A 72,089-nucleotide genomic window follows, 5' to 3' on the forward strand; every position below is an offset into this window, starting at 1 on the left:
TTAATACAACAAAATTACTTTTGAATATTTTATGTATTTCTCATGTTCACAATGTCATATTTGTTAAGTTAACTGAACAATTTATACTTCTTACTCTACAAGTTCATTAGTAGTATTCTTCTGCACCTTATAATAAAGTTTGCTAAAAAATGTACAATAGTATTTAAGAGTTGAGTTTAAAATTCGTTCATATTATTAGATAAAAAATATAAATATAATAATTTTTAAATTTAATAATTTATTAGTTGTATTATAACTTATTATTTATTAATGACCGTTCAAATTTTAATTAACAAACATACCTAATATGTGTATAAGTTTGTGTTCTAAAAAATATTTTAACGCATGACATTGCTATTTTTTATTTACAAACTATTTGTATATATTATACAATGAGCAAATAGATCACACACGAAGACGTGTAGAAAGAGGAGTTCAGTAACATCACTTTATAAATTCGAAAACATACGTCTATAAGTGCAAACATTAGTTATGAGAATACATTTTAAATTTATAAATATAATAAATAATATTTTATATGTTTTTTAGTACACATTGACTTCCTTTAGTCCCATTGTGGCAGCTTTTCTCCAAAGTCGAAATTTTGCTAAGTCCTTTCGTGTTATGATACCGATCACCTGAAAAAAATATTTGAAATATATTTTATTTATTTTTAGTAATTCATTCAACAGTGATGAGAATATAAATAATAGTCTAATGAATTTTGTGACTAAATTTTAAATATTAAATAATAGGTAGTCGAGATTAATTATCTTCATATAAATTGTTATTGAATCTATAATATTTTGAAAAATGCTACTAAAATATTGAAGGCTACAAACTATAAATCGGCTTAATTTCGTTTTATTATAGTATAAGTATCTTCACTATGATTGAATCTTGTACAAAGCAAAAAAAAATCTCCTTCTTTGATATTTATTTTAGATTCTGAAAGGAGCGATGAATGTATTGATATTTTATTTTAAAATTATGTGTGAGTTATTTTTTGCGTATGAGTATATGATATATTATAGATAAAATGCTTCGACATTCAACTTTGAGGGTGATTTTGGATTAAATTTTTATATTAGAAAGGTCAAAATGAAAAAGGAAAACAAGAATTTTTTATGCTTAGCCAGGTTTTGACTAAATTTTAATTTCATAATTTTCTATACATGGTAAAATCTTCAAAATATTTTGACTTTTTTTGAGTTATTTATAGATAATTTAAATTTTCTTTATATAAATTTCAATAAAACGTTTGTTAATGAGTAAGAATGCTTGGAAATTCAACACAAGTATCCTGATAAATGGTTTATTTTCCAACTTTATTAAAAATTAATAATCATAATATTTTTTTATAAGCATTTAAATTCTAAATTTTGACAAAATTCGTAAAAATCTCGAAGAATACAATTTATTTTGTAATTAGTTACACATAAAAAAATATTTGTTTTTATTAAGATTTAAAAATTGAAAACAAGGATTTTTTAAAAATTTTTAACCTATGTAAAAAAAAAAATCTTCTGGAAAGCTAAATTAAATTTTTATGATCATTTAAAGTTACAGCATTGGACTTGAATAATAACTTTTTTGAAAATAAATAACTGTCGATATTTAAAATTTTTCACCAAATACTTTTATTTTCATTTTCATTATATGAAAATATTTTCAACATTTTTTAACTCATTTTGAGCTATTTTTTTTTCAAACATTGATAACAAATTATTTGCTGGGTCAAAATTCTTGAAAATTTAATTTGAGATTCTACATAAGTTGTTTTTATATCTGTATACAATTAATATTAAAAATATATACGCACAATTTTATTTTTTTATGCATTTGAAGTTAAAATTTTGACGAAACTATAAAGTTATAAAATAAAACTTTATTGATGACTTTTTGGATATACAGTATCAACTATGAGGTGCTATTAAAAATTCTAGTAAGAACTTTTCAGATTATAACTCTTTGTATGATTATAAATTACCTTTTGTATGTTTTTAGTTATATTCTTCATTTAAACTAAAAATAATTACAATAAAATAAATTGCCAAAATCCTGTATAAATGATTTCGTTTTCAATTAAAAATCACTCAAATCTACTAACATCTACTTTTTGACATTATTATTAATAATCCTCTTCGCAGACTAAAGAGAAATTAACGTTGAGAATTAAATTTCAATCGTACTAAATTATTATCCATTCTAATCAAATATTCAAATGAATGGCTGCTATTTTCATGTGTGTTCAAGTCATAATGTTTATCTGAATACATGCCTATTATAATACTTAATTACAAACTATTTTATAAATAAAGTTTAAAAAAAAGATTGAACTAGTCTGTGGATTATAGCTGATTTAAAAAAAAATTATTTTAGAAGAAAATGGCTGAAAGGAAGTCTATATTATATTTTGGAATTATACTAACAATAAAAAAATTATTAAACAATCATGGATATTTAATTTCAATAAAATTATGCTTAATCCACATTAAAAGTAAAGTAAAATGCATTATTATGTATTAATGTGTATTGTGTAGGTGTTTATACTTATTATTAGCTTCAGAACGATATTGATATATTTAACGCTAATCACAAACTGCGCTGACAATCGTTGTTCGTTAAGCTTGTAATATGTCATATTTATATATTATGTATGATAAAATACCTTACATATTTATAACACAGGATTTAGTATTCTAAAAAAAGGTTTACACTAAAAATGTTATAAGATCATTTTTTTATAGGTTTTGGTTTTGTTAACCTAAATTTTTTGTGAAATTACACTATGTTAATAAAACATTTTTATTTTAATAATAATGTTTTGTCGACTCCTAAGATGTTTTCTTGAGTGTTTGTCTATCGTTTTGTGGATATTTTCTAGATTGTTAAAAACTATTGAATGAAATATCCATAAAGTGATGGACAAACACTCAAGAAAACATTTTAGGAGTCAACAATTCATTATTAGTAAAATGAAAAATAAAAATAAAAAATGTTTTATCAACATATTGTAATTTCACAAAAAATTAGGTAAACAAAACTAAAATCTATAAAAAAATGATCTTATTACATTTTGTAGAATAAATCTTTTTTTAGAATACTAAATTCTGTGTTATAAATATGTAAAATATTTTATCATACATTCAAACGGACGTTATGTATATTTAATTAATCGAGAAAAATTAATTTCAATAAATAAATACAATATTTTAATATTATCAATTTTTCTTGAAAAATAATGGACAATTTTTAAATTTTCGCAAAATACGATAGTTTCTGAACTAAATAAAATAATAAGAAAAATACCCCTTCTGTCATATTCAACCCCAATGTGGCACCAAAAGGGGTTGATTGAGACCATCCGAATTTCGTCAAAATTACTTACTCATGTAACTGAACAAATTAAAAAGGTACTGTGTTAACTTTTCAAAAAAAAATATTCCACAAATATAAATAAGGACCACCATAATGTATATATAGATATGTAAATGTAATGTACTTATGTATGTATTATAAAATTTTAATTTACCAACTATGGCACGATTTTTAAGAAACATTGCGACATTAAAAATAATATTTCATAATTTTTTTCACAGTATATATCTAATTTAAAAAAATGAATTTAATAAATTACATAATGTACCTACTTAACGTTGTGTTTCGAGTTGACTTTTCCGTATAGAGTAAATGGCGTGTAACTCGTTATGTTTGTTAATTGTGCATACGTTTTTGTTCAAATAAGAGATATATACCATTCCAAACATTTCCAGTTAGTCGAAAAAGTTATATAAATAATATGTTATTGTCTATTTCCAATAGTTTTTAATTATTCTTTGCGTCAATTTTCTTGTTATTTGTTATAAACCGTTTTAGAAAGTCTCAACGAGTATAAAAGTGAACAAGAATTGTATCCCTTATTAAGTTTCAGTGAAGTATTTACAGAGAGGAATTTATAGATTCTTCCATTGTATTTATTTTCACTGATATAAATATAATATATAATATTGTTTTTAATATTTGTGGTTATATACATAAATAATATTATAATTTATAATATTATTTATAATTATTATAATTTATAATATTAATTATGTGTCGAATAATAGGTGTTTGGTTGTTATTTTAAGGGGATAGCTCGTGGATCCGTAGCATACAATAACATGTATACAATATTTGAATATTTAGCAACCCATTTAGTACTTCTATGCAAGGTCGTAGCTGAAGCAAATTTTCGGGGGGGGGGGGGGGGGGTAAATCAAATAATATTTTCAAAAAAAACTAACACTTATTTTAAACAAAATAAAAAATTTTAACAATATAATTGATAATCAAACATAGTTATCATATTATTTAGTACCCACATGGTCACATGGTAAATTATTATAACTAAGTTACTTAAATAAATTAAATTTATTAACTATAAAGTATTTCGAGGGGGGGAGGAGGTTTAACCCCTAAAAACCCCTCTTATATACGGCCTTGCATTTATGTTATAAACTTATAAATTATAATGCATTAAAAATTCAAAAAATATTGCAGGGTGAGGGCATAATTAATAGGTATATTATAAGTTACATCACCGACTACATAGAAAGTCCATGCTTTGATTAAATATATATTTTTGTTCGACGTTCTAAATAATTTCAATATTGCAATAAAATACAGATAACAATCAAATTAAAACACTAAAATATGAGTTATTTTATCATTTATTATTGTATTACTTTATTTTTATTTTGGCATAATTCACTACTCATTATAGTCGCAAAACCGTACTAATAGTGCACTACTCAGACACTTGTTATTAACTTATAGATAAGTTAATTTTCGACTGTTTGAAACAACGAGTACAAATAAACTTTAGTTGTGATTTTTACTTAAATTTAAAAACCATTGTTTTAGTGGTTTAATTATTATTGATTCATGTGTACATAATAAATCATAAATATTTTATACTACTAATGTTTTACATAAAAAATTTTATATTTATTTTTATAGTAAATTTTTAATTTGCTATTATTTTTTGTTTTAAAGAAAATAGTTTTATAAATATATGTGTAGTACTAATAATATCAACCCTGAATACTTTTAAAAAACAGTGGTGACGGGGATGGTAAGGTATATGTACATAAGCACGTAAATTCATTGTGGTTAATTTATCATAATGTCAACTTATCGCCACGTCAATTTATTGTAAATTAATCTACTAAATTCTACGTTTTATTTTTTCCGTGTTAATATAGACTTAGAACTGTTTACACATTTATTTTTTATGTAGTTATAGCTAAATTTTTGTCTTAAAAAATAAGTCTGTAATTATCATTTAACTAAAGTTAAAATAATTAATCGTTAAAATTATATAAATGTAAAATATTATATTTGTAATTGGAAATTGTGTACTATTTTTTGTACTATTTATCTTTATATTTTTTAAATCAAAGCAAATATTTTTTAAACGCTGTGCTTTTTTTTTAAGTATTCTTTTTTCACAAGAGGACATTCGCCAGCTATATATTATTCAAGTTTTACTTTTTTTATATTATCATCATTTTTTAAATTGGTTATGAATTTTCAAGTACTTGGATGACATTGATTTAAAACTAAAGTAAAACAATTATGTCATTCTTCTACTGCATTATTAGTCCTACGTAAATCTTCCGAAACTAATAAATAACAATTTTAAATTGAAATGCTAAATTTAGATGCTTTCCTTTTTTTGTACCCTATCCAAGTCTCTTCAAAATAGTTCAGTGTTAGCGATAATAATTTGTCGTATTCCATATAATATGAAGTGTCCACCTACAGTTTATTAGAAAGATTAATAATTATGTACCTTATTTTCTGATACATAAGCTAAATCTTGTAACTTTTATACTTGTAATGCAAATTTTACATCGTCTTTTATTTTATTTGAAGACTTGCATCCTGAATTTGTCACCATTTACACTGTGAAAAATTAAAAAGCATTCTTTTATTTCTGTTTCTGAAAACTCGTAATTTATTGTATTCATAGTAGCTTTTTTAAAGTTAACCATAATAGTTTTAAGACTTCATCCATAGTTATAGTTTTTAAAGCATGAAATGTACGTCTATAAGTAATTTTCTTTTTTATAGGGTAATAAGATTTAAGCTGACGACAAAACTTTAAATATTGTATTGCATGACTAGCATAAATTTGATGAAATAAAGATGAATTACTTGAAAATGTCCAATCACAAATTCAAATGTTACATTGTGCTATAAGTTTCAATAAATTCGTTGTTGAAAAAATTTAAATCCTGTTGATAATAATACCTCTGTCATTTGTAAAAAAAGGATTATCATTGATGGTTTTTGTCAATTTGTTAGATCAGCGGTTCTCAAACTTTTTTGTTCGCGGAGCCCATATATTCCTAAAAAAAATTACGGAGCCCCAAAGATCAGAAATGTCTATATGAGACAACAAAAATTCATAAATAAATTATGTAATTATAATTAACAATTGTAAATGATTTGCTTTTTATTTTCATTTTCTGTAAAATACGAATATATACGATCCATTTGAATTTTTATTCACAAAAAAAATTGTTAACAATAAAAACAATTGATGGTAAAATAGGAAACACGTAATACGAAATACACACCGAAATAACAATATTTGCGTCAGCGGCCGATGAATAACGAGTAATGACTGAAGAATCAAGAAATTATTAGAACTTCGTAGAATGTAGATTGTACTATTGTAGATAAGTAAACTAAATAATTATCGTACAACATGTCAAATGAACAAAAAACCCGACTTTTATCTAATCTCATTTTGACAATGACACAAAATATGACATATGTGGATTTATAAATATTTTAAAGTTTTAAACGTTTAAAATAATTCATATTGGTACGGTCTAAATAATATTGATTATAAAAATAAAAATTTAACTAAGAAATATAATAATAATTTAATAATTTAAATTTAATAAATACAAATATTCTCAGGGAGCCACGGAGCCCCTAGACTACTCTCGCGGAGCCCTAGGGCTCCGCGGAGCACAGTTTGAGAACCGCTGTGTTAGATATAAATATAATAAAATTAAAATTGGGTGGATCGTTTTGAATTTGTTGTGTTTATGTACACGTTGTATAGTACACTTGAGTCTATGAATATTATGAGTAGGTTACTGAGCTGCACATTTTGTAAGGATTTGAAATAATGCTGTAGTTACTACATATTGAGAATTTGTATCAATGTTATGAATAGCTATTTATTTTAGTAAATTTACTATTTTTTTTTTTAAATATTAGTGCCTGTTGATTTCGAAACGTTCTTATAGTCGGTAAATACAACTTATTAAAAATTTAATATTTTCCGTCACTTGAATGAACGCGTCCATGACATTTTGTTTTTAAAATATTGGTTATATTTCTATATTGACTTCACGTCACTTTTTTTTCTTTTACGAAAATATGTTAACCATTTAATGAAAGAATATATTTTTCTTTTTCAGTCTTTAAAATGTCAATAGCCGTAATTTAGCAGAAAAGTGAAAACGCACCAATACGGAAACATGCAATATAAATGAAGTTCGACGATTGTTGATTGACTGAGGCATAAACTGGCCTAGTTATCTCATTATCGTTTATTGTAGATTTATTTTTAAACGTAATACATTAAAGCTGCAGATAAGCAATAACTACGATAAAGATTATAATTATTAATCAGTGATAGTAATGTAACGTGATATTCTTAGATTTTCAGCCGTAGTTGATTTAAATATATTTATATATGAGGTAAATTGATTATGATAAATTGAATTGAGATGAATTAACGTGCTACTGATAACCGTACAACCTTCTCTCCAGGAAAATGATAATATTATTTAAACATATTATGTTTGGCAACGTATATTTTTCCCCTCCTCTTTAGATAAGATCCTGATTACACCATTAAAGTTTGTTTTACTTGCTATCTTGAATTATGTATTGCATATTATTCATACATAGTACGTTATTAGTTATTATGTATACCTACTTATAAACATATTGCATTTTGTTTTTGTCAATATCTATTTACTTTATTGAGTTTAAACTTTTAAACGTTTAATATCAATGGGTTTAAAATTTTTTAATATAATACATAAGTAAACACTTTAAGAATTAGAAAGTTGTCAAATAATAAGCAATAGTTATTTATTAATTGACTTATATATAATATGTTTATTACCCAATATATTTATTATATATTAATATTTTACGTAAAAAAAAACAACCACTTTTTGGTTATCTAATTTTGTTTTTACTTTTGAAATAAAAAGTTTTTCGAGTTAATATTTTAGTTTTTTTAATCAGTAAGGGTTTAGATATAAGATAATATTACATTATTACATAACTAGTAAATTATTACAAACTTGATTAATGATAAAAAGAAAAAGTTAAACAGTCTGTTAGGGATGCACGATTAGGGTAAGGAGTGTCAAGGTATACAAATTCATTAAAGGTTTTAATAATAATAATAATAATAATAAATAAAAATAAAACTACCATAAAATAGGTTGATAAATAACATCAAGTATTCTGTTTAATGGAATATTAACAAATTTACTTAACTAAATTAAATATTGAAAACAAACCTAATTCATTTAATTATTCGTGCTTTTAAGCTAGATGAACAAAGATGAAAGTTAAAAAAATGAAACAAGTTCTTTGAACTCTTTGTGAATTTTAGCTATAAAAAAATTTAAGTGGTATAAGACCAAGGTGCAAAAAACCAAATAATCACTATTTCAAATAATAACAGACTTGAAAATCATGGAATAGAAATAATAAAAATATGTACAAATGTTTAAAATATTATTTTTATTTTACCTCGTCAGTGTTGTTGATAACAACTATGTGCCGTAGTCCTAGAGTTCGAAACAATCTAAAAGTTCTTGACAAACTTGTTTCCATAAATAAATAAAAAAACCAAAAAAAACCTCAATTATAAAGTATAGTAGGTATATAAAATGTACGTAATATATTTATACTAAAAATGTACAACGTTAACCAACTCTAAAGTTATTATTTTTAATTGTTAAGTATCGATCTGCTCTATAATAAAATTAAGCTATTACAGCCGTTTAATACAAATTATATGTGTACTCGTTCGTACTTCCATATTTAGTACTTAAACTACATTATAATTAACCGCAACCACCTAATTTTTCAAAAATGAATAATTCATGAATTCAAGGACGTATGAAATTTGTTTTTATTACCAAACAAAACTGTCTTAATTTTTTGTCTGATAACTAATCCTGTAGGTAACTAAATGATTTTCTTCTATATTTTTAATTCTACAAAGAAATGTTTACCGATAATTATTATGGGTATCTATACTTATGCACAGTTGGTTTAGTTGTTGTTTGTGTCAAATCAATTAGTCAATATATGTAATTTTATGAAAGCGTAATTTTAACGATTAGGAATATAACTTGACTTCTATTCAAAAAATCGTAATTTGAATATTTATGATTATCAAATGATATTAACAACGATAGATTTATATTGCAAAAACTTAACTTTTTATAATAATACATTCTATTTATATAAATAAAAATGTACAGCTATTTTTCTTATAGGCGCAGTTAAAAATATAAAATTTTAAATTTAACTTTATACCTGAAATTATTTTTGTTGTTGAAGTTTGATGCAATTTTTTTCTTAAAAGTGTTGTTAGATAGAAGTAAAAATAAAAGAGCGATGAGTTGCTATAGATTATATGAGTTGAAAAGAATACCTCGTCAGTCATCATTAATCTAAAGTATAATGTACAAATGTGTTAAATTTTAATTCAAGGATAAATCATTATTTATAATTTTAAAGTATAATAAACAATTCTGAACGGAAACAGTTTGTTAGCCTATTGGTTTTAGAATATTTTATTATATATGTTATTTACAAGTATAATCATTAGAATTTTTTTCTTTAAAATAAATTTATTCTAATTTTGAATTTTGAATTTTCAAGTACATTTAAAGACCGTATTTTTGAATTACTAACATAATATTTGGTACTTCTTAAAAAGTATCCTGCGGCAATAAAAACTTATGACTTTCAAATGAGAATTGTTTTTTATTCTAAATTATTTAGTGAATAACTTTTTTGAAAATATTGATGTATCTAATTAAAGATTTGAACGTGTAGTTTTTAAGTTGTTATACTAAGTACACTTAAGATAAATTATGGTTCTCGAATGTCTAAGAATACCAAAAATTAGATTTTGAATTTATTTATAATTAAGGAAAAAGGGAGCTCATTCGAGCTGGGTGTTATAGGTGGAAATACATTGAAAAAGTTGAGGGAGGGGAAATACAGGGTATCCCCCCATCCCCTCATAAATATTCTTGACAAATTTTAATTTAATATTTAAATAATTGTTTTGCACCAAATATTTGAAATAAAATAACTATCCATTTTTTTTTTTTACATATTTAAGCATTATTAGTATTATTATCATTTAGCATTATTATATTTATTTTAATAACCAGTATTGGAGAATATTTAGATAAAATTAATTTATCTTTTATTTTATCTAGATAACTCGCAAATCATTTATATTTATCTTCACATAGATAAAATTCTAGTTATCTATGAGTACCTATCTAGATAATTTATTTTTATGAGCTAAAAAAAAAATTAAAAAACTCAAAGATTAACTTTTCATATGTTTTAATTAATTAACTGTTTTATTTTATATTTATATCTTAAAATATTTTAAATTATTTATTTTTTTTATCTAATACCTGTACCTATATCACTAAATATTTGCAAAATTAATAAAATTATATGATATTTATCTAGATAAATTATTAATTATCTATTCCCAACACTGTTAATAACATATACATAGTAGTTATATTATAAAAAAATAAAACTATAAATAACTTAACTAAGTCGTAAATACTTTATATTTTATTTTAAAACCATTATCCTTGAACATTTTTTAAATTAATTTAAAGTACATTCACTGTCAACACTGTTTGTTAAATATTTTTCTATGCATAGAATAGATAGATTTGTAAAACATTTTTGGTACCTATATAGACGTTTTCACTCTTGTCTTTATTCTTTGTATAGTTGAAAAATATCACTCACGTCATGTTGCTGAACTAACTGATATAGAGCAAGAGTTACTTTTAGCATTTTATAAAAATAAGGGAACATTTTTTTTTTTTTTATTGTATTTTTTAAATAATTAATATTCCAATTATTGTTGATTTTATTTATGTATTTTTAGCAAAGTTCTAATTTAATATTTAATTTGTTAATATCCAAATAAATTCTAAAATATAATATATATTATTTTTGTATTTAAATTACTATTAATATACTGTTTATATCTATTTAAATATATATACCTAGTTGATATAAGCAAATTTACAATATGAAAATATTATGTTTCTTATAACTTATAATTTAAAAAAAATATATTTATGAAAATGAAACAATAATATCTTTATACTTTTGGAATAATTTTTAAATGGGTTTGGTGGACTTTTTTTTTTTTTTTGGGGGGGGGGGGGGGGGGGAAAGCTAATTCTCTTAAACGATTTTCGCCAATACTTGGTGAATCACTCTGTATATTTCTATTGCTATCAAAAATCTATATTTGTAATAGTAATATGGTAGTTTAAACTAATTTTTTACAAAAATAAAAAGTATAAATTATATTATATATTTTATAATAATTATTTCATGTTTTATTATTAGTTGTTATTAATTTTAAAGTTAATACTGACGTAATAAAAACAGTTTAAAGAGAGGTTAATAGTATTAAAGTAATCACATGTGCTACTAAATTATAAAAAAAAAAAATAATATAAAATAAATTTTCCGGTATAATTTGTATAATTTTGTTGAGTAGTAATATTAAATTAATAAATATAAAGCATCAGAAACGCTACATTAAATTTCTCAATTTATTCATAACTTATAATTAATTATTTTTTTCAAATTTTCAAATTGGCTCTTTTTCGTTCAATTCAATTATGTATATTTTGTTTAAATTCGATAAATATTGTAAGTTTTACAACTAACGATATTTTAGACATAAACCGCATAAACTTAATAAAGAAATACGATAAAATATATTGTTTTATTTTTAAGTTATATTAAAGAATATATATATTACACTGAATATTCTTATGTATAAACTTTTATAATAATCATCCCCAATGCATAATACCTACATACCTATGTTTATATTGGTTATGAATTTTGACATTTTTGACACTTTTTAGTTCATATTGTTATTTTTTTAGAATAGTGCGGAGTCTCAAAAAATTTAATATCGGTAAAATATTCGTTTTTTTTTGACAGCAGTTCTATATTTAAAATGTATTAAAATAAAATCATGTATATTTTCAGGATCAAGACGTTTAATCATAAAATAATTAAGATACATCAAACATAATTTTATACTAGTTAAATGAATTTTAAATTTTGTTTAAATAAACAGATGTAAATGTAAATTACTTAGTACTTGGAAATTACCGCAGGATAGTATAATTGTTATTAAATTGAAGTAAATTAAAAAATATCGCACTTGAAAAACGAAAAATGTATGTCTTGTAATACGAAAAACTAAACATTTTTATAAAATTATAGATTGTTGAAAATTTAAAAAAATTAATTTCTTGAGTTTCAAATTAAACCATTTGCAGTGAAGTCATTATTATCTGAGGTTTTTGAGATTTTTAAATATTCGAAGTACATTTAAGTTAAAATAAATATTGTATCATGATTTCAAGTCTTTTGAAATTCTTGTTTCTCTTAAAATTCAAATTATATATTATTCACGAAATTAAATAATGCAAATTATTTATTTATTTATTTTAGTGAAAATTTACATTGAATATTTACTATATACTTCATTAAATTTGATAAAAATAATTTTAAATAACTAAGGTTATTTAATTGAAAATTTTTTTGATTTGGTTAAATTTTTATTAGGCACACATTTTTAGGTCTTAATAACTTAAACTGTCAAATGTTTTGTAGAAAAGTAAATCATTGTTTCTATAACAGTAATTAAATATATTTATGTTTATTTTAATAATGCTTTTTATAGTAATCAAAAAATATTTATAATGGTATAATAACTGTCATAAAGTAGGGTCATCATTTGGGATGTCACATCTATAAAGTGGATTGGTAGTTTTATTTACCTGACCATATTATAGATAATAGTTTTCTGGCACCACGATTGTACTATAAATAAAAGTAATAATTTATTATAAAATAATAAATTTAATAATTTTTAAAGTTACATATTTCTTTATGGTTTATTGCAAGAGTATTCAACTTGCAGCTCGCGTCTTATTTTTAAAATCAAATTCTACTTATTATTATTTTACGTTTATAAATATTTTAGCTCTTGATATAATTTTATTTATCTATGTGGCTTACGAACATATTTATGTTGGTCACTCGATTGCGATTTCAAAAAATTGTAGCGTCCCGACAATTATCATAATTATTGAAAAGCTATAATTATTTGATAACTAAATAAAAGAATTCTAATCATTATAGTAAAGTTTTAATAAATTAACTTTGTAAATATCTTTTTTTTAAACTAGTATGACGCTCTTGTGTTGTTATGTTACTTTTGTATCTAGCATAGAAAATGTTTGGACAACTTAATTTTATAACAACTGTAATTTTGTAATAGTATCTCTCATTTTAAATTTAAATTAATAAAATTTTATAGTTAAATTATGTGTTAAAATTTTGTTTTTTATAATTCAGAATTTCTAGTAAACATAGTTAATTTGGAATCTTGTAATATAATTTCTTATAATGTAGTAAGCAAATATTATATTTTGAAACTCTCAGTCATTATACCATAAGATTATGTGTGACGTCAAAATGCTAATGTGTACAAACATAATATGTATGACAAATTGTTATTTGGAATAAACCTAAGATAAAAACATAATAATACGAAAACTCGTTTGATATGAGAGTATCTAAACTGTATAAAAAATAGTTCATCGTTTATGAACCGGTTAACTTTTTAATTATTTGCATGAAAGTTGTTTTGCTCAAGATAATGAAAATACATGCAAAATATTTCAATCAGTTTCTTTGGGTTTTTCAAATGAGATTATAATATTCAAAACCGCCACATCAGCTATGCGTTAGTTCTTTTAGTAGTGTTTATAACATATGTATAATAAGATATATTATTATGTGTGTATATATACTCAATTTGTATATATAACCTATAATTTAAATGTACGTAACATTGTAATTATTAGATACAATATAATGTGTATGTAAATAAAAAAAATTATAAAATTATTTTACGCACTCAAAATTGTTCTTTATTAGGTAGCTGCAATTGATCTGCGTCTAATTATACTTATCGGATTAAAAATAGTTATAAATCATACATTGCGATAATGGCACCCAAAAATTACGCCACCGACCACCGTTTGCAGTAATATTATTTGTCTGGTCTGTCGTTTTTTTCGTTTGTTCTCGACAAGTGAACAAATAGAAGTAACACGCCAACACGAATTTCAATAATAATAATATTATATCTGTAGCGGAAACATAGAGAACAAGAAATTAAAATTCCAAGACAGAGAATAAAAATACACGATGAGGTACAGTACTAGCCCGCAGTTACAAAGTTATAATGTTACAAAATAATAAATATGAATAATAAATGACAATGTTGAACTGTATCTCTGCCGCTGGGCTACCGAGATAAAAATGGTTAATTTTTTTTTTTCAATTAGAATATTACAACACTTATTAATTATAAATTATAATGATAAAAATACGATTTACTCGTTAACTGCTTCAAACTCAAATATGCTTTTCTATTAGTAGAATGTTAGACGAATGGACGAGTATAGTGGCGTCACAAAATGGGAACATAAAAAAGACCTGTGTACGAGTATGTTATCATTCAAAAAAAATATAAACTTAATAATAGTTTTCCAAAAATGTTGTTATGAAATGACTTCTAATTATATTCAAGCATTTTATATATAATATTAATTTATAGGCACATACAAATTTGTAGAAATGTATTTTACTGAAGTAAAGTTATTTATATTTTGAGATCTTTCTAAATTTTTTTTTTTACTTGAATTTTCATCTAAATTTCATCGGCAAATTTTCGATGCACCATAAGAGAAATATATTACAATGAATTAATTACTGAATTTATAGTTATAAATCATTATTTATTACACTGAATCTGTACTGAAATATTTACTATTGTATCTATATACCAGATACCTATGCTATTGTTATATTATACTTGCAGAGTTGTGCACAATAAATATATTTTTGCAAAACAATTTAAAATAAATAGTATATAGAGTGATTAACCAAGCATGATCAGTGTATACCCCTTTTATCTTAAAAAATTTAGTTACTCTAAGTATATTTTTTAAAAGTTTTAAATATTCTTAAAGATCAAATTTCTAAATTCTTGAGATTTTTTTAGCACTTAAGGAGTGTCCTGTACCAATACAAACTGTTTTTTTTTCAAATAAGAATCATCGTTTAACAAATCAAATATTAAATCTATTTTATATATTTTTTTAAAAGCCACTTTTAAAGGTTATTATACTTAGTAAAATAATTTTAATAACTTAGAAAATACTCGTCCGGATTTTGAATTAGGTACATAAAAATGTTTAAGTAATAATTATCGAATAGAATTTTAAAATATTATCTAAAATATACTTAAAAAATTTCAGTTTTGAATAAATTTATCATTTAAGATGAACATGAACAAGGGGAGTATTTATGGATATCTTACATTTAATAAGTAAAGGATAAATACACAACTGCGTTTTACTCGTAAAACTATATTGTGATACCAAAAAGACGACGTAATCACTTTTTTCGTTATACTTTATATTTTATTTTTGATATAAACAAGCTTACAAAAAAAATGTTTGTTTATCTTCGATAAATATTTCGTCATAAGGAATATCAAATATCGTGTAGTAAAAATTATTCATTCTAAACAGTTTATAGCCTGAGTTGAAAGTTACTTATAATATCTTCATTATGATACCTATTAGTAACTAAAATATTTTAATTTATCAAATAAAAATTGTATTTATACTAAAGTAAGAAAAATCACTTTATGTAGGTACTCTCTTATTTTCTCATTTGAAATGTGTGTAAGTTTATCGATGTTGATATATGTCTATAAATTGAGAATATATATTAGGTACTTTTTTTATAATATATTATATAATACACGTGTATAGAATAATTAATGTTATTTCGTGTAATCGAATTCAAAAGCCACCCAAAATGACATTAAACTTAATCGGCAAACACGACTAAACAACATGGCGTGATAAATACGCGGTGCTGTATTATATAGCATAACAATGGTTGACGTACGATATAGTAGAAAAAAGATTAAAGTAATTTAGTGCCGATAAAACAAAACTCAAGCTATTCGTTGATAGACAACGGCGTGACGGCATTATTTTATAACACAAAAGTAGTGCAAAAATATGTCACTATTAGAACTGAATAATACATTTTTAAATAAGCAATAATATACATACAGGTACATATGAGTACATAAAATAGAAACTTAAATGTTATAAGAAGGTAAAGAACCGAATTTATCGTGTATCACGCAAATAAAATATGTTGTTTTATGCATTTAAAAATCATGGCCAATAATATATTGAAATACGGCCAATACGGGATAAAAAAATATTATTGTTATTATTATATTTTTATTTTTATTTTTTTTTATTCATAACGAATTAAATTTATGATTTACCCTTGAAAACGCAATGTATATTATATTGTATAGTAAAATATTGTTTATATTCTTCGAGTTGTTTTTGTGAGTATTTGTAGCATTCAGTGATCGTAATTTAAATAATATAAATAAGATTAGCTTCTTATAAAAAAAAAAAAAAAAAAAACCATAATATAATAATACACATAATATTGGAAAGTTTTAGGACCCTAAAATTAATATTAAATAATATATAAGAAAATAACTAAAATCGTTATTTTTCATTTAGATACAACTTTTTGATGTATATCGCAGAAGTATTATCAATATAAAAATGTATTTGAATACAAAGACTAAGTTTAAAATAAATGTAAATGAAAATAGGCGAGCAATTTTTTTCAGATTCTATCATATAGTTATTTATAATAGCTGTAAAGTATGTTAAATATCTAAAATCCTATCCTAGACATAAAGACACAAATGATAGCTAGAAAAGTTTATGAGCCAAGTTAACTTAAATTAATTAATACAAAAAAAAAAAAAACTATTAAAAATAGAAAATTTTAAACGTTTATTACGAATTTTTATTGTGTACGTTAAGCGATTTTCATTTGCGTAGAAACATTTTTTTAACTCTTTCCGAATACCAAATTTTTTCAGAGTAGTAATTCAACTGTAGATATCTCAAATGATTGTCATTCGTTTCGTTTCAATCATTCATTATATTGATACAAATCTACAATTTTTAATATTAGATAAAAATATATTTTATTCAAAAAAAATGTTGTGTAAAGTTTATTTTTTATGAGAAGATTATAGTAATGAGTTTTTTTTTTTAATTTTAAGCTACCAATCATCTATAACAAAATTAATAATTTCATGTTAGATATATGCGTACATAGTGATATTATGAGTATATGATATAAATAAACCTTGGATATTATTTTAAACATTACCTACTGAAAATTACAAAAGGTATTAAAAATAATAATAATCATAAAATAATATTGAGTTTTCGATTTACAAAGTTAATACATTTTAGTTATTCGAATTTTGAATATTTACTAATAAAAAATAAATTATGAAAAGATCTATCATTTTGAAATGAATCTAATTGACGTAGCATGAGATAATCACTATAGAACTCAACTATCCCAGTTATAAAAACGCAAACACGTGGAACATTTAAAAAAAAATTACTCAAGTCAGTCAAGGAAATGCATTTCATTGATTTTAAATAAATTGTTAAATATTAATATATTTAAAACGTTACCTAAATTTAAATTAAGACATAAAAAAAATATTTTATGAGTATTCAAAATGAAATTAATTTCAAATCACAATAAAAATAGATTTTGATAGTTTTTACTTAAAATGTTTTAATTTTCAATTGTGAGAGTAGATTTGAATAAAAAATCAGATCTAGTTAGTACTTTTAACAGTATAAGATTTATGGTTGTTTTGTAAAATATTGGGGAAAAAAAATAACAATATCAGGAAAAACAGTAAATTTTACAAAAATCAAGTTTTCGACTAAATTGATTTTTTTGGATAACTCGAAAATAAATAAACATATCTTATTTTAAAATGTTGACAAATGTTTATATTATTATTTTCAATATTTACATTATATAGTTTTCAAAATATTACTCTTTTGAACTATTATTATTATTTTTATTATTTATAAAAACTTAAATTTTTATATTTTATTAAGTTATTTTTATATAATGCTAATAATAATAAAGTCTTCGCTGTGTTAAAATATTTGAAAATATGATATATGATTTTTCATAAGTGTTTTAAATACTAGTTAATAAATATGGACAATTAGTTAAAATATTTTTTTACTAGCGTTTAAATTAAGAATTTCGTCGAAATTTTTAGAATCTCGAAAATAATCAAATTATTATTTTTGTTAGAAATTCACAAACATTTTTCCTAATTTCTAAAATTTTAAAATTCAAAATAAGGTTTTATATAAGTTGTTTAAACTACTAAATACTAACAATTGCTACCAGAAAGTCAAATTAATTTTTTATAAACGTTTAAAGATAAAATTTTTACGACATTACATATTTAACCATAAAATAATTATTTCTCCTCAAATGATTTATTTTTATTTTTTGTTGTAATTAAAAGAAAAATTAGATTTAAATACTTGAAATTTTCAAATATTTAATTCATCATTTGCTATACATGTTAAGATCTAGACATTTATAGACATTTGAAGTTTGAAATTTGTTTTAATTTAATTTCCATAAATCTAGATAAATATTTGTTTATTTTGTAATAAAATACTTGAAAATTTAATAAAAGATCTTTCAAAAGTTTTTTTTATTGATTCATAAAAATTCACAATTTATTCTTATAAGCATTTTAATTTCAAGTTTTAACAAACTTTGTCAAAATCATTAAAGGGGAAATATAATTTAATTATAAATCAAAGCATAAATTTTAAAATTTAATTAATTATCTATTTTCTTTAAAAAATCGGTTTAATAATTAAAGAAGGTATCATCATAACATTTTGAGTATTTGAAAAACAAAATTGTGTGTTTACAATGAAATACGTATCTTATTATTTACATAGATATTTTATGGGAATTTATCTATAATATTTATTTAAATTTTCCGAAATTGTATATTTATTATTTATACACTGAACTCATGTATTAAAAAATTTCAAGTTATCCCCTGTATCACTTTAATCTGGACTTATTCGTCCTGTACATAGATTACACATGAAAAATATGAAAAAAAATAATTAAAAATTGTTCGTTTATATCTAAATTCTGAATAGAATAAATTATGTTAATATTATAAGTTATAAATAATGTTTTAGTCTAGTCCAGTGGTTTTAAACTTTTTTGTTGTCACGGACCACCTAGATGGCTTTTAAGTTGAACTAGAACCACTTTGGGTTTTGGTTCAAAAAAATAAAAAATTATGCTTTATTCTTTTAGTTTTGCCTGCAGATTAGTGTATTAAATTTATTAAAAAGTTAAAAGCATATATAAATATAAATAAAATATAACGATACCGGTGTATCATTAAAAAAAAAAAAAAAAATGAAATAAATATATCTTGAAAATATAATTTTTTCCAATATAACACGGACCGGTGGTTGATAACCACTGGTATAGTCTATTTATATTATTCTGTCTTGTGACCATAAAATTTAAACAATAATATCTCAACTAAATTTATGATAGATTTTACTTTTAAGTTTATGAATTAAAGTTATATTATCTATGACAGTGCCTTATGTATCGAAAATTAAAATTTAAAATTATCTAAGTTTATTTATATTTTAATGTTAACAAGATTAGTTTTAAATAACAGTCATTTAATAAAATAATTCTCATCAAGTGTCTAAAAACTTTTTCTATCTATTTTATCAAAAACAACATTAATAATAATAATAATAATAATAATAATAATATAGAATCGATTATTTACGGTTTATTATTATAATATTAAATCATATGATTATATGAAGTTAACCGGTTTATTCGTGAAGAGGAAAAAACTGAGGAGAGGTTTGGGTATTTCCTTGAATAACATTCATATAAGCCGAAGGCCAATACACTAGAAGTAATTAAAATTTTGTTTACAACAAATATTGATGAAATAAAAATGTATGAGGACTATATAAATGGCAACTAGCAGGTTCGAGGTATCAGTGTACATCATATTTTCGAAAACGAATATACAGAAGTCTCGAGAATCATGAAATCTTACACAGTGGTATGTATATTCTATTCAATATTATTTAGTCTATTACATTTTCTGTTTTGAATAAAAATAAAAATTAAATTTTTTGCGATAGATAAATAAAAAATTTTCTAAGATAAAAAAGTTGTTTATCAGTTTGAAATATTGTAAAAACAAATACAATTTTCTAATTAAATTAAAAATAGCCCAACTTAACCTGCATCAAATACAATTTTTAAAGAATGTATTTTAAAAGCTTTAAGACTTTCGAACTCGGAAAAAATTGTGTCTGAATTCTTTACTCTATTCAATAACTAAAAAAATAAACTATTTCTAAAATTATACACTCAATTAAATATTATTTCATGCTTGTTATTATAATAATACTTAACTTATATTTCATGTACCTACTATAGTTATTTGCGTGATATGATATATATTTTTAACGTATTTAATATATTATATTATTACTAAAATTTATTGCTGGAACTACATGTTATTTTAGTGAATAGTTGTTTTATCATTACTTTTAATAACTATTTAAATAAGAAAAATATAGTATCATTCTCCCGTCTCTATTTTGGCCACATTTTACTTCCTTCAAACTTTCTTTAAACAATTCCCATTTCTGCATGTTCCACAGTGACTTTATAGTTCGTGCATTACCCACCTAATCTTAATTTGTCCCAGTTTATTAATATGTTATCTTTTTTTTTAACTATACAAGATTTTTAATTTAGTTAGTAATTATTCTCCTCTTTATTTTTGTAAATAACTTCTATTTAATATTGTTTCCTTTATATTTTTTCTAATATGCTATTGTTGAAACTAATTTTATTATAAAACTTAAATTAATACAAAAAAACTGTTTAAATATTTGTCTTACAATTATTATATTAATTTGATAGATAAATGAAAAAATTAAAAATATCAATACTTTTTAAAATTTTTTCATTTCACAATAAAGGGATCACTAAAATATCAACTTTATAATGACTGAATTTTTAATGTTCTTTAGTTATTAGCTTTGTGCTTTGTCATTCTCGTAATGACTCAACAAGCTACTTCTGAGCCGGCTCCCGAACCACACAAAAATGGTGGCGGTGACTACCACCACGGAGGCGGTGGAAACTACCACCACGGAGGTAGTGACTACCACCACGGAGGCGGTGGAAACCACCACCACGGAGGTGGAAATTACCACCACGGAGGCGGTGGAAACCACCACCACGGAGGTGGAAATTACCACCACGGAGGTGGTCAAAATTACCACCACGGAGGTGGTGGAAATCATGGACACGGACACGGACATGGACACAAAGGATATCATTAAGTTTAACACAATTTCATTCTAATTATTAGATTTTAATAATATTAAAAAGCTATTACTTTTTTTCATATTCATTTATGTATCGTATATAATGCAAAATCAAATAAACGATAATATATTATAATATTTTCATCTATATTAAACAATTGAGTGTTAAATTATTTATTTCTTTTCTTACATAATATGGGTTAAGATATGATTTTAATCACCAAAAAATTAAAAGATAATATAGTATTGACTTAACCTCAGGAAGGAATTGGTTTTAACTTTGGCATTTAAAAAGTATAAATAGTTTTAGAAAAAAATCATAATACTATCAAATATAATAAATTTTTTGAGTATTCTTTCACCTATAAAACTATTACTACACATTGATATAATGTCATAATAATATAAAAGAATTTTTATAAGCTCACACATAATATTCAAAATTACAATAGACACACATTGTATCATTTGATTAAAAATTATCAATAGAATCAATTACTGTCTATTGAATTGAAAATATTTAATAACTTTGCAAAATATAAATTTAAATTGAAAGTTTGTGTTGTATTAGCATATAATCACATTTTTTTGTTTAAAAATAAATACTATTTTAATCGTAATATTATTATTTTTTGAGGTAATTTTAACTTAAAACTAAAATCACGTTTACATATGAAATAAATAAAAAATAAGATATTATTGTATACCTATTTTTTTGATGTTATCTAAGTTATATTAATTTGTGATCTCTGATGCAGATTATAGGTATAATATACAATAATTCAAGTCCATAACCAGAAAAATATTTATTTATTTTTTTGGGGGGGGGGGGGGGGGTTAGAGTATAAAACAATATATGAGTTTTAAATATAATAGGCATTTAAACCTATTCAATCTTATTTAAAGAAAACATTTCAAGAGGAGATCTGATCCTAAACCCCCTTGGCTACAGCCTTGTAATAATCTATATTTTCATTACGAATAATATTAGAGCTTTTTTGAAAAAAGAGAAATATATGATAGGATCATACGTGCAACCGTTTACATTAGTTTAGCACATTTGTATCCAAGTAATGTTTAGTACCAAATATATTTTTAGTTGGCGTTAAAAAAAAAAACTATAATAGGTCCACAATTCCCGAGTCACCCAAAAACTATATCCACAAAAAATAGTATAATATTATGCGGGGTTTTCAACAAAAAAATAAAATTTAAACGACTGATAGATTCTTTGTCAAAACTTGCAACATCCGTGATTAACGCCTTAATAGTGGTTTCGTTGGATAGATAACGGAGTCATAAATACTTGTAATAGGTATTATAGACACTCAAGTCAATTTCAAACGTTTCCGGGGTTCGGACTTAATGTAATTAAAAGTGAACTTGATTACATCCCAACATTTTTTCAAATAATTAAAATATACTTATTTTATGATATACCTATTTATAAATATGAAAAATATGAACAATTTTCTCAACTTGTAATAGTCATGATAAAAACCACTTATATCAATACAGCGCACTAATATATAATATCATATAGGGAGAAGTTTATTTGTATTATCATTTCATAACATAACATAGTACTCAACAATTAATGAAAAATTAAAAATAGCAGGCTTATAAATAGTGGAATACTTTTGTTGAATACAAGGTAACGGATTAACATTTCATGAATCGATGAATCAATACTGCATTTATCTATAATTCTTAATAACCTATATCAGATTTATAATTTAAACAATCTTAAAGTCATAATCTACTTATATTATTAATCAAGTTTTTTAACGTATTATATTAATATAAAATTACTTAACCTATCTATCTTAATCAATATATTTTATTTTTATTTCAGTAAATATTGTAAAAACTAGTACTCACTAATCTCACAATATATGGCGCTGAATTCATGTATGGTCGCAGATCAATAATAATACATCTTTTATCTTCTTCAACTCTTATTTTCTGAAATATATATATAAATATATTTGATTTAACATGATCAGTATTAAAACTAACCGAGAAGGACTTAGAAATACACACCATATTATATAGACGAGTATACCTGAGTTTTTAACTATATTTCCCATTTAATTCGTCAAATTAATTAGGTACACCTAGTCATATAGATAATATGAACTACGGTGTAAAAACTATTTATAAGATTTTTAACATCCATGCTTAAAAGCTTAACCAAGATTTTCATAAACCAACCTGGAAAAGTAGAGTATCGTCACAAATAAACGTTGATTTTCTAATAAGCTCCAGTTTTGTGTAATAATTTTCATCATGCAAAGGAGTAAGGTATAAATTGTGTTCAAGGATAACATTTAACTGAGACCGAAGAATAAATCCTTTAAGTAAGCCATAACATTTATGTTCTATAGTTGTCTGTGAACAGTGTTTTAGAAAATATTAAGACATTATTAACAAGCTGTGGAACTCGGTAAAGCTCTTATTCATACATTTACTCGGCAGTAGCAAACTTTTGATGCTACCACGGGAAACCCGTTGTGTTTAGTTGTGTTCAATATATCCACTAATTTTCCGACCATTAGTATATGAGGTATTGCACAGACTGTATCACTCATAAAGTCTTCTGTTGTGATATCACTAGTTAAAGGTGGGGGTTCACTTATTAATATAGGAACATCAGATAACTTAATCTGCATTTCATAAATACCCTTTAACAGATAAACCAAAATTTGTCACATTTATAATCACTTTTGTTTATTTCATTCCATTTACATAAATCATTTGAAATTAAAAGTTATGTAGTTTCTATAACATTATTATTCCATTTTAATTGAATTTATTTTTTTTTGATATTAAGGAAAATACTGAACGTTTTTTTACTGTTGACCCTCTAAAGTATCAACTAGAAACAACTTTTTATCAGAAATCGCCTACAAAGTTTAAAATCGATACAGTTTTTTCTGTTCTGAAGGCAATGATAGACAGAATAAATATCTATTATAGAAAATCAACATATTCATCAAAGTGTTCATATTCTAAAATATACTTTCAAGTAAATATAAAATAATAATACTTGAAATTACAATAATATCTAAATCTAACAAATGATCGTGGTTAGGTTATAAAAACAATTTTCAATTTATATTTGAAAATAGCTAACAAAAATCTAAATAGTTTATTCTAAAAACAATAATTTACTATATTAACTTAAAATTTTTCAGTCTAAAATAAGTAAATATTATAGTATTATATTATTATAATATTCTAAAACCGAAAAAGCAATTGCGTAGAACAAAAGTTAATAATGTGTTCATACATCAATTTAATATACAGTAGACGCCGCTTATAAGACTCACGGATATAAGGTTCAGTCGCTTATTAGACTCAAAATCGTCTGGAACGGTCCGGATGTATCCAAATACATTAAAAAAAAATCGGTTTTAAGACTCAACACTTCGGTTATAAGACTCAAATTTCGTAAATCAATAGTAGAAAATAAACTTTTTTGGTAATAATTTAGAAATAAATTGGTTTTGAAAAATGAAATAATATTCGTGTTGATTATTTCTAGTTTCTGTTGGTACCTTATAACGTATAATAATTTTTATCCAGATAAAAGTTCACATTTATCGCAATGATAATTATTATAACGATTATAATTTTAGTTTTTTTTTTTATCGGGATTATTAAATTTATTCAATAATAAAGTATGTAATATGTAATATGTGTTAATGTATTAAAATCAAAGCAAAATATGTAGTAAAATAAAATTTATAAATACGTAATTAATCTTTTTTTTTCCACTTCGCCTATAAGATTCATTCGGTTATAAGACTCACTTTGTGCTGGTCTCAAAGTGAGTCTTATAAGCGGCGTCTATTGTATTTAGTAAAAAATTCAGAGATTATTATAAAAAAAAAAATATATATATATTACTGTACTTAGCTGACTGTTGAAAGTAGTAAATAAATTGAATTCAAAAAGATCCTAAATGCATTTCTCGTCTATTTAGAAAATAACTAAAAAATTAATTAACTAAAGTATCAACTAGATAAAATTTTCTTCCAAAAACCGTCCTCCCACGATGTGAAGATTCAACCAAAGACCCACAAAAAACAAAAACCATTATAGGACTAATAATTAAAATACATTCATCGATCCACTAAGAATCTTATACATTGGTCTGCTTAGAATCAAAAAATAAGATTTTTATTGAATGTAATAAATGCCTATATTAATTAGTTTTTTAAATTTAGTGTTTCGAATAACTAATAGAGTTGAAGCTGTTGTTTATTAGAAAATAAGTTAGTTAAAATTTTTTTTCTTCACCAAATAATATTTGTAATAACTTAATAGATAAAAATTTAAATTACATCTAAAAAATATAATACAATAATGTCACAGTTTATGCAACTTACATCTGTAAAAAAATCACCAGTCCATTTAGCTGTGAATAAAGTAATCATCAATGGCAATAAGAATTGAACATTTCCTGTAGCCTCAATAAAAACGACAGTTAGACTTATAGTAGCTCTGACGATTCCGCCTAATTGTGCTGCAGCACCTAGTAATGCGTATTTTCCTGGGTCGTTTCCAATCTAAAATCAAAATATATTATATATATATACACTTTAAGAAATCAAAATTAAAATGTAGTGTTTTTATCTAAAATAACAAATTATTTTTAAGAATAATTTGGATAATAATGATTGTTAGATATTATATATAATATCAATTAAAGAAACACTTTCGAGATATTCTGTGTTAATAATATAAATTTGTGCATCTTCACGAAAATTGCATTACTTGCATTGTACACATCCAAAAATTATTATTTTCTGGAAATAGCTCTCAACTCCCCGATGTAAGATAGGTTCAAAATTTACTATACTGAGTTGGATTGCTTATAGACTATAGTTATTAGTTATTACTTATTAGTTATCACTTATTATATATACGATACACTTTGTTGGTAACAGAATGTTATCGTTATGCAACATGTTATACTGACATCAAGTTGTATATTACAGTCAACTTTGTTTAACACGTTTGTAGTGATCCCTTAATTAAAATTTCAATTTGTTTTTGGTTGAACAAAACTTCTATTATTCTAAATCACTTTCTGACATATTAAAATAAAAGTAAATATCCAATTTTTAACAACATGCGTTTTGAATGCAACAACAAATATTTGTAAAAATTAAACTTAAAACCAATACCTATTGCGAGTAGGTAAGAATGTAAGATAAGTACCAATGACTTTATGTTCAAAATTTAATTTATATTAGTTTTAACTAGGGCACGAATTTACATGTCTGCTTTAAAAAAATATGATTTCCTGCATTAACACTAGATTTTAGGGTACTTTTTCATATGGATAATTCCATCTAACATTGCAGTTAATGTATTTAGAATGATGCGCGTGTACGATTCGTATACTTCATGACAAATTAATACCTATGTTTAATATCTCATAGATTACACCATCATATCGTTCTTACGTATATGTTTACTTTAATACTTATCTTATAACTATTTTGTTAGCTTTATTTGTAAAACCAACTGGCATTAGTTATAAAATATAAATAATAAAAAAAACTGTTTTTAAAAATTGATTTTAAACAAAAACTTTGTATAATTTAAATTTTAGTCGTAAATTAAAAGACTTATCTATATTTACTTGTATATATTTGCTTGCAAATGACGAAAATTTTGTTTGAAAAATTATTGTGTAGCTACAGAAGCCTTTGCTAAGTACACAGATAAGATATAAATAGAGTGTGGATTTTTATGCAATCACATTTATTTTTATTTTTTACTTTTTTGAATTTTTCTCGGTTATCTTCAAGAACCATAATATGTAATTGGAATTTAGTAGTGAAATTATTCTAGTATATTTCAGTATATTTAATAGTTATTGCATATTTTTACAAAATTCGAAATGTATTGCATATTAAAGTGAACATTTTTATTAAGTATTTAAATAATTAATTATTATAAGTTATTTAATTTATGACTTTTAAATAAACAAAAAAAAATTTGTTACATATTTTCATTTCCGTGATTTTTATAAAAAACATTTAATAAGGAAAAAATAACTTAATAAAATTATTTAATGTCTATTTTTTTTTTAGTGAGATAGTTTATGATACATTTTCATCAAATGTTATCCAGTTAAAAAAAATAATTCCAAAAATACTCTTAAGAATTAAAATTGATTTTGGGAGAAGACGGTAAATCCAATTATTATTATAACTATTATATTGTATGTTTCATAATATATTTATACTGCTATTAAAGTAATTTATTTTACTACTAGTATTACAAAAGACGTATTGAATAAATTTTTGTCGTAAAACTACCTATTGCGTATACACACACATTAACACACCACACATAAAAAAAATTGTCTAATAAATTAATTTTTTACCCCGTTCAGAATCCAAAAAAGTGGTATGCACCATATTTTTGGAGCTTTTGATCGTAAATACATTTTTTTTTTTTTATAAAAAAGATGCAACAATAATATAATTACTTAATTATTATTTTAGAATGTCTTTTCTTAAAAGTTATTAAAATATTAAAAACTATTGTATTTTACATGAGTTTATAATTAATTATTTCATATTTAGTTTTATAATTTTTATATTCTTATGTAACAATAGTTTATTTTTACTATGCTGGAAAAATCTAAAAATTTAGCTTAAGCATTTTTCATTTGATTAATTTATTTTATTATTTTATTCTACAACCACTTACAATACCAGAAGAATAATAATGAATAACTTTGCTTGCAACACGTCCCCAAGCTGCTCCAATCAATAATGAAGGTAAAAACAATCCAGCTGACATATTAAGACCAACAGTTAACTCAGTTAATATGAAATAAGTTACACAATAAACTAATAGTGAGATTATTGAATATGCTTCTGTAAACAATTAAAAATAAATAAATAAATGACTAAAGCAGTATAAAAAAATAAAAAAATAATATTAATTAGTCTGTTCAGTGATAAAACACTCAGATGCCTGACAAAAATCAGTTCTATCACGTAATTTACTTGACACCCTGCCATCGAGGCAGGTTTCATTACAGCAGGGTGTCGAGTGCAGATGCGTAGAATCAAGGTTTTTATTATTAACTAATGACTAGAGTATAAGTATTTTTATTTTATTATTATACAGGTTATCTTGAAGCTTTAGTTCAAAATTATAAAAACTAAAAAAAAAAATCATAAATAAGTTATCTATGCGATATTATTTGTTAATTTTACTTAGAGATATTATGGTTAAATTGTATGTGATAGTTACAAGAGCACTCTTAATTTAAGATTTTTATTTAAAAAAAAAAAAAAAATTATAAAAAGTATAAAATATTTAGATTTTTTAAATCATTAGGTTCTTGAATAATAGTTTTTAAAATTGTCGCAGTAATGAATTAAGCCATCGAGTAGATTTTTTATGTCGTTGCCCATGACAAATTAAATAAAATACCAGTGGATTTATTTTATCTTAAACTCCGTTAAATGTAAATTAAATATATTTTTTGATACAAACATTTTGGTGGTTTTGGCCAAGTATTAAATACCGATATACAATTATATACGATTAAAAGTACTATTTTAATTTATATAACCAATAGCCACCTTATACCGATAAAAGAATATATTTTTTTTCATAAGGTTTTTGGCAGTTAATCCCTAAATGAGCCCCTTTTCAAAATGTAAAATTTAAAAAAAAAAATGGTTTCAATATGAACATTTTCAAGTATAAAATTATCTATATACCAAATTTTAAAATCATCTAAGTTGTATAGACTTAGCTGAGTATCGCTTACACACACTACACATAGCTTTTTTTTTGTTTAGATACTGAAAAATAAACAAATTATAACAATAATATGAATTAAATTAAATTTAGAAAATTAAAAAAAAAAAAAATTGAAATGATATAAACAGTAGTTTTTGATGTTATTGCTGTTTATTAATTGAATAACATTATATTATATTATTTATTTTAATATATTATCATTATGTATACATTTAATATATTATTAATAAATTTAGTTTGTAGCTTGTAATAATGTAAAATATATTATGCATATTAAATTACATTGCTTCATATATATATTATTATAATTAATCTATCTTTTTTTCATTTTAGATTCTATTTAATATATAGTTTTTAAAGAACTTTATTCTCAGTTCAAATTATTTTTTTTTACAGAAGTAAAATAAGTATATATAATACATACATTGTATAGTATAATCATTTCACGATTTTACATTTTTAAGTACCTTAAAAGTAAATATAAAGTATTTAATATTTATGCAATACTAAAGTTAAGTATGAATAACTGCATTATTTTATTTTATTTTAATTTAGTATATTCTTCTTGAAAAAAAAAATGCTCATATTATTAAATTTTATAAATTATACACAAACATTTTATTTAAAGAATTCAAATATATATATATATATATGTAAAATGTATTTTACACGATTATATAAAAATACATAATTACCAATTGGATAATGGAATAATGATCTAATATTTTCTTCTTGAGTATGGAGCCAAAATGAACTTATTTCATTATAACTTCCTCCTGGACAGTACATCTGCAACAAACCTATCATAAAGGTAAAAGCCGTTTTCATAATAACTATAATTTAAAACTATATTAGTGTTCATATTTAAACTTAAAAGTTTTAATTGAAATAATTATCACTATATTGTACATTATTTAAACGTATTATATGTATAGTGTATAGTGTGTATACGTTGTTTTTATAATAAACATTATGACAGACAATTGATAAAACATACAAATTATTAACACAATATAATTCATTTTTAGATTTTAAATTAAATATAAATATTGTAGTCTATAGTGTGTAAAAATAATGTGAAGATTATAATTTTAAATTTTTAGTTATATATTTAATTATTTTTAATATAAAATTGTTTAGTATATGTAAGTTTTCATCTATAAAAATTAATTTCATAGCCATTGAGAAGAGTATAGTTTTTTTTTAAAATTAATACTACAATATTATAGTTAATATTAATAGTTATTATTTAATACTATATTATTAACTAAAAATTAAAATAATGTATGACAGCAAGGAAAAATAAATTAAAAAGATAAAGACACGTTAAACTTATTATCCTATTGGATTATTTTTAAAGTGCTTCTTACTTGTACTACATTAAACGATATCATCTCTAGTTTTTCTTGACAGTTGTTTAACAAAACCATGGATGTTAAATTTATTATCGCGACAAATATTGCGACAAATACAGATTCCAGAAGTTTTTTTCTATTTGATATAATGTGTCTATACAAATTAAACATAACATTTATCAAAACACATCATACAATAAATTATTAAGTATAATTTAATTTATAAAAACGAACTTCATTCTGAAAATGGATAACCGATAATTAATATTGACAAATAAAGCTCCAAGTACACCACCAAATATCCCAAATATAATAAAAATGGGAAATTCTGAATAAGAAAAATAAATTGTGTTTTCATTAAACTTCCCAAAAAAGTAAATACTTTTGCTGTGAACAGATTCTGATGGATCTATAGAAAAGTATAAGCATATTAAATCTTTTATTATGAAGTACATTTATTCAGTATAATAAAATAACTCACTTGTATTATTAGTAAATAGTACGTTTTTACCAGCATTATATGTTGGAAAAGCTATTGCTGCACAAAAAAAACACTTTCCACATGAGACTTGAGCTCCAAAAACTTGTTCCTTCTTCAAGACTCATTAATGTACCTCCTAAAAAAAAAAATAAAAAAATTAATAAATAAATAAATACAAAAGTTTTATTTTACATAATTTAGATACCTATATTATACGAAGTTTCATGAATATTATAGTTTTCCTTTTAACCATTATTTATTTTTTATTTTATATTTTTTTTTCATAGCCATTTTTCAGTATATTTTTTGTTGAAATGTATTTTATGTATAGATTTATATTATATTTTGAAGTACTTTTATTATGTAACTAATGTAAATAATATAAAGTAAAGTAATAATTAATATTCATACGTAAATAATAAATAATTTTAAATATTTAAGACTGTTTAAATATTAGTATTATTATTTACATTTATAAATTTTCTTGTTATTCTAACTAGCTAGTTGACCATCATTACCTGTCACCTAAAAACCCTCTGCTCGATGAGTTTAAAAAATGTTAAGTCATTATATAGAAAAAGCAAAGTTTGTTATCCTTAATAATATATTTTAACCATATATTTAAAAATTGAGTACAAAATAATAATAGGTATATATGTATAAATATTGTATTATAGTGATTTTTTTTCTATTTTTGATGATAGAAAATATTTTTAATTTCGTATTTTAAGACAAATTTTTCTTACTTAGAAATCAAAATATAGATTCTTATTAATATATCTTTTGAGTTTAAGCAAGTGATAAGGCGTAAGAGTTTTTAAGAATACCCTCGAATACGCGTTGTACTAAACTTTAAAAGTATATTATTGACTTTAGCCAAACATTTTAAGCTTAACTGCAATCGTGGCATTCAGTCGATAAATTAATTATGGAATCTGATGACGGAAGTTATGATAATATATTATAAAACTATTGAACACAATAAATTAATTATAATTTATAAAGGTTTCCATTATTTATCATAAGTCTCTTATCAATATTGTCTGGAATCTATTAAAATTATATTAGACATACTTGAGTACATATATTTCCAATTACAAGCTAACACTTTTTGAAAACTAAAATGATATATTATTTACCTACAGGTGATCCAAAAGCGGCCGATAATCCTGCAGCAGCACCTGCTGCCATCATATCTCTCCTCTCCTGATCATTTTGTAAGGGTCCAATAATTTTCCGACCAGGACTATTTCTAAAACCTTTCCACCAAGCTTCTACGACTGAACCACCAACCATTGCTCCAATATGAATTAATGGTCCTTCCTGAAATATTGATACATTTTCAATAATGATTATTTAATAAATGAGTCCAATAATTGTATCAATATACAAATATAAATTTAATTTTAACTGTATAAAAATTGTATAAACATATTTTATTGGCTTAATTTATTTTAAGTTTTTTTTTTTTTTTTTTAATGTTTGTGAATACGTATTTAAAATTCATTAATTGTTTATTTTTTAATCATCGCATTAGGTTTTTGAAAACTTAAATCAAATTTGATTTTTCAATAGTAATCATGGTTTCTTAAATAAAATTATAATATGATACAGAATATTTTGTTTGTAAATTTTGATGATTAATATCATAAGAATAAATAAGTGAAATGGAGTAAGAATAATTATGAAATATTTTTCTACTTCAGTTTAAAACTATATAATTATTATTCATTATAAATCAAAATTAACAATATGGCACCGTTTATCATTATTAGAGATAGTATTATAATAAAATATATAATAATACATTATTATATATTTTGTTTTTCCATAGTTCATAATCAAAATTATTTAAAAGGTAACTCTTTACTCCAGTACAAACTATGAGTTAAAAAAGTTGAAATTTTATATTATTTTTATAAATGTAAAAATAAAAATAAAAATACCTTTCCTCCACCAAGACCTGCTGCGCAAACACATACCACGCTTATCACTTTTACCAATAAGCATCGGACGGCCGTCATTCTTGGTATACGAACTCCGTTTAAATAAGATATTACAAATGGAACACCACTTCCAGCAGCTGAGGGCTAAATATATATTATTGAAATATTAACTATTATATGGAATAAAATTAAAAGTATTAATAGTAAAGGAAAATATAATTCTTATAAATATACTTTTTATATTAGTTCAGTAGATTAAAGAACATTGTTATTTTAAAAGGAATTTGTATTATTATAGTAAAATAAAAATATAAAGAATCTTATTTTGAACAATTTTGCAGTATTCAAAATATATACATATCTATTTTTGTAGAGAAGCACGAAAAATAATTTAATTATGTAAATTTTTTATAAAATATAGATAATATACAATTGTAGATGATCACTTACTATAATAATTATAATTTATTTGTTTTTTTATTTTTGTATTAGTTAAAAAAATAATTTATGTGAATTTACATGAATTTACTGAATTTATAAAACCTACAATGCTTAAAAATTCGAAACATTTTTTATTAATAGTTAACAATATAAATTTGTTTCAAAGTAGAATAGTTTGAAACATAGTTTCTACACAATGTTAAATAACTATTTAATGGGCATTATAGTATTTTACCAATGTTGATATAGTTGAAATTACTTTAATACTTATTTTTGATTATTAGTATTAGCTACCACTTAAGACGTCATTATATTATACAAACTATTACACACAAACATAACTTTATAATTAACCTCCATAAATAGAACTACACAACATCCAATAATCGTAGGGATGACGGTGAAAAATATCCAAATAATCAGACACTCTACTGTCGAGTGTTTAATATCAATACAGTTTCGAATCGATTGAAACTTCCAATTATACAAATATTCAATTATTGTATCAATACAAATTCCAACAGCTGCAGTGCATATAGCAATCGAAAAATAAATAAGCCATCTAACCACATTAGTCACTACTACAGTTTTATAGCCGTTTAACTTTTCTTCTCTAACAGTAAGTTCACTTTCATAGTGATCATAATCCAAACTCTAAAAATATAATAATTTATTATTTTATTAAAATTAGATTTAAGTAATAAAAACTACCACTATACATTAATTATATGCAATAGTTAAAATCTCACTTCATAATCCGATGATACATAATTTATTGAGTGAGATCTAGGTTTCAAGTTCACTGCAGCTAAATTATTACTAGTTGTTGACAGACTAGATCCCTGCACAAATAATAATAAAATAAAAAAAAATAATACGATAAATTAATTAAAATACGAATAACAATTTTTAAAAAAGTAGTTAAATGAGCACCGCTCTGTTGTACATTAAGTGTCGAATGGATCATTATTATAGGTGTGATAAATTTGAATTCAATGATTTATTATTGTGTACGAAAAACGAATAAAATATATTACCATGTGATGTATATTAATTATGATAAAATTATAATTTATAATAAAATAATTAACAAATCATATTTATCGTTTAAATAAGTAATTTCGTCCAAATTGGAACATTAAATATCTTTAAAAAATATTGCTTTAATAATTGTATGGTTTTAATATGAATTACTTATGAAGAATCTTGGATTAAATTTGCAAAATTTAGATACACAATGAAAAGTATTTATAAATTTTAACTGAAAAATAGCTTTAAATTTTTAGAAATTTAACAAAGTTCGTCATAATTTAAACTTAAAATACATATAAAAAAATATAGCTATATTTCTTAATATTTTTTTACAGAAATAATTATTGTGGGATATTAAACTAAATTTTCAAAAATTTTGACCCAATAAATAGATTTTAATTGATATTTTTAGAATAAACGTATATATCCTTAGATAACTCAAAAAAAAGTTTAAAAATGTTGAAAATATTTTCGTATAATCAAAATGATAACATAAAAATTTGGTAAAAATTTCAAGTATTCAATGTTATTTTTTTATTTTGCAACACAATAAAAATTAAAAATTGTTCGAAAAGAAATTATTATTTTACAGGTGAACATTGAATGCCGTAAACATTTGAACTGGAAATGCTTATAAAAAATAAGTTTGGCTTTCTGATAGAATTTTTTTTATATTTATCTAAGTTGAATAATTAATAAAGAAACTTGCATTAAATATTAGAAACAAAATATTTTATGAATTTCAAACTACAAAACGATTTACTAATTTTCGCAATTTTTATAAATCTTGTAAAAAAGTTATTTTTAAATACTTTAAAAAAAAAAATTCTGGCTATAAATTTTCAATGTTTTTTAATTTAAAAATTAATAACTTATGAAGAGATTTGTATTAAATTTTCAAGTATTTCTACCCGGTGAATAATTTTTAATCAATATTTACAAAAAATATTTCTTATATCTATAAATAGCACAAAAATAGTCAAAATATAAGAAGTTATATAAGTTGAAGATTTTAAGTATCTACGGTTACTCATTTTTAAGTTACATAAAAAAAAAAAACAAAGCCAATGTTGTAAAAAATTAGATTTGCGTAAAAATTCTCAGTATTCCTTAATTTTTTATTTGTTTTTTTTTTCGATTATAAAAATTAACCTCTTGAAAATACAATATCAATTTTATACCCAAACCACTCTTATTTTCGAAAATCAAAACATTTTATTGACAAGTTATTATGTATATTATCCACAAAAAAATTAAAAATACATTATTGTAAAATCAATATATTCATTACTCTGCTCAAAGCCTAAAAAGTAGTAAAGGTATTTGTTTAAAGCCATATATTTTTTTTATATTATTTATTTTTCACTTTGTGTTCCTAACAAATTTATTTTATTGTGCTTAAAATACTAATTTTAATTTTTTTTTAATTATGAAAACACTCTAACAGCTTAATAAATTAGTTTCTCATCTGATGACTATAATTAACTGTACATAATAAATAAATAAAAAAAACCAATAATGTAATTTTATATGTCAGCTAAATAAAATATTAAAATATTATGTACGTATTACCTTGTTTAGAGGGATTAAGTATGTCGTAATAAAACAAATTAAAAGTTTCACAACAATGCCAAATGTCGACCTTTACCCCAGTCGGGCATTCATCCAGTTGGCAAAAAAAAAATAGTGCATAAATATATAATGGGTTTTTTTTTAAATACTATTTGGCATTTGGTGTCATTAAAACTCGATAAGACCGAACATTTTGGGAACAATTTAAATAAATTTACTTTAAGTACAGCTATTATATTTGCTAGCTTATGGTTAATATAATTAGTATTTTTTTGAATAGTGTAACTTCTAATTTAAAATAAAAAAGCTACTCAATAATTAACATCATGGAATATTTGTGGAGTATTCCGAAAACAAAATACATAAAAATTATGAACGGAAATATATAAAAATTAAAAAAAACATATTATGTACCTAATCATATGTACGTGTCTACTACTTTTTATTTAAAAAAATTTTAGGAACGATTTTAAATATACCAGTGGAAAACAAAAATTATGATTATTGATTATTCTTAGAAATGTAGTTTAAATAAATAATGTTAATAAATACCTCACGATTATGATTCATACATTCAAATTCGTTCATGAATTTCGGCTTATGCCAATGATAATTTAAAATATGGGTTGTAAATTTATAGTCATCCATTGCATTATTCTAATAAAAAAAATATTATATTAATATTAATACATACATAGATAATATAAATATTGTAAATTACACTATAAATAGAAATAATGTAATAAAAACTTGCCATTTTATTTTAAGAATAATTAATATACGTTTATATTAATATACTAACATAAGTTATCGTTAAAAAACTAACAATTGGTTTTATAATGATTTGTATAATTATCGGTAGCGATGTAACACACTGAATGCAGTTGCTCTATTGGCACTAAAATTTATCACACGACGTCTTCCAATGAAATTTTCTTGTGACTCATAAAACATTTCGTCATAATGATTTAGGTTGTATTTAATGTATGGTTTTATTATAATTTTAGTACAATCCTATATAAAAATAATCGTATAAATTGCTTAAAAATACACCCAAATTATTGTTAAAATATCGGTTTAAATAAATTATTTTCAATGCATTATATGACATATTTTGTTGGTCTTTTAAATACAGAATATATAAAAAAAAAGTCGTCAAGTAGATACCAATTTGCTGTACAATAGGTATTGAGTAGGTCACTATAATGAATAAGTTAAATTTAAATTCATTGAATAAATACAAAAAATGATAATGAGTAGAAAAGATCTGTTAATCTGTATCACTGAGTACATTTCATGATATATTTTCTAGTATTTATATTAAAGTAATTAATTTTTCTTTTAGTATTACGGTAATTTGATTTGATTTGTTGAGATTTTAATTTAAAATACTTGTAAAAAAAATTGTCATTATAAATTTTCGATTTTTTTAATTGGTAATTGAATATTATGGATTACAATAAAAGCAAAATAGATTTTGTCGATTACTGGTTTTGCTTAAAAATTTACATTTTACCTTATTTTTTATTTGTTTTTCCTGATTATTTAAAAAATACCATTAATTTTAAATTTTAAATTTTATTTAGTATAAATTAGATTCAATTTTTATCAGAAAGAACCATCAAAGTTGAAGATCAAAGCATTTTATTAACTACTTATCACATACACAGACACAATAAAAAACATATATGCAAATTTAAATTTAACAACCTATTAAAAACACAAAATACGAGTATATTAATGTTGGAAAAACCATATGACTATGACACAAGGTATTTTAAGTTATTATTTTTTTAAATATTTTCTAGAAATTATAGCAGGCAATAGATGTAAGATTTTGTTAATTAATTAATTACAACTAACCTATCCATACGGCCTTACCTATACTATACTCATACATTATTTTACAAAAATCATTTATGTTTATATATATTAATTAACCATTACATGCTTTTAATGCTTACCAATATTAAATATTTCAAAAAAAAAAAAAAAAAATGGGCATTTTATCAAATTATAAATCTTGTTATTTTTATTTGAAAAAAATCTACTTTCAGTATGTATCCTGGATTTAATTACATAATAATTGATACATATGTAAAATATACGTTTGTCGTTTGTCCCTAGTTATTTTGAAATTATATCTAATTTTCTACTAAAAACTATCCCGAAATTTTTAAAATCTAAGCACTTTTACTGTTTCAAAAGGTGATGACAGATAGAAAAAAAATACACATCATAGTAAAATCAATACATTTATTGTTCCATTATTCCGTTAAAAATCTAAAATAATAATTACATTTATTTTTATATTAATATCATGACATAGCAAAAAATTATATAATTTAAATTCAGATTAAGTGAATTTAGTAAATAATCTCAAGAAATATCACTTTTCAATACCCGCCTAGATTTATTACCGATGTTTATTAAATAATTATTTTTTAGAATTTTTCAGTAACAATTAATATACGTCAAAGCATATTTTACTGATTTTTTTTTTTTTTTTTTTGGGAGAATTAGGTTCCGGTCAAAGTAGCTAAACTAGGTTGTCTTTATAGTATTATAATATCAAAGTAACGTAGGGGGAAGGGTTTCTCTCACAATTTCAGTACCTATCAGTAGTTTTAATATTAACTTTGAACTTTATTGGTGACTGTGATAACATAATATAATAATACAACACTAACAAAATACTTTAACAGATTTTAATAGTATAGTCATTAAATTATATATAATTGTAAACAAAATGATTTTGAGTGAAAACGATATGTTATCCTATGTCACTAAATGTATTTAGTCATAATAAATATATTTTTTGATAAAACTATTTAAGTAATTTATTTTATTATCAGTATTACGATCCTTCGCTACAGACTATATCCTAAACTCTATTTCAATAGCTAGTCTATCCCTTCTGCCCAATTTTTACGATATCTTGGCATTCACATTGACCATCGATTTATTAAGTTACCACGCATTTAAAAAAAAGTTATTACCATTTTTAAAGCTCCATTCTATATCTCCCATAAATCCATCAACTCTGATTTAAAAATATCAATTGTTACAGAATTCATCAAACTATATTATAAACACTTTAATAGCCGTCTAATTCACCATCCCATCTGTCATATTACCCAGCTCTTGTCCAGAAAACACAAAAGGAACTAAATAGACAGTGGTATCGTAACCTGTCTGCTTAAATAAATTGAAAAAAAAATGTAAATGTAAATATTGTATTTATCATTATATTATATTATATTATATTATATTAAATTTATTTTTTATAACATTTTTTTTTTTTTTTTGTATATATTGAACTTAAGCACAACGGCGACTAGGGCCATTAGCTGTTGTAGGGGTTATAAACTGTGGGTAGAAGTAAGGTTGGTACAGGTAGATTGTTATTTACAATTGTTATGGTTGTTACGGTTGATAGCAAACACGTGTATGTGTGGCAAGGTTTTTAACCACTACGAGCCCGGGTGGTCACCCATCCAGGAACTAGAAGATGCGGCCGTTACTTATTCCCAGTCATATTCCGCGACTGGCAGCAGCCAACGCGCCACACCAAGCTACTATTACATTTTTAGTATTAACTTTTATGTTAATAATGTAAAACAGCATTAATAATTTTATGGTATAAATAGGTAATATCGTAAAATTAATCTAAATATTTTGAAAATGCTATTATGTAAAGTAAAATTTATAATATCTGTAAAAGTTTTAAGTGTTCTCAAAAAATGATTTTTAATTATAAAAATATAGTGAAATGAAAATACTTATAAGAATAAATTCTATATCCATTTAATTTAATGTAGTTTAAATTTTTTCTATAAGAATAACTTATGTGGGGTCTTGTATTAAATTTTCATTAGTTTTGACAAATAAATTTTTTTTATTAATATTTATAGAAATAAAGCTAAAAAATAAAATTTTAAATATCTATAAATAACTTAAAAATAGTCGCAGTAGTTTGATATATTTTATACAAAATAATAATACAAATACTTTATCAAGACTTAAAATTGTGAATATAATATCATATAAAGATTTCAAAATCAAAGCACTTTAAAGGTCCAAAAAAGTGATGATTTACATGAAAAAAAAAAAAAAAAAGTAAAATCAATATATTCATTGCTCCTCTCATGCTTATCTAAAATAATACTGTATTATAAAAATAATATTAGATTTTAGCTAGTTTGAAATAGATTTACCGTTGTGTTGATTATGTGGTGCGTCGTATAATGGTCACCGTCGATTATTTATCACATGGCAAATCCTCTGGCTCCACGAATAAGTATGGTCTTCAGATATTATAGATTGTATTTAATACATATATATATTGGTAAAGTTTAGAACCGATCGTAATATCGCAAGTCCAACCCATTTCATACTCACCCCTTAACCATATACTGATTCGCCACACCGTAGGCATGTAGTAATCCAGAAATTATAATCCTTTTGAGATTATTTCAAAGGGTGCGGGTAGTATAAGTACGTGCGTATTCCGGAACATTATGATAAATTTATGTTTGCAGTATTACGCGTGTACATATACTAACATATTACTCGTATATTATATACAGAGTGACTATTTTAACGCTCTATTAAACGGTCATTTTTTTGTGAAAAATTATGCTGTTACATATTTTGAGATGATAAGTCTATCGAGTAAATTAAAATTCTAAATACACAAGGCTTAAGTATTTGAAAAAAAAAATCAAAATTTTTCAATTATCAATTGAGTAATTACAATTTATTATTGAGAAAAATTAATAATTTTATCATACTTATGTAGACATCGAAATTATTTCTCAAGATAAATAGCGCGTTAGTTATTATTTGCATCTATTATTGATGATTAAATAATACACATTGGTTATTAAATATGATAAATTGTTTCATAGAAAAATAGAGTGTTAAAATATTTTAACTCATTTTATGGGCGTTGATTTATAATTATGAAGTGACTGATTTCAGACCTTATTATATAGATAGGTAAATAAAAATTAGATTTTAATCATTCATTATGAATGAACTCACTGCATCAAATTATTATATATATATATATAAATAAACTGACATTCTGTAGAATTAAAATACGAAAAGTTCGAAACGTGGTGATTTCCATTTAGAATAATATAAATGAAATATTACTGAAATAAAAATATTATTATTTAATAATATATAGGATAAGTATAGCATTTCAAACAGAAATCCGATCGACGATAAAATGTATGACAGTTGCGCGTTGTTGAGATAACCGTCCTGTATATATATATATATATATATATATATATAGGTATTTCTTACATAGTTTATACATATACAATCGCATTTCAGTTTGTAGAAGCAATCGAACGGTATGCAGTGATTGGTGAAGGGGGCACGAGAAATAAATGCTTGTATTACCAGTATTTTTTCTCTCATACTTTTTCTCACTCGCCGCTGTATACATCGGTTCCCTTGCATCCGCATCCACTGCCGATACCGCCGGAAATCTGTAAAGTTTTACGGTTCGCTAGAATCGCTGCGATCGTTTTCTAGTTTACGCGATATCATCGCGCAAACGTCCGCCGAAAAGCAGCGCCACACACACACACACACACACACACACGCCCGCTCGTTCAAGTCAACCCCGTCGCGGCAGGGTCGGAGTAGTCGTCGTCATCGCCGTCGCCACCGCCGCAGGCACACATTGGTGAATTCAGTGTCGTGTCGCGTGCACTGCAAATAGGATATAATTTCGTTCGTCACAAACGCGTGATCCACCTCCGTCGTTGCCGAGCATATTTATACCACAATAATATACTATTTCTGCATAATATATTTATCTTATATTATAAAACAAAATATAATAATTATATAATATCGAAATGTTATTGCGTTTTCATCATTTTATCCACTCCGCGCGTATAGCATACAACAATAGTTGTATTATGTATTGAAATTTAAAACGTAGTTAAATATATTAAAATATTGTAAAAAAAATTGTTTTTAATACTAACCTCACCTATTCGCTTATTTAAAACCATATCCTGCACTACTACCGGTTGTAATACGCCACGATTAACGTCGAGATCAAAACTTTATCGAGTCGTCCTAACACGGAGCCATTATTTGTAGGTAAAAAATTTTCCAATACCACGTTTTATATTATTTATACCTACAACTTCTTTCTGATAAAATTAGTTCTACAAAGTTGAATGTTTTATACCTAAATAGCTACAAGTAAATAATATTATAGTTAAGAACGTTTCATAATTTTTTCTCTTACATAAAAAAGTTAATTAGAGGTTAATTTTGTTTTTTATTTTAAACAATTTTCAGTTTTTATTTCTTTAGTTAGACCTAAGTATATTCAAATGTTAGGTTAAATTTTGATTTAATTATCTTCAATTGCTGTTTCTGGTTTTTACAAATTATTTTAATTAGAAATCGGTACAACTTTTTGGCACCGAATTAAGCAAATCGATATGAGTCTTCAATAATTGATATTTGAATATTGTGTTGGTTTTTAACAACTCTTGACTGTAAACCTTATCTATTTAAATATCTAAAGCTTAAAAGAAAAATTTTAAAAAGTTTATTAACTAGTATTGATTAATACTGGTTAACCTAACCTAAGTATAGTATGTAATAAATAAATTTTTAGCATCATTACAAACTTATATCCAACTTATAATAATAAATTAATAGATGATACTTATATAATATTGTCTATTCATGTACAAATCGAATTATCATAGGTATTATACATATTTAGTATTTACAAATACGGTTATTCCAATTATTATAAAATTAGTACTGTTTTCAGTTAGTAATGAATATTTCATACTTAAATTTCAAATTAAATATTAAGTTAGAAATTTAGCTAAAATATACGTTTATACTATATAAATAGGTACCTGAAAAACAAACTATAATCAAAAAATATATTTTTAAAGACAAATACTTAAATACACACAAGCATACATATATAATATTATATAATATACTTACCTAATTAACAATTGTAACAATACACACATCCCTATGGGAAATTAAATTAAGATAAATATTATACACACTCGATGTGTACATACAATACCTAAATAAATTATATTCTATGATTGAATATTATGTTATATAAGAACAATTAAAACTATTGTATGGCAATATTATTAAACTTTATACAATATTAATTAAGAATGTGTCAATAAGGTTTTTCATACATTTAACTGATTACATTATTTGATAAAATATATTAAGTACCGACTATCTAACTATCTATTTTTTAAATAAAATACATCATATTATTCGGTTCAGGGTAATAATATACAATTTTAAATTTATGTACTAAATTTAAACATACAGTATTTTTCAATGTTATATATTTGACTTAATATTTTAAAAGTGTAGTTTAATTATAGATATTCTCTGATACCAGTTTTTAATAATCAAAAATTGATAACAAAAAGAAAAAATATTTAATTGTTTAAATATAATTTGAAATTACTTACGAAATAAAAGTTAATGATAAGTAGTTTTAGAATAGAAAAATAAAATACAATACGTAGATAATCATATAATTTTGACATTTTCACAAAATATTTTCAATAGAATAGATATATTCTTCTTCGTGTTGATCATTTTCAATATTAAACTAGTGTAAATTATTTTATTACAAAATAATGTTCGATGTTTACTTGACAATAATCCTAAAAATGTAATTAATTAAAACTAAATTAGAAAAGTAAATACAAGAAACTGAACCATTAAAGTGTTCTTGTTATTTTAAATATTTTTAAAAGGCTGTATATTTTAATATTATAAATCCATTGAGGTTACAAACAAAGTTTTATAAAAATTATGATTAATAAGTAAAACATAAAAAAAATAATATTAATTGTAAATTGAATTATAGATAATAATTCCTTATAATTATAACAAGATTTTAATTACTTTTAATTTATAACATAATGAGTATTAATAGTATATCTTATGGAGCAAAATTTAAGTCATCACATAGAAAATATTTTTTTTAATAATGCTATGTGATGATAGCATAATCTAAAATTTTACATGACCTAACCTTATTTACTAATACATAAACAGATTTGTAACTATAAATACTAATTGATATATGATAATATTTAATATAGCTTATATATATTTTGTATTCTGCTTTTATAAAACGTGCCTACATAACTTAAATCTATGCATAATTTCTTCTCCATTAATATATAATAGATTGAAAGATTAGGTGTTTTTAGACGTAAACCAAATCTTAACAATTAGCGAAAATTAAAATGTAACATTAGTTGCTTTAATTGTTTATTCTTCTTCACGTGTAGAATAAAGATTTAGAATACTTGGATCATTAATATTTAATTCTAGGATAATTTATTCGTTGACTGATATGCGAAAAGATAAATAAAATAAAAATAAAAACCTTACCTTTAGTATTAATATAAATAGTAGCCATATCTATAAACTTAAAAAAAAGAGATTATTTAGTTTAAAATTAATTTACATTTGATATTATTAAAATTAGTTAAAAAGTCACACGATAAGCATCTGTAATTTTAAATAAAAGTATAGTCACAGCCGTAATTTGTTATTGTAGTTTATAGTTAAAACTTTCTAGAACTATATAATAAATATCAATGGCAGATCATCAATGGCTAGCTAAATATTATTTTTTAACTAGGCTTTACGAGCTACAGAAATAAATTAGTTCATTTTGTATAATAGGTACATATAAATTTAAAGACATTTTTTTATAGTCATTAAATAATGTTCATTATTCAAATATAATATAATATAAATCTATATACATGTTTCCTTACAACTTTTAGTAACTACACCATATGTTATACATTTTTATAATGTAATGATGACTTACTTAACCCAAATCCGTAAGCCTGATATAATTATTAAAGGACTCTAAATATTGGGTAGCATATATTAGCTTAATATATGACTAATGGATTTGCATAATTTGAATTCTAAATAAAATTTAACAATATTAAATTATTTACGTTATTTATCGTGAAGACTCACACAAAATAAATATTGTATTATAATATTAAAAAAAAAAAAAAATAATATAAGCAAAAACTCAATTTTTATAACTGTAATTATAATAAAAAATAAAATAAGATAATATTTTAGTACATTATAGCGTATTTTTTATTTACCTCAGAAATGAAAACTTTTTTTTTACAATAGGTAGAAGTTATAGTGAAGGTATTTAATAATATATAAATATTTATAAAGAAAAAAAATATATATAACAATTTTAGGACAGTAAGTTTGTGTAGATATGTCAACCAGTGTTGAAACTTTAGAGTGTGTGGTTTTTGGTGGTTAATCAGTCAGTTGGTCTAAATACCATGTTCGTTTTAAGCATTTTCTGGGATCCTTTGGGATAATATAGAAAAAAAGTTTAGATATCAATGGATTTTTATGATTATATGTATTGTAATAAAGACGTTTATAAAAGATTTTAACGATGTTTAGAACTGTTTGGATGGATAGGTATTTATGGAAAATATCATGAGAGACGTAGTACAAAGTTTTTGTTATTTACCAGTAGAAACATCTGGATTGAAAATTTTTTATTTTATTGATATTAGAGTGCTTAGTTTTTTTCCAGAGTAGTATACTTTAGGTCCATATAGTTTGTGTGTATGGAGTTTATTTTTAAGATTAAGATGTTTTGATGTAAGTAAGTTGCATAATTGGTAAGAGCAGTTGTTTAAGATAAAACGGTCAAGGTAAAAATGGGTTGTCCAGGTACGACGGCGGTCACCATTTTAAGCAGTTGGTAGGGGTACGTTGTTAAGGTATACAAGAGAGTAGTCTTTTAGTTCTAATGTAAATGTGCACTGGATGGATTTTGTTTCGTTAACTTTTTTCCCTTATTATTTATACTGGATTACAAGTTAAGATGATTTTTGGATGTGATTTGAGGTTGTCTCAGAGTCATAGTCGACAAAGTTTCCAGTGGTAGTGTTGAGCGTAGTAGGTTGGTAAAAGGTAAAAAGATTAAATAATAAAAGTGCTGTAATAGTTCATTTGTGTACTCTAGCATTGATTGATGATATTTCAGTCATGAGCAATCCTGTTCTTTTGATGAAATGTCTGTTTTACAAATAAGTTTTAAATAATAAATAATATTATGAGGAAAGAATAGATTTTAATTTGAAGAAGAGACCTTTGTGTCAGACTCGATCAAAGACTTGTGCTACATCTAGGAAAGCATTAATTATGAGTATTTAAATTAAATATTAACTAGAATAAGCTTGAAATATAATATTCATCATTGATTAAAATATAAGTGATCTTAAGTTTAGAATATAATATAAAATAATTAATAAAAATATAGGTTTACATAAATATTTGTAAATATGAAAGTAATTGCTGATTTTTACATAACATTATTTTGTTTTAATTTAAAATATAAAAAAGTGAGTGTTTAAATTATACGAAAAATATAGTTATTGAAAACGTTATATTCAATTAAAAATTTTAATTTAATAAATTATCGTATATGAATATATAAAAAAAAACTACTCCGAAAATTCAATTTAAAAAGTTTACAAAATAAGTATTAAGTGTAGAAGTATTAAAACACTACAAGTTACTAAATTTATAACTGTTTAACATCTATAGTGCTGTAAAATTTTTTCTTACGTTTATGAATATTAGTCATTTCTGTAGAAATTTAAACACTAACTTTCATTTTAAAGTATTGAGTAAATGAACACATTTATCAAAAGATAGAGTCACACAAAACTTTTTAAATATTTCTACTACTAGATATTGGTTAATTTTAATAAATTAAATTTTTTAAGTTAGGATGATATCTAAATAATACAAAACTTAGTTAATGTTCCATATAGGCAATATATAAAAAATATTATTTTAAATAATATTATACTTTTATTTCAGTTTGGAAATTTGTGTTTGTAATGTCAATACACATTTACTGGAAGAGTTCTTAAGACGGCTTCGTTCAATAAATATAATGCATTTTTCAACTTCTGTTGTGTCAACCGGTAGAACAACATCTTCTTAAAGTGCGATTAAAAAATACATTGATAATGAAAACGTTCTCCAGTCTGCTTGGCGTACTAAGCTGTTGGTACATATTGACGTCGAAAATAGTACAATCTGATTCTGGAATTTCTACAAAAGGTTAATAATGCAAACACAATTTGTGCTTATTAAATAGTAGAATAGTCAAATTAAAATATTTGTTTTTAATGTTATCGTACTTAATTGATTGGAGTGAAATGTTCTTAGTAGTCTTAGCTTTTATTGGCTAAAATATAATAGATGATGATATGCAATTTTCAGACATCAACTGGAAAATCAAACTATAAAAAAAGGTAGCCGAGTGGGTACAGCTCTGCTATACCCATTATGCGTCAAGAAGGTCACTATTATGATTGTGTTAAATTTGAATTCAATGATATATTATTGTATACGATAAACGATTCTGAGCGAAGACATTCTGTCATTCTATATACGTAACTAAGCTTATTTTATGATATATTTTTTATATAGTTCTTAAAGTCATTTATTTTACTTTTAGTATTATGGTGGATTGATAAAATTTTAGATAATATTAGATTTATTATATTATTAATATTTAATATTATAATTATATATATATTTATACTATATTATATCAACTTATATGAATAACTCAAAATATAATGAAATATTTTTATAATTACTTTAAAACAAAAAAATAAATTCATAAAATAATAAATATCATCTTAAAATAAATAAAATATTTCCTTGCAATCAGCATAATTTATAATAATATAATAAATGTAAATATTTTAAGTTCTCACAAATAATCAAATGTTTTTAAATTTAAAAAGAATAATTAACTTTATTATATTTCTTTAAACAAGAAATTTTGTCTAATTTTGAACAAAAAACTTAAAAGTATTAAGTTGTTTTTATTTTTAATTTTCTAACTATTTTGTGATAAGAAATTCACATAAACCCTTATTTTTATATCTATTATTTGAAAATTGAATACAAGATTTATCATAAGTAGTTCATATTAAAACCATAAAGTCTAATCAATTTATAAAATAAATTACTTTTTAAAAGATATTTATAATTTTAAATTTAGATAAAATTATTTATTTAAAGGTATACAAGTGTATTAATTATTTTGTTGTAATTTAAAAATATTATTTGTAATTGTATTTATAAAAAATATGTAATTAAATTTTGAATCATATAATAATTTGAAATAATCTGGTAAAAATATATATCATTATAATAATAAAATAAATGCGATATTTTCGGAAAAAAATGTACCAATCTAATATAATAATGAAAATAAAAAAAATGACTTTAAGAGCTTTATCCAAAAAAAATATTACCATTAAATATAATAAGTAATATAGAATGACAGATAGCATTTTATAAACAATGCTATAGTATTTAAATTAAATTTAACACAATCATAATAGTGCATCACTCGACACTTAATATACCACAGAATAATATCTACTTACTTATCTTATTTTTTCTTATTTTTTTTTAAATGCAACAGAATATTAAAAATTGTTTAAGGACAAATAGTTATTTTAGAGTGAATATTAAATGTTGTAAAAATTTGAAATCGAAATACTTATAAACAATTAATTTGGTTTTTCATCAATAGGTTGTAAAACTCATAAAAACCCATATACGTATTATAAAATTTTAGAAATAAAAATAAAAAATCATTGAAGTTCTAACTACAAAATAGTTTTTTGAATATTTTGTAAAAATTTTAACTTAAACCGCTTAAAAAAAATTGTGTATTGACATTTATATTTTAATCAAGAAATTCATTACTTATGAGGAGCTTTTTATTAAATCTTCAAGCATTTCTACTAAGTTAATAATTTTTAATCGATATTTTTGGAGAAAAAAATAAAAAAATCTTATGCCTATAAATAAATTAACATTGATCAAAATATTTTTTAAATGTAATCGTAAATGAAAAATAATAATATAAATATTTAGTGTAAATTTGAAATATTTATATTTATTCATTTTTGATTTACACACAAAAAAGTAAAAACTGTTTAAAATTTTCGTTTTTACTTAATTTTTTTTTTTTTTTTATTCCCGATTGTAAATAAAAGTACTGAGAATTTTTACTTGAAAATTTAATTTCAGGTATAAATATTTTTCAAAGGTAAATCATTTAATAATTTGCAAATATCACAATACTTTTTATAAGCATTTACATTTATTACATTTTTAAAATTACTTTATAGCTAACATATTTAACCAACGATACATTTTTTTATTTATTACTTTAACTTATTTAATTATTAGACTCATCTTTCAATATCGTTAATATATTTTACTTTACAAACATTATAAATGTTTCTAAATAATAAAGTTAATTTTTAGCTTAAATGTTAAACAAAGCGTAAATATTAAAATCATTTCATACATTGTTCCACTAAACTCAGTACCAACAATTTTTACAAAAAAATAAAACTTATAAATTAGTTTCATAAAAAATATTGTTCCCTTTCCAGACCATGTTTATGCGAAACGACCTTTTGTAACTGGAAGTTTATTAACTTCCTGGCCCTTTCATTTAATTTATGGTCTCAGATATATATATATAAATATATTCCCATTGGCTATAACTACTGAACGTATTCCGGATTAGTAAATAGAGATTCGTAAAAAAAAAAAAAGTACTACTAATAATGATAAAAATACAAAAGCGTTCATTTATATTTATTTGAACCGTTCTAAATAATTTATTACATATATACTGATAATATATAAATATTACAATACATGAATTATACCCCTACACATCTCGACACTCAGTACCTACATAAAACAAAATTGATAAACTGAATATACATTTCCTCAAACATTTTATTAACTATAGAATAACACAATATTATTATAAAAGATTTTTTTTTTTTTTAATTTGAAATATAAATTAAATCATTAAATCTTTAACTATGTATTTTACAAATTTTAAAATTTTAAAACATGTATTAATAAAGATGCTATAAGTAATTATACTTCGATAATCTGCAGCCAGTAGGCTGGTATAGCAATATATATTACAGTATATGCAATATAGGATTTATAATTAAAATCAGTAAATAGAGAATATGGTTATCTATGTTTTACGTAATATTTTCGTTTTTTAAAAAAAATGTACAACCATATTTTTAGCCTTATAAATTACAGATTATTATTTTCTAATATAAATATTTTGTATTTTTTTCATAAACTTAGATTCTTACCAAATAACTTAACTTAGAATATTTAAAGAAATATAAAAAATAAATTTGATTAAAATTTATCAAACGATGAATATTATATAGTGAGTATTCATTTTGAAATCATGGCACGTTGTATAGGAAAATTTACTGCATACATAAATGTGTTCAATAAAAATAGAAATGCAAGTATAGTAAACCATAGAGTACGTCAACATTTTTTCAATTGCAAATATGTGCACAAATAAATCAGTTAAAGTAAAGGTATTTTATCTTTTACATAGGGAAATATTTTCTAAAAATAAATATAAAAGTAATTGTTTTAATATTATAGATAAATTATTGTTTTAAATAAATCTTAATAAAAACAAAAAAAAATCTACTTACTAGCTTTATATTATGTACATAATTACATATTTATGTGTATAATACCAAAAATGTTAAGTATATAATATTATACTCAATATATTTAGTCAGATGTATAACTGGTGTAAAGACTTTTCAATAAGTTATCGTGGATAAGATCTTAAATTAAAATGTTCTATATGATAGTAGAAAATTTAGCGTGTATTGATCCAAACTGCTATTCTATAGAATTTCAACAAATTATGTAAATTGTGCATTCAATTAATTTTCTAAAAATTCATAGAAATTATTATTAAAAAAAAATTTACATTAAAAATATCAACCGTTGATTAATTAACAATCAATAATGAGTATGATAACTCTAAATCTATATTGGCCTTTAAATTTCCTTAGTAATTATTTTGAGCATAAAAAAAAAACTATCTAATAAACAATATTATGTGTCTGAAATTTTTCAAGTTTGCAAATTAGAAAATTTTAATTTTAAACTAAGTTGAGTTACTTTTTTCAAAGTTAATTTTTAACTTGACGAGTTAACAAAAAAAAATATGAGTAAATTTTAACTTAACTTTATTATTTTAAAATAATTTAACTTAACCAGTTAAAAAAAAACTTGCCCAGTATTGCTTATTAATTATTATGAATACTTTATCTAAAAAAAAAATAAAAAAAATTTCCAAGAAATACTATACGAATATATATTGGATCATATTAATTATTAATAACTTATTTACTCGTTTATATTAAACTATATTAGACTAAATTAGTCATACGAAAAAAACACTAGTTTTTTAATTTTAATTTTTGAAGTCCTTAATAATTAATCAGTTTTTATTAAATATATAAATTGATAGTCGTAATTCATTATAGTATTTAAAAGACTTAAGATGTTAAAAAAATATTTAATGATTAGTATTTGTAAAAAAAAAAAATAGATATATGTATATAATTATATAACTAAGTATTAATAACAGATAATTTAAAATTTTTCCGTAAAAATCACACAAATAAAATGTTAAATTGATTATAAAACTAATTTAAAATATTATTTTTATGTTCCAAATTAAATGTATTAACTTCCTAACCAGCAAGAAATTTAGCTTAGTGTTTACTATTTATTCATAGTATTATTTTGAACAGATAAATATTTTGAAAAATATAAATAATGATTAAAATGAAAATTTTATTTTGGAAAATTAAAATACATACAATATAAAACTTGAATGAAAACATTATGTGATCAGAGGTGATATTTAAATTACTAAAATAAATAAATGAAATCAAAGTTTATCTGTGATATATTTTATTTTTTAATTTTTTATTTTTTTCACAAGAGGTAAAATCCAAATTTCTAAGATGATTGGGCAGAACGCTAGTGATCAAATCGACTGTGAAATTGGACAACATAGTAGTATATGTTTTTATTCCGGTTCACATCCCAATTTTCACAAAGAATAGTAATAATACGTATAGTATACACCCGTGGTTCTCAACCGGTGTGTCACAACACACTGGTGCATCACGAAGTAAGTCCAAATAATTCACGTGAAATACTAATAATAAATGACACAGTGTTTTAAACAATTAATAAGCAAAAAAAAAGTTTTTTTATATCTATCTATAGGTTGCCTGGGTTAGTGTGTCGCCATTTTCGTGGATCTAAATTAGGGTGTCATCATACAAAAAAAGGTTGAGAACCACTGGTATACATTATTCAATAAATATTTTAGCCGTTGTTATTTTGTCATGAACAACGAGTGTTATCCATAACACTACGAAACTCATTCTATTCTAAAACATTGATATATCATTCAATAAAATAATGATTTAATTGTATGATACACGTTATTATTACAATCAACTTTTATTTATTATTATTATTTTCACATGACTTTTATTGAATGTAATATAATTATAATATATATAATATCTATATATATATATATTATGATATATTATTATTAGCTAACAGGATATATTTATTTGTCATAAAATATATCAAAGAGAAAACTTATTTAGGAATGTGAATTATGAAAATCGTACGATATAGTTTATACGTTAGTTTAAACTGTAATTGATTGAGGTAATTATCATATAATAATTTTACTTGTTTAATTTTGGTTTTAATAAAAATACATATACGGATAAAATACTAAATATGTTTTATTATAATGTATAAATAATGATTTGTTTGATAAAAATTACTAAGGAAAAATCATAAACCAGAATCTATTGAAAAATATCTAATATAATTTAGGTAAATTATATTTAAGTTCACACTTCGTAGTGAAATAAATAAAATGGAGGATAAAGTTTTGTTTAAGGTACTTTAAATTACTATATTTTGAAGTAAAGATCTATACCGACTTTAATAACACATTTTAAAATATTTATTTTTTTACAAAGTTAATAATAATAATGAAAAAAAAAATAATTACAATGAACATTTTAATCATAAATTTAGAAATATGTCTTATAATTTTAGCTTTAGACAATACAACACTTTTTCAGGTACCTTTAAATATTACAACAAAACGTGCAATATCAATTTCTACTATTTATTAGCCCATAGGTCGTAACATTACATATTAATTGTACATTTATACATAATAAGTATATAATATATTGTATGCTTAGTATAAATTAAAATAATAATATTTTATGTATTAATAAAGCTATAAAAATAATAATATAAACTATCAATATAATATTAAAGTACAGTATAATACAAACCTATATACAAATTCAAACTAACAATATAAGGTATTATGGGATATGAATAAGTTATTTTGTTTCACTTACAATTTAATTTAATATTTTGGTTTGTGAATATAGTTATAAATGTACCTATTACTATTTACTTTAACAACTATGTGTCAAGCATGCGTTTTTATATTTTATTTTTGTATGTATTATCATAGATGGAACGATAAAAATGCTTTAATGTTTGATTTTGAAAGTGATTTGTATTAAAAAATATTGGATCTAATTACCAATAACTATACCTTTAAGGGATAAAAGTTAAAAATTCTTGTTCTTTTTAAAAAAGGTAACAGAAAAAATATAAACCAATTTTTTGATTCAATTTCTGATTAAAAATCAAATATTCTTAGTAATTTTTTTAATTTAAAAAAAAATTAGAAAAATAAAATAATAAAATTATGGAACAAAATAATATTTACATAACACAAAATTGAGTTTGTTTTATTTCGTAATTTTTTTAAATAAATATTTATGTACTTTATCTCAAAAATTAGTAACCTCGGTCCGCAGACTTTTGCGCATGGCGGTAGTAAAGGGTGTGATTAACACAAGCCAAGTACTACGCTCTCGAAAACTTCACTTTATTTTCCAATAACCACTTGCAGTTTGATAAGAATAATACAGTAGAAAATTTATTGGTCACATCTGAACATTAGAAATGAAAACTGAAAACAAAATTTAACGGAAACTGATTTAATTAATGGATACAGTGACTGTAGTCTAATCGAACCGAGCAAAAATTAGTAGCCACCTGAGATTATTGTTATTTGAGACATAGTATAGAGATTTAAAATTTTGACTAAAAATCCATACTAGCACTTTTTATTTATCATTAAAAATAAAGCTCTTTGAACTCTTTCGAAAACTGCTTTAAAGTAAAATCAATTTTCTAATATTTTTATTTTTTATGACAACGTTTAACTTTTGTCTAATTAATATCTATGTAGGTATAGTTTTTTAATGATTTATACATATTACACAATCAATACTATTATGATAAAAAAAAAAAATTAAAATTAATTTAATTTTTCATATTCGATAACTAAAATTTATATAAACCAGTATCAATTTTATAAAATTCAAACTATATTCAATAAATAATGAAATACCCCCTGAAATTGAATGAGTTATACTATATGACCAATTTTTAAATTCATATTTTGAATAGATTCTTAGGTATTTGAGTATTCAATAATGGAAAATTATTTCTGCAAATTTCCTAAAAGCTACTAAAAAATTCTGATGCATACTATTTATGTCAATTTTCATTAGAAATAAACACTTCACAATACATTTTGATATTTTTAAGTAACCAATGAACCTAATCAAGTTGTTTGAATATTTTTATCAAATAAATAGTGACTAACGATTTTTTAGTATAATTTTTGTAAGCCCATCTTTGAAATGGCTATAAAAATTTAATAACTGTGTATATTAATACTTCTTTAACAATTTTATCTTTAAGTATAACATTTTAAATGCAACTATACATATTAATTAAATATAGTTTACATAAATGTTTAAGTTAACGATAATTTTTAATTTCATTCAATTTATTAATTTACGAATAAGTTAAAAAAACATTTAAAATAAATAAAATTCTTATAAAATAGTTAATCTCTAAAATAATATTAACTTAATTTATTTTATTGTAATTAAACCATAATGTTTATGATTAAAACTTAAATTCAATAACTCATATAAATCATTTTATGTATTTGAAATTGCAATAGTTTTGATTAATATTATTAAATAAAGAACCCATATTTTATTGAACTTAATAAAAATGTTTTAATGATATTTAAAATTATTATTAATTTTATAGTTATTTGTAAGCATAGCCAACAAAGTAGACAAGAAAGTTTTTACTTTGTGTTATACTTGTTTATTTCATATTTTCATTTAATATTTGTGAGATAAAATAATATTTTACTATCAAAACTTTTTTTATACTAACTGTTAAAAAAAATAAATAAATAAACAAATACTTAAAATATATAGGTTTGGTATAAAAATTAGTTTGCATGCTTATTATATCAATACAATCGATATTTGAACAATAAAAATGTGAATTAATTTAATTTCAATATTAACTTATTTAAAAGAAAATAGTTTTTAGAATATATTTTTATATTAATTTATTTGTATGATTTATTCTTACGTACGTCAATTGCATTTGAAATCATAATAGTACATAATAACTTATAAAAAAATAATTAAAAATAATAAAAAGATTTAATTAAACAGTTTAATATTGTGTGGATTAAAAAATGGAACATTCAATAAAACAGAAATAAAATTGATTATAAATAACGAACGTTTTGGGATTTAGATAAATTAGATAATTCTGAGGATTCAAAATAACAGAAACGATTTATAATTTTTGCTATTTAAAAAAGTAGTTTTCGATTATATTTTATACTACGTTGTATGTGTAAATATTTATTATTGCTATTTTAATAAATCACGATAACAATTTAAACAGATCTAGTAAATATTAAACTTTATAATACAAATTTCTTTTTGGAGGTAGCAATAGTTGTATATGATCAATATACTCATAAAAAATACCATAAAAGACAAATGAAATTTTTTCAATTTTATACAATAAGTATGAGTTAAATTATAAGCAACACAAACTAAAATGTATTTAAATTAAAATAAATTATTTTGCTTAAAATATTTAAGAAGAATTCTTGATAACCGCTATAGTTATATGTTTGCTTAATTTGTGAATAGACTAATTTGTATTAAGGATTAATGATAGCTACGGAGAAAATAATTTTTCCCAATATCCTATAAAAAAAGTATAAGAAGTATACAATTATTAATCGATCCCTGAAATACACTTATTATAGACAGTTTTTAAAAAAAGTGTTGACTAAAATGAAACCATAATACAAGTGAGTATAAGACGTATAGTTTTTTAATGGGCTTCTAATTTAGCTAATAAAATATTTTCGAGGATATTTATCCGACATAATCACCTCAAGACTACTTGAATATATAATTAACCCGCATTTTGCAGCAACTGAAAACAGATTAGTAGATAACAATTTTCCAAACAGTAAACATAACAACAGTTTATATCAGAAATTAATACTAAAAATCTATCGAACTCGAAATCCAGCTTTAAGCTAAATACCATTGATAGTAGTTAAGTTATAAATAGGTATATTGAATTATCTGAATAACAACCCATCATTAGGTCCGGATGGCCTTACTGTACTCTTAATCAAACAAATAGGAAACAACGTGATATTATCTATATTTATATTATATTAATATACTGTAGTATAACGAATAGTACGATAGTTGATGAATTTAATGTAGCAATAATTGTACCGATTCATGAAAACAGATTTCACTTATAGTTATTACTTATTATAGATCTATTTCATTAATCCTAGCCAATATCCAAGAAAAATAAGTAAAATATCAACTATTTGAGAACCTGGAGAGGTATAAAATTATATTTGACGGACAATATGACTTTAGAAGAAACTTAGGAGCAAATGATGCATTATTTGATCTAAGTTTAACTAATTTATTTTAAAAATTCATTTTCTAAATAAAACAGTTATAAAACAAATTTGTATGATAGTATATAATTAAATTCTATCATATAGTATAATATGCTGAGAAGGCACAAATAGATCATATATAAATACAGTACATATTACCCAAAAAATTATAATAAAAGTAGTTTACTCTCTTCCACCAACATATACATCAGCCGAGTTATTTAACCATACAAACATATTATCTAGATCTTTATAAAATATATATTAGACAAATAGTTATTAAATCAATACAATGACACACGGTCATAGAAATAATAAATAGTATAACAGTTAAGTACATAAAACCCTATTATACAGTATTAACTAGTTCAAGAAGTTCCCCCGGATACTTGGTAAAGACTATATTATAGTCAACAATGTCGAAAATTATTAAAAGAATTTAATAAAAAGTTTATGTGGAATTTGATCTAGTGAAACCAATAATACAATTAATAAAATAGTTAATGACCTTGATGAGAATGTGTGTATCGATCAAATTATAAAAAGTCTTTATATGTAAATATAAATATTTAAAAAAACTTTGGTGTTAATATTAGTACTATTATTAAATCAATATTATTGCATACCTAGAAAATTAAGTTAATTTAAAACTGTATAAAAATTGTATGTATTATTATTTATTATATTAATCTAGGAACGCTATATACCAGATACGCGCTTAACTTGGTTGGTATACGTATCAACTCTTATTATTATTAATTATTGTATTAAAACTAAATAATGCTGAAAAAAATTAAATACATTTCTTTTGGATTAATTAATAATACATTTTTTATCATGTATAATTAACAATAATTATATCATATCTACATTTAAAAAAAAATGTTAAAACTAGGAATGAAAGTTGTCACCTTTATAGTAGGTTATTGATTACATTTATTAGTTATTTTTATTATATCTATGCATGACTATATAATAAAGAAACTAATTCTCTACGTTTAAGTTGTGAAAGTCAAAATTATGTAACACTCACCTAAATACATTAAACATAGAGCAATAAAATTAACATTATTAATGTCTACTTACATTTTTAAATAAGTCAGTTAGTCAGTTATAGTTTATTATAAACGGTTAATTTTAATAGCTTAAAATTATCGTTGAACAGTATTTTTTATATGTAAATCGTCAGTAAAAAAAAAAAAAAAAATATCGGATAAGACACTTGGATTTTTACGAATGATGTATAATAAATATTTATTAAAGGAAATGCTAGGTATAGTATATAATATTATACTGCTCAAAATGGGTAATTTTTTATGTCCCTGGTGAAATTCATTATATATTTACCTCAGCTAATTTGTCACAAACGTTTAAAAGCCGTAAATTAATTACATTTCAAGCGATCGAATGAAAAGTTGCTTTATACATTGTGTTTTATAGAGATTCGAGCAATCGTTTGTCAGGATTAGAACGCTTTAAATTTCTCCCTTCCTTTACACCGATGATTTTAGACCCAACATTTTTTGTCCTTAATGTCATCCTCTTTCATTAATTTTATTTCATTAAAATGAACAACGGTAATGTGGTGAAAAGTTTGTCAGAAAATTAAACACGCTTAATCGAGAATAAGTAAATTGAACTTATTAGCGATTATTAAAGAACTTGTTTTTATATTTGTTTCATAATTACTAGAGCTTAAAATACAAGATAATAAATATACTATTAAATCTATGTCTTATATTTATCTTATTGACTACTATTTACCAAACATTTATATTATATTTATTAAGTTATGTATACCTAAAATACAGATTAATAACAGAATCAAACTAGATACTATATACGATGCACAAATTTAAAAAAATAACTCGAAAAGACTAAACTGAGACTGAATAAATGATAGTATGAAGTGCTGTAATTTTAACTTGAAAGATCAATAATAAATCATTAGATTTGAAAGACGATTATGAGACAGGTTCAGCGGAAAGTCAAAATATATGTCGCATCCACATAGTGAAACCACTCATTTCATGAACTGATAGTGAAATTCATTCAGATCGTGAATTTTGACGAAAATACATTATATGGACATTCATTTCATGAAATGGACAATACCTATATCGTGTACTTTGTGTAATTATTATTTTATTATATAATGGTTCATAAACTATCATTATACATTTATGCGTATATTATATTTTATTATATAAATAATTATATTTTAACAAAAATATTTTTATTTTATTTTTTACGATTTATTATGACATTGACTGTTACCTATTTATTATTTCATAATAAATAGGTACACGTATAAACTGCAAACACAATAGTAACTATGTTATACACAAACGCTCACTAAATGTTATTTTGTGAACAACTTAGGAGTTACATAGGTATCCGTCAACTGTCATCTAAATATCCGATAAAGAAACATTCATATGATATCGGATGTGAAATTACCGAAATTAAATTTGATATCTCTCCAATAGCCTCATATAATATAGATCACGGATAAAGCATTATTATCTTTATTGATATTAAAAAGTATGCTTTGTAACAGTCAATGTCATAATCAATCGTGAAAAATAAAATAAAAATATTTTTGTTAAAATATAATTATTTATATAATAAAATATAATATACATATAAATGTATAATGATAGTTTATGAACCATTATATAATAAAATAATAATTACACAAAAAACACGATATAGGTATTGTCCATTTCATGAAATGGATGTCCATATAATGTATTTTCGTCAAAATTCACGATCTGGATATCCAGTTCATGAAATGAGTGGTTTCACTATGTGGATGCGACATATACACTAATTCTAAAAGATAATTCAATGTTTTTAGTTCATTTTTCTTGAACTTGAAGAAACTGCTAGAAAAATATTTTTAAAAAAAACCCCCATCTTGACAATATTTTCAATATTTTAGATAGTGAAAAAACCTATTTATAAAATTCATATATCTATTACTCGCTTCACTGAAAATCTAAAATAATATGTTCTCTTACATAAATAACGCCTTGACTCTCGATATATATACGTACCACATAGAAAATTGTAATATTCACAATAAATCAAATATCAAAAGTTAATTTATGCAATCGTAAATATGTAAAATATATTTTAAAACAACATAAAACACAATTTTCTAGTATTACGTTGCGTTATAGTTGAAATACGCTAAAATAAAATACATGGAAATTCTAAAAAAAATTTTTCAATAACTAAATCAATAATCTCTAAAATTCTATAACATTATTGTAAACATAAGTGTTTAAACATAATTTACATTTATGCTTAATGTTATAAAATCATATAATCTGACGGACTATGTTTAAAATACACATGGTATTTATTTCATACAATTAAAAAAATTATTAGATATATAAATTATAAAAGTATATTTTTTTAAAATATGTATTATATATTTCTTTATATTTTCATATTAATTCATTATTATTAAACATTGTTTCAGATTAATTTATACATTTTTCTCTAGTATTACTTGTATTGTTATGGTTGATTATTACTAATATAGATCATAACAATATACTTTAAATAGATAAGTTTTGGTATTTACTTGAACCCTATGTTGTAATACAAATTTAACATTTTGATGTATACAAAATATTAATATTTTTAAATATGCAAAAACAAAATATAACAACGTGTGCATAACCAACAATTTTTTATTTTCAAAAATCATACTAGATAAAGGCATTTTAAAAATTACTTAATTGTATATAATATCAAAAACTTATAAAACTTTGCGATATATTTGCTACAAACTATTTATACTTTGAATTAATTCTTGAATGACTAAGAAAAAATAAATTTTTAAAATATTTGAATACAATTTAGTTTTCAAATTCTATGATTCGTTAATTTATGAAGTTTATTTTTTTTCATAAAATGATTAAAACCTATTAAAATAATAAAAAAAATCTTACTCATTCATACAAATTACTTACTAAATTATGGTGTAGATAAACCTACGTAGGTATACATAATTTTTAACGATAGATGAAGCTAAAATCACATCACAGGCCCACCCACTACTTTTTTTTAATAACTAAAAAACTAAAATCGTATAAATGTTGAAAATTGTTGTACATATTTATACAATTTTTTATACTAAATATTAGTGAAGAAAATGTTCAAAAATTGTAAATGGATGGGGCTAGGATAATGTAATTTTATTTGAATTTTTATATTTTATCATGAATTTTTTCATATGTTTATTCCAGTTATCATATTATAAATTATAATAATGCATATTTATTCAGAACTTAACAATTTAAATTACAGATTATATTATATTTTATTTTTACTACTTTAATGTTTTTAGTTTTAATTGTCCCTGTAAAATAATTCTAAAACGATACTTAATACTACAGAATTGATATGAAGAAATATATAAATTTTTTAAAAATATACTTTTATAATTTATACATCAAATAATTATTTTAATAGTATAAAGTAAATGTCATATTTGTATTTTTGACATAGCCCGTCAGATGGTGTAATTTTATGGTGACATGCGTAAATGCAACTTATATTTTAACACTGATGATATTGTCTGACAATAATTTTTAGACCATCTACATTATTCATTTTTAAAGCACTGTGTTTTCACACAATAGAAAAAAAAATCAGTGTTCTCAAGTTATATAGTATTTTAATACTGTATGTAGTAAAAGAACACCAAACATGTATGTATTGTTTCCGATTTACGTACCCCAAAATTAATTTAATGTTGGTAGCTTAAATATTAGAAAGAATTGACCTATAATCAACCAAATGATGAGAATATTTTCTAGGTCATCTCATAGGATTTTATTGATATTTTAATTTAAAAGTGATATGGCAAATAATATATTCCTTTGATAATACAACTTTTTATCTTAAATTTGATAATAAATAAATTGCATTTATTTTGAAAATTATGACAAAAATTGGTTTGCAATTTTCTATACTGAAGGTATGTACTTTAAGAAAAGGATACAATACGTGCAGGTTTTGCGTCCTTTCAGCTCTTAAGAATAAGTTCACAAAAATGAAACATCAGTAAATATTTAAATGTATTTCCAAAAAATGTTATGGTATTCCAAAAAAATATGGTATATTATTATAGTACATGTTATGCGTTTTACATAGTATATAAATAAAAAATATTAAAATAAGAATATTATATTATGTATATATATATATATATATATGAATAGATAGTAGGTAGGTATATAACTTCGGAAACGGATATACCTATAATCTATATTTACGTATTTTTCGGGGTAAAGGTTAAGGGCAATGGCATAAAGTATATAATATAATGAATTCCAGGACCAAGGGATGCAAATATTTTCCAAATAACGTGTTAAGTAAATGTGTATATGTGTGTGTATTACTGTGTATAGAAAAACCGCAAACCAGCCAATACGATAAAAATAACAAAATACAATCTCTACAATATTACGAGTATAAACGCCACCACGTAGTATATTTTAAATATTATATTTGTACTATACTGATGGATACTATTTCGTCCACGTGATAGATACAGTTAATTTATTATACACATGAAGGAGTAGATAAGATCCTTTTGCATTGCGAGTTATAATATTAATAATAAAAGTAGATATGAATAATATAATTTTTTTAATTGAAAAATAATGTACATTAAATATTTTTATGTTCTGTGAATAGTGAAAATGAGGTTTTATTAGAAATACGTATACTACAGTCGATTCTGCTTTATTAAGACACATCACTTGCATGTTATTTTGTCCTAATAAAGTGGTTGTCCCAATAACCCGAAATACAAAAACGAATACATAAAGTAGTTGAGATACTGATTTTTTTTATATATTTTTATTTTTACAAGTTACATACAATTATAGAAATTATTTAATAATACAAAAAGAAAAACATTATATTATAACCTAATTATTTATAAAAATAAATATCTACATATAAAATACAATGTACATACACGATACACATATTTTTTATTGTTTTATTATGTATTTTATCTTATTTAAAAAAAAAAAAAACTGTAAATATTACTTTATTTCTTACGTATTATTTTTTGTGATACTCGATAAAAATGCCCCAATTATAAAGATTCGTAACCCAAATAAGTGGTGAACGTTTACTCTACAAGTATATATTTGTTTTCATAATTGAAGAATTATCTCTATTATGCGGTTCTCCTTATTAACCAGTGTCTTCATTAAGCGGAATCGACTGTATTAACAAAGATTATGTACGTTTGGATTTTTTCCGACGATACAAAAATTATAAAACCCAACAGGTCAATTTCTTCCCTGATTGGTTTCATGACACGTGTTATAACCTATTTTATACTGATGTGTAATATTTTGAATATATTTAATTAAATTATATTAAATTATAAATAATTAGATCGACAACGTATCAAAATAAATGTATATACGTATAACGTAATAATTATAGAGGCGAAGGAACTATTGGAGCGCTATATAGGTAAATTATAAAATTATACACACGTTCCCATGTTACTATATTTAAAATTTTTAAATAATTAAACTATTGAGAAAAAGGGAGTGATATGATCACTAAATCACTCTGTATATCTCTTACATGATACAAAAATACTCGCACGCGTGTGTGTGAGGTATAAACGCAATAAACTGCTGATACTAAGTGTGGGTGGAACGGCGTTAATGCGATCGCCGCAGGTGTGAAATGTGATTTGCAAAAACTGTGTTCGGTCCAGTGGTGGTGATATGACTCCCGTTAAAATTCGTATTTTTGTATTAAAGTTTTTTTCTTCAAATGCTTTTGCCTACCAATCTCTACGGGCTCACGTTAAAAACTATTACACGCTGTCTCACTCACTTTCTAAAACTAGTCTCCAAAACTCTTATTCTTTCTTCAGCACTGCACACTCGTACAATACTATTTTATTCGCATTGCCTGTTACCACCGTAACGGTGTCTTTCAGACCATATACCAACAAACGCTATAAACGCACTTTAAGACTTGCGTATATGTTTACACATCCCCGCCGTGATTCATCCATCCAATTTGATTTAATGTAATCAGAACTTTATACGTACTGGTCGCCACGTAATATACACGAAGATATTATATATACATCATATGTGTGTGACGTTCATTGTACAATTCGGGGAGGAGATGCTATACCTTTACGTGATCTCCGCGGTGAGAAGTGTGTTTTCGAATTTTTCAAAGGATTTGAACTGCGAATTTTTACAGTGAACACATGAAACCAAATAGCATCACATCAACAACCAGACATCCTTTGACCTCCTGGCCTTTTCGTCAAAAACATCCCTTTTCAGGGCTCTTTTGACTTGCGCGCTGTCTATCATATACAAAAAAAAAAAATTGTACATTTGCGACTATGTATATAGGACATACACGCATATCAAAAAGTGTTGCATATAGTATATGTGTGTAAGTGAAAATTTTTTATCCTAATTTAATAATATATGGAACATTTCTACTCTCAAAAAAGACATAAAAAAAAAAAATCAAACCAAATAATATACCAATGGGCACCCGAAAAAACAAATTGACTATGGCATAAAATAACTTGGGGAATCGGAAAAACCATTTGCACTTTTATATAAGTAAACACTACATACATATACGTTATGTTATAACAGTTAATGAAAAGCACGAAAATTTACTTCAAGAGCCGCTATAGACACTGTAATAAGTACAGAATGTTGAGAAAAAGCAAAACTAATAAAAAAAAATTATTTCTTTTCTGTTACCTATTCAGCTTGGATTTTCATGAAATAAAAATACGGATGTGTATAATTTAAACAGCGGCTAAACGAGTAACATACAGTGATACCGTGTGACTGCTCCGCCTGGTCCCTATATGATAGTTATATAATAATAGTATTACAAAATAATCCATTGTCACACTAAAAATATATATTTTATCCTGTATTACTCGTACTTTTCCGTACTTTTCGAGTAAATTATTTGAAAAATTAATTTTACAATATATTTTATATCATACCAACTTTATAACCCGACTTTACCCTGGAAAAAATAAACTAATATATGGCGCTATATTGGTGTATCTCGGTTTTAGTGTATTCCAGTCACGGGCAAATTTGTATCGGTCATTTATCCCGCTTCGAGAACTAATTCAATCAAAATGGATAATTTTCCAGAGGAGCATTTTATATAACTCTTGATATGTTTTAAACTTGGTTCAAATTACTCTCTAAATTTCCTTGAATTTTGAAACTTTCATTTTAATCGATCTGGCAATTTTTGAGTTTAAAAGCTATAAGGAATGAACTTTACCTATTGTTGTGAAAAAAGCAATAAACTAAACATTATTTTGTTTATTTAAACATATCCCACAGAAACCCATAGCAGGGTGGTTACTGGTTAGTGTATACAATTTTTATTTTTATATATCTTTATTTCTGCAATTCAGAAACCTACAGCTTAAATTTATATGCAATAATAATTAACTATTTTATGTTCATAAGCTAAAATAAAATTCATACATGAACCACTCTATAACAACTTATAAGGGTAAAAAAAGAAACTTATAACACCCTCCAAGACTTAGGAAATGTATTAATATAATGTTTATTGGAATCAGTCTAGTAGTTTCTGAGTATGTTATAAAAAAAAAACTAATTTCACACACACACACACACACACTTGTATATATATTACGTATAGGTTAAGTTAGACTAGGTTAGGTTCAGAAAAAATTAAAATGTCTTCACTATAATAAAGTTAAAAAAGCATAGGAAAATTAATTATCAACATTTTAAATATTATAATAAGTTATAAGCTACATCATTTATTGACACATTTGGTGGCGGGGAATAAGAGGATATTCATAGCAAAAGTAGTTAAATGCAGAGGGACGTTATACATATTAATAGGTACGTATAATAATTATTAGAACATCCTGTGGGAAATGCACACCAATAGAGTTCTCGCCAGTTCAGGATATAAAATAATTAATATAATTTTATTTAAAAATATTACTATTACGTATATATTACCACTTATACAATCCACCTTCCCATCACCTACGGGCTGTGAGTTCTAATTAATAACAATAAATTATATTATAAAATAACAGATATATACGCATTATATAATTTTTATTATGTTATGTGCACGTTTGGGTGGAACACGAACACCTATCACATAACGACATAGCGTGTATTGTTTGGCAAACTATAGAGACATAGAGTAATACAATATTATACGCCTATGATGTTTATAAATAAGGGCGCTCATTTTAATTGCTGTGTATGTACACAATGTGAATCATAATTTATGATTCACATGCATCATAAATATGTATAATATAATAAATAATAATGTATATAAAATATTATAGTAACTTGATACACACATAGCACATTTTAGTTACTACAACGTTGTGCTCTCAACCATAAAAAAAACTAATAACACACTAATAACACAGATCGCGCGTTTGCTATTTTTTTTTTTTTTTTTTTTTTGATATACATTTATCCAATAATAATATACAATATTATATTATATACGTGAATTGTGTACATAATATACATATAAATAATGATATTGCATATTATTATGTTTGTATTTTGTACAAACAGGATGATTCATCAAGCATACTCATTCCCAATTTTTCATTTAATAATGATTTTATTTATTTTGATTTTTGGAAATTTTTGAGTCTATTATGTCAGCCATTCGGGCCCATTGTCACTTCTACAATCTCTCTCCGTGCTTTTCTATATATTAGCAACGTTTTTCTATTCGATATCCCCAATTTTTAAGGTCCTCAATTTTTTTAGTACAAGATAGTGCAAATTACACAATACTCTTTTATCTAGTTTTATGTAGCAATTACCAAAATTAGTTTTTAGAAATGGCCCAAATTTTATTTTTTTTTTCTTGAAATGTTTATGGCGCATATAATATATCCGTAGATTTATCAAGTCCATTTTTTTTTGCAAAATTCCCTTGCAAAAATTATATTTTAAAATAAATTTAGACCATATTTTCAAATCTTTGAAATTTTTTTATGATTTGAAGAATGTTATATTATGTAGATATAAACTTATGCTTTTTTTTTTTTTTTTTAATAAAAACCTCTCTTTTCTTTTGTAAATTATTTAATGGCTACCCATCAATTTTTTTTAAATATTGACTTACCTAATAAAAAACTAGTCAGAATAATTTTTTAGTTGTTAAAAGGAAAGTTTTGTATTAAAGATAATAAACCTTAATAATGGTTTAAAAAAATTATAAATTAAATGTAAAATCTAATCTATTATTTATAATATTTAGATAATTTTAATAAATATAAATATTGATAGATTAATATAAATTACCTACCTAATAAAATATCCAAATCACCAAAGATCTCATATTAGCTAAATCAATTATCATTGATCAATTACCAAGTATTTCTGAAATGAATGATCTTGCAACTATATAATATGTGTACTCGCTGTTGTAATCCATTGAAAAATGTTTTGAAATTTTTTTTCTATCTTTAAAATCTGGGTTTTTTTCAAAATTATTTTTGGAATATTATTATAAAGATAAAAATAAACATTCTAGTTATTTTTTTGCAAAATTTTCATACGAATCAAGACGTCATATCGTTTTTGCGTTTGTCACGCAATTTTCACGCTCGAATCGCCGACTAAAATAAAAAAATGGTGTGACACGTCGATTTGTATTAGAACACTACAAGATAAACGGTGGTATTTATTTGTTATAATTTAACATATATGATTAATTAACACAATATTTTAGGTTATAAAGTAATCAAATTAAATACACTTTATTTTGAAAATCAATTTTTATCTACACAAGTTTTTCAATGTGACCTCTATTAACTTTGATACACTTTTTCATACCACGATGTTATAAACTCCAAGTTTATTTGACGAACGATATCAGCTAGATTATTAATTCTCATCAAAAGTACCTATAATATTAGGCACACTAATAATAAATACAAAATAGAATGTTTATCATATAGAATAAAAATAATTATGCAACTGTGATACCCAAAAACTGAAATTTCTGTATTAAATACACAAATAGTTAGTTTTTTTCTAACTTATGAATTATGATATTACTGATAAAAATGACTATATTATAATAAATGTGATCATTTAAGGTTCTATTCACCCTAAGTTTGTTATTATTTCATTATTGTAATTAGTTGACAATTTAAAACAATGTGATAATTAATCATGTATGTTTAATGACAACAAATAACTACCACCAGTATTTATGTTGCAGTATTTTCATATAAATCGACGTGTCACACAACTTTTTTTTTTGTCGGTGATTTGAACGTGAAAACGTGCAACAAGCGTAAAAATGATGTGACATCTCGATCATATGAAAATTTTGCAGAAAAAAAAAACAATTGGAGTTTTTATTTTTATATTTAAGATAATATTCTAAAAACCCAGATTTTTAAGATAGAAAAAAAAATCCAAAAAAAAATCTTCATTTGGCTATCATAATAAGTACACATTACTTACAAGTGACCAAATCAATTTTAAAAACTCCCTGTATAAATAAATAAATTATCTTTCGTATACAAAGTTAAATAATTTAAAAATTACTATTTTAAATTTTATTTAATACATAAATATTTTCACAAAAATTATTCACTAAATAATTCACAGTAGAAAATAAGGGTTGTCATTTGAAAAATAGAAATTTGAATCTTCATAAAACACTCATCAAATAATACAAAAATCTAGAGCATTTGAAAATATAATTTTATATTAAACTAAAAAATCAAAAATCAGATTTTGATGTATTGCATTACTGAAAAAAATGAATGGGCATGCTTAGCGAATCAATCTGTAAATAAAACAGTATAGTACAATTCTGTACACAAAATATAGATACACATTTTTAAATTAATATAATATCAACCGTATAATATTATGTGATATGGAATTAAATTGATGTCTATAAAATATATGTATTATACATGTATATAAATCAGGGCTTGTAAACTTTATAATAACGTTATGATTATAACGATAAATTTTACAAAAAACATTGAGATTTGTAACGTAATTATAACGGAAAACGATAAACATAAATAGTTTAATAACACAAAACAAAACATAACAATTAACAAAATATATGATATATCATAAAACAAAACATAATGCCAAACGTTAATTATAGTATATCATTAAATTAAATAATTAATTTCCAATTATTTAATAGTTATAATTTATAAAATATATTAAAATTTTAATTCTAAATAACGAAAAACGCAAAAGTAGAATAACGTTTAAATTCTAAATAACGATAAACAAAATTTTTTTTCAAACGTAAACCCTGGTATAAATTATTAATTTATTAAAACAATTATTACGGTTCATTGTCAGTAGGTATCTGGTATATATTATAATACGAATAAAAATAATAATAATTTATATAATTTACACGCAGTACCTAATTCGATTAGATTTATACACAAAATATATTTAGTTGTACATGTTTTGTACAGTTTTAAGGATTTTAAATGTTATTTAAACAGAACACTTAAAATATTTTGTAATTTTAAAATTAAATTTTGAATTATACTTCAATAAAAATATTATTTAATATTTTAATATTTTTAAGTTTTTAACTATAATGTGTGTAATAATTAATATTTTCGAACAAAATATTTACACAAACAATAATCAATACATAAAAAAAAAAAAAAAAATCTTACACTTCATTTATTATACTGAGTATTTTAGATTATAAAATAATGATGTTTTTGCATTTACATTTAAAATTTTAGTGTAATGACATATTGAATATTTTTTTAACAAAAATATTCCTACATTTTAACTTACATGTTTTTGTACATATAATTAAAGTTTTTCATTAAAATAAAATGTATAACAAATTATGATACCTATTTGTAACTAAGATTATATGCTTTGAGAAAATATGTAGTTACAGTTAATTATTTACAAAATTATACAATGAAAGCTCTAGTTCATAATTAGTATTCTTTAAAAACAAAGTTAATTTATTATCTTTGTTTTTTAATTTGTATTTAAAATAACAAACTCATCAACAGTTTTCATTTTACCTATTGTATTAAATGCATATTTAAACATAACTAGAGGTAGACAAAAAATGTGTTTATAAGTTTTAAGAATAAAAAAGAATTGTTTAATAATTATTGTAGTTAATAATCCATATATTTTGTTTGTTATTTAAATAAAAATAACTTGAGTGGGTCAAGAGTAAAAAATGTCCAGTGCTTTCCTTAATCAATTTTATCAATTTTAATTTTAGTATTATGGTAGCATAATACCAAAATTAAAAAACATTATTTAACAGCTATTATATGTATAAAAACGTATCATGAAATAAAATTAGTGATTTAAATTAATAAATTATCTCTATTTAAACCTTTTTTTCATATACAACGATATATCATTAAATTCAAATTTAACACACACATTACAGTGATTCACTTGACACTTAATGTACAGCAGAGCAGTAACAACATTTACAAACCACAACAAAGCAGTAACAAAGCAGTAACATTTTACATCAACAAAGCAGTAACAACATTTACCTACCACATTTTGAAAATTAAAAACGCTTTACAATTAGGTTAATTAAAAAAAGATATTAATTAAATATCTTGATGTATTTAAAAAATAAATTAAAGTAGAAACTATAAAAATAATTTGTGTAACAATATATACAAATACAAGTATATATAAGTATATAATTACAAAGATAAATTGTTTTTATTTGTTACAGGTTTAAATTTTTAAGTTTTAACATATAATAAATGCTAAACAAAGCTTAGTTGATTTAAATTGAGTCAGCAAATGATTAATTTATTAGGGGCGATTCACCATCTATTAATCATTCTCAAAAATCTCACATCTTTAGAATAAATTAATGCAAATTGTGTACCCTTTTTATATTTTAACACTTTACAGTAAAGTTTTACAGATATAAATCTGTAAAAGACAATTTTTTGAGTAAATTATTTTTCATTTTAATCCAATAAATTAACAAACGACAATATAGTTATAAATATTTTTACGAAAACTTATTATCCAAAATATGTTTTAATTATATATACAAAATATTTTCTACATACGAATTATATTTTTAAAACGCTCATAACTCGCTTTATAATTAAAATACCAAGAAAACCTATAAAAATCCACTAGATAATATTTTTTTATAGTAAGTTAATTCAACTTAATATTAAATATACCAAAATTAAATGGATCATTTAGAACGTAATATGTTCTATATAATACGTTTATAAGACAGAGACATCGCATTCATATTTAGTTTCTTCTAAAGTACCTAGTTTAGAACCTGCTCATAAGTATTTGTTTCATGTTCTATTTATTATTTGAATGAACCTTACTCTAAACATATGGTAAAATGTTACACACAAGAAATTTTTTCAAAAAAACTTGTCTAAAAACTAACTATAAATCAATAAACTTTATTAATATTAAACTATCATAATAATTTGTTGTTTATTTTTCAGGTAGAATAGACCATTGCAATAAGACTGTTGATATCTATGAAGATATTACTAGTCCAGAAGTAACATCATCGAATTTTGGCAAACCACTTTTTTGTTCGTACAGATTTCGTTCATTTAAAGGAATTCCCAAGGACTATATTCTTCGAATTAGATTTAAAAAATTTAAATTTGGA

General features: G+C 23.0%; 3 protein-coding genes across 4 annotated transcripts in view; 2 read left to right on the plus strand and 1 right to left on the minus strand.

Annotated features, from left to right (window-relative positions):
* Window positions 1-351: 351 nt before the first annotated feature.
* LOC112601408 (H(+)/Cl(-) exchange transporter 7-like) lies at window positions 352-37,069 on the minus strand. The gene is made up of 13 exons (XM_025349047.1): window positions 36,974-37,069; window positions 34,567-34,659; window positions 34,172-34,471; window positions 33,377-33,520; window positions 32,570-32,753; window positions 31,489-31,566; window positions 30,290-30,394; window positions 28,524-28,693; window positions 26,183-26,362; window positions 24,254-24,472; window positions 24,003-24,179; window positions 23,670-23,753; window positions 352-638 (listed from the first exon to the last, which is right to left on the minus strand). The coding sequence occupies exons 1-13, from the start codon at window positions 37,067-37,069 to the stop codon at window positions 546-548; spliced, it is 1,923 nt and encodes a 640-aa protein (XP_025204832.1). The 3' UTR covers window positions 352-545.
* LOC112601330 (cold and drought-regulated protein CORA-like) lies at window positions 20,400-21,924 on the plus strand. The gene is made up of 2 exons (XM_025348887.1): window positions 20,400-20,503; window positions 21,489-21,924. Exons 1-2 carry the CDS (start codon window positions 20,486-20,488, stop codon window positions 21,801-21,803), a joined length of 333 nt encoding a protein of 110 aa, XP_025204672.1. The 5' UTR covers window positions 20,400-20,485; the 3' UTR covers window positions 21,804-21,924.
* Window positions 37,070-42,061: 4,992 nt separating the features above from the next.
* Window positions 42,062-72,089, plus strand: part of LOC112601287 — a 79,931-nt gene continuing 49,903 nt past the window's right edge. The window contains exons 1-3 of one of the 2 annotated variants that reach the window (XM_025348811.1): window positions 42,062-42,550; window positions 47,363-47,608; window positions 71,917-72,089. The exon at window positions 71,917-72,089 is cut by the window's right edge and continues 42 nt beyond it. In XM_025348811.1, coding sequence (XP_025204596.1) covers window positions 47,515-47,608; window positions 71,917-72,089 — 267 coding nt within the window. In that variant the 5' untranslated portion in view covers window positions 42,062-42,550; window positions 47,363-47,514. The remainder of the gene's footprint in view (window positions 42,551-47,362; window positions 47,609-71,916) is intronic. The other variant, XM_025348812.1, reaches the window with a different exon arrangement.

This window comes from Melanaphis sacchari, unplaced genomic scaffold (genome assembly GCF_002803265.2).
Source record: "Melanaphis sacchari strain LSU unplaced genomic scaffold, SCAv2.0 Contig77_pilon_pilon, whole genome shotgun sequence".
Classification (NCBI taxonomy): domain Eukaryota; kingdom Metazoa; phylum Arthropoda; class Insecta; order Hemiptera; family Aphididae; genus Melanaphis; species Melanaphis sacchari.

What these genes read in the sequence shown, in the direction of transcription:
- LOC112601408 (XM_025349047.1), bottom strand. Translation starts at nt 37,069, where the DNA reads ATGGATGACTATAAATTTACAACCCATATTTTAAATTATCATTGGCAT. An exon ending in GTGTAGTTCTATTTATGGAG is followed by an intron (nt 33,521 to 34,171) that starts GTTAATTATAAA and finishes ATATATATTTAG; the next exon opens with CCCTCAGCTGCTGGAAGTGG. An exon ending in ATTATTATTCTTCTGGTATT is followed by an intron (nt 26,363 to 28,523) that starts GTAAGTGGTTGT and finishes TTTTGATTTTAG; the next exon opens with ATTGGAAACGACCCAGGAAA.